The sequence below is a fragment of the Emys orbicularis genome, chromosome 3, assembly GCF_028017835.1.
Source record: "Emys orbicularis isolate rEmyOrb1 chromosome 3, rEmyOrb1.hap1, whole genome shotgun sequence".
In the NCBI taxonomy this organism is placed as follows: Eukaryota; Metazoa; Chordata; order Testudines; family Emydidae; genus Emys; species Emys orbicularis.
In genome coordinates this window covers 129,112,198-129,184,286 of record NC_088685.1, presented here as the reverse complement: position 1 = coordinate 129,184,286, position 72,089 = coordinate 129,112,198, and the positions used below count along the sequence as shown (strand labels likewise).

The window sequence follows — 72,089 nt, the reverse complement described above, 5'->3', positions numbered from 1 at the left end:
CATTCTCAGAAGTGATGGGAAAAAAAGAATTAGTGTGCAGAAAGGTTATTTAAAAGTGTCAGGAGGCTTGTGGTTGAAAATTTTTTTATTTAAGATACTGTGAGCTACTGGTGTGAAAAGTGTCACGCTGCTGAAAACAGCTCAAGGTTTTATTCTCAAATGAGAAAACAGCTCTGTATGAGTTCTGTTCTATTTTCTGTAAGTAACATGGTTTAGGTTCTTTGTTTTGTCTTTTTAAACAAGTTATAATGTTTATTCATCTACCAACCTTCAATCTTGTATCTAATCAATAGGAAATGCTAGAATGTATTATACATAAATCCATGGCTGTATAGATAGCTCAGTCTTACCACAACCAAACTTTGTGTCTGAAGTGGGCCTGCAAAGTAGAGGGAGGATGAGAAGAGACAATGAAGGACAGCAGACAGGAGGTAACAGTCCGGGCCGGCTCCAGGCACCAGTGAAGGAAACAGGTGCCTGGGGCAGCCAATAGAATATTGGGGCGGCACGTCTGAGTCTTCGGTGGCAATTCGGCGGTGGGTCCTTCACTCCCTCTCTTCCTCTTCGGCGGCACTTTGGCAGCAGCTCAGTCAGGTTTTCCTTTTTTTTTTTTTTTTCTTCGCTGCTTGGGACGGCAAAAAAGCTGGAGCCGGCCCTGGTAACAGTGGCTGGAATCAGGTGCAGTGGGAGACAAAAAGAGGAAGAAGAGGCAACAAAGGAGAGGAAGGAGCAGAAAAGGACATGGAAGAAGCAGCAGACCGGATGCAAAGGGAAAGGGTAAGGAACAACCAACCAAGGGATTTTTTAAGCCGCCAAATAGTAGCTACCAAATGGACATTTGAGCCCCCTTACAAAGGACCTCAAGGGCTAGTGGCAAGAGGCATTCCTAAGAATACCACTGTCTACTCTGACCCTACCATCAAATGAATGGTCAGGAGGATGACAACCCCAAATCCCTTTCTAAATTCTCTGTACAATCCTGAATCCAAATAAGGCTCCATTCTACTCTCTATAACCTCAAATCTTTGTTGGCCTCTCACCACTTCTCTGCTGGGAGGGATTACAGCACTAGTTAGTGACGGTTTATGCACCAAATATACAGGCAAGGATCTTCCACCCCTCTTGTCTCCCACTCCTTTTTTCCATTCTGCATCTCAGCCCTGATCTACGTTCATAGCTGCACCATTTAACATAAGACATGCTATTTATATAGAGGTGCTTTTTGTTACAGGTTTAAGCTAAACTGTTATCAGCAAGATTTAAACTGATGTCAGTATCCACATACAAAGTTGCACCCATTCAGCTAAATCAGTTTAACATCATGCCTTTAATTAACCTGGGACAATTGTGTATAGCTCAGGCATCAGGTGTTTTGTAGGCAATGGGTGACATGCTCACTTTTAGGACTTTTCAAAGGCTGAGGATGCTTCAACTCTAAACTCCCTGGATTTTCATAAAGTCTGGGAGAATTTTCGATTGCTTTATTTTATTTATTTTTTTAAAGACTTAATTTTCAAGAACTGCTCAGGTTTGTGATGCAGCATTAAATACTGCAAGGCAGTGCCTCATCCCAACTCTGTAGGTACATGGCGTACGCTCATCTCAACTTGACAACTGAGCAACTCTCACTATGTCATATCATTGGCGGGGGGCGAGAGGGTGGTGGGCGGCAGGGCAGTGAAGGAGAAGTTCAAATAAGTTTGAAACAATCAGGGCTGGTCTGCTCTACATAGTTAGGTCTACACAAGGCAGCTGAAGTTGACCTAGTTGTGCACGTGTCTACACTTAAATTTGTCTCCCACCCCGGTAAGCTCCCAGTTACACCAACATTGTAACACCACCTCCCTGAGTGGCATAGAGCTAGGCATGGTCTATGTACTTAGGTTGATGCAGTGCATGTGTAGACTGTCCTCCAGCAGCTGTCCCACAATGCACCACACTGATTGCTCTGGTCACCAGTGTGAACTCCATTACCCAGGGGTCAGGGAGACCAGAAGCCCATCCATCCTTTAAAGCTCCACAAATTTTTGAAATTCTTTTTCCTGATTCCCTGACTTGCCAAACACACTTAGCAGCTCTCCATTGTTGTGTGCAACTGCTCAGATGACCATGCTGGCTACACGCTCCACACCCTGCTCCTGCCTGGAGTACACAGGAGATATCGGATCTCCTTGGCCTGTGGGAAGAAGAGGCGGTTCAAGCACAGCTCCGATCCAGCCATAGAAATGTCACCATCTATGAGCAGATTGTTCAGCGGATGCAGGAGAAGGGGTATGACAGGGACCAGCAGCAGTGCCATTTGAAAACCAAGGAACTGCAGCAGGTGTACCAAAAAGCCAGGGAGGCCAACAATCAACCCGGTGTCGAGCCGCAGACCTGCCTCTTTCACAAAGAGCTGCATGCCATACTTGACGGAGACCCCACCACGACCCTGGACAAACCAGAGGTAGCATTGCTATCTGCTTTTCATTCTCGTCTAGAGTTTGGTGGGGGGAGGGGTGGATGCAGAGCAGTTTGTTTAGGTACAAGGGGATTCGCCTTGAATCCTCCTGAGAGATCTCGAGGAAACTTCCATGGAGGTATCTGCAATCCTCTCCCAAAGGTTTCTAGGGAGGGCTGCCTTTTTTCTGCTGCGGCAGTAAGATACTTACCCATGCCACTCAGCAATAACTCCTGCAGACACCACTGCAGTGCACAGGCTAGCAGCATTCAGTCCTGGGTGGCTTCTGGACACCACCAGCAGCTGTGCTCTCTCTGCCTTTGTTAGCCTGAGGAGTGAGATATCAGCTACAATCACCACCGCCTGTGGAAAATGGTGCCAGTATTCCATGCCACTGCCCTACAATACTAGAATCATGCAACCCCAACCCCCAGCGGGCCATACTCGCCATGGCTGGTTCTGTGACTGGCACCGCGCACAAGCAATCCCAAGCAGAAGTGACAATGTAGTGCTTAAAACTTTAGGGGAGCAAGGGGAATGAGTTTGGCATCTTAAGTTTTGCTTTCTGTAGTGAATACGCTGACAATGAAACTTCTGTGTGTTTTATCTTCAGCTGCTGCTACTGCAGCCTTCAGGGTCTCCCCTTCTCCACCCACAGAATGCCTGAGCCAGATAGTGAGGCCAAAGAAGAGGATTTGGGATGACATGTTGAGTGAGATGCTGCAAGTCAGTGCGGCATTGGATCATGAGCACAGGGCCTGGAGGAAGAACATCGTGGATTGCCTGGAGAAGGAAAGAGTGCAGAGGAGAAAGGCCCAGGAGTCCCAGCGGGAAAAGGAGAGGGCGACACACCAAGACATAATTGGGCTTGTCAGGCAGCAAACACAGATGCTGCGGACTCTGGTGGACCTGCAGGTTCAACAATCCTGGGCTCCCCTCCCTCTGCAGCCCATTGAGCATTCAATATTGGGACCTCCCTACCCCACCCTCAACATTCCATGTGGCATCAGGAGTCACTGCACTACCCCTTCCACTCCACCCAGAGGGGACATTTAAGAAAGTCACAGCTTCACATATAGTGACCTGTGAAAGCTATCACTGGTGTATGTGTAGCTTAAAAGGACATGAATGTTCTTTCCTCTTCATAAGTTCTGTTATCTTAATTTATTACATTTTTAATGTATTTGTTATAAAATTGCACCTTTTTTGCACTGATTTTGGTATAGAATAAAATTCTATTATTTGGAACATAATTCATCTTGATTAGTTCACAACATATGCTGCTGAATGCTCGGCAGTCCTGAAAGCAACCGATTACCTGTTACTGCAGTGTCATACAACTCATAGGATCATTACAGACAATATTAGTAGGTGCATTGATAATGTTATATTTCTACATGTAAAGCAATCACCACAAATCCTACCAGGCCACAAAAAAGCAGGTCCAGGTGGAGCACAATACAACATCAAATGCTACTCTGGCTCACTGTTAAAATAGACTTTCCAAGCCCCACTGAGTGGCATAGCCCTGTGTTGAGCTCTTCTAATAGCCCTTGTGTCTGGCTGTTCAAATTCAGCAGACAGCTGCTCCACCTCTGCCCTCCATCCTGGCAGAAACTTTTCCCACTTTGTTTCACAGATATTATGTAGGACACAAAAGGCAGCTATCAGAAAGCCAGTGGGAAATTTTTTTCACAGAGGTCCAATCTTGTGAGTAAACAACTCCAGCGTCCCTTCCAATGACCAAAAGCGCTTTCGATTGTCATTCTGCACCTTCTGAGCTGGTAGTTTAATCTTTCCTTGGTGCTGTCAAGGGGGACAGTGTATGGCTTCATGAGCCAGGGGTAGGCTAGGCCTCGCCAGGATCAGTATTGACATTTCAACATTCCCAATGGTAATTCGTTGGTCAAGAAAGAAAGTACCTGCCTGCATCTGTCTGAAAAGTTCTATGTCCTTAAAGATGTGTGCATCATGCACCTTGCCTGACCAGCCCACATTGATGTTGGTGAAGAGTCCAATAGTGACCATAACATAATAAAATTTAACGTCCCAGTGGGGGAGACAGGGAGAAAAACCACAGCAGGCCACCATGGTAGCATTTCATTTCAGAAAGGGGTACTACACAAAAATGAAGTTAGTTAAACAGTAATTAAAAGGTACCGTGACAGAAGTGAAATCCCTGCAAGCTGCATGGAAACTTTTTAAAGACAGCATAATAGAGGCTCAATTTAAATGTTTACCCCAAATTAAAAAACCTAGGAAGAGGACCAAAAAAGTGCCACTGTGGCTAAACAATAAAAGAAGAAGTGAGAGACAAAAAGGCATCCTTGAAAAAGTGGAAGTTAAATCCTATTGAGGAAAATACAAAGGCGCATAAACTCTGGCAAGTGAAGTGTAAAAATATACTTTGGAAGGCAAATGAAAAATGTGAAGAACAGCTAGCCAAAGACTCAAAAAGTAACAGCAAAAATGTGTTAAGTACATCAGAAGCAGGAAGCCTGCTAAACAACCAGTGAGGCCACTGGATGATCGAGATGTTAAAGGAGCACTCAAGGAATATAAGGCCATTGCAGAGAAACTAAAAGAATTCTTTGCATTGGTCTTCATGGCTGAGGATGTGAGGCAGATTCCCAAACCTGAGCCATTCTTTTTAGGTGACAAATCTGAGGAACTGTCCCAGATTGAGGTGTCATTAGAGGAGGTTTTGAAACAAATTGATAAACAGCAGTAAGTCATCAGGACCAGATGGTATTCACCCAAGAGTTTTGAAGCAACTCAAATGTGAAATTGCAGAAGTACTAACTGTGGTTTGTAACTTATCATTTAAATCAGCTTCTGTACAGAATGACTGGAAGATAGCTAATGTGACGCCAATTTTTAGAAAAAGGCTTCAGAGGTGATCCCAGCAATTACATCCCAGTAAGCCTAACTTTAGTACCAGGCAAATTGGTTGAAACTATAGTAAAGAACAGAATTATCAGACACATAGATGAACACAGTTTGTTGGGGAAGAATCAACATGGTTTTTGTAAAGGGAAATCATGCCTCACCAATCTACTAGAATTCTTTCAGGGAGGTCAACAAGCAAGGGTATTCCAGTGGATATAGTGTACATAGATTTTCAGAAAGCCTTTGATAAGGTGCCTCACCAAAGACTCTTAATCAAAGACTCATGGGATAGGATAAGTCATGGGATAAGATAAGTCATGTCATGGGATAAGAGGGAAGGTCCTCTCATGGATTGGTAAGTGGTTAAAGATAGGAAACAAAGGATAGGAATAAATGGTCCGTCTTCAGAATGGGGAGAGGTAAATAGTGGTGTCCTTCAGGGGGCTTTACTGGGACCAGTACTGTTCAACATATTCATAAATGGTCTGGAAAAGGTGTAAACGGTGAGGTGGCAAAATTTGCAGATGATACAAAACTACTCAAGATAGTTAAGTCCAAAGCATACTGCAAAGTGTTACAAGGGATCTCACAAAACAGGGTGATTTGGCAACAAAATGGCAGATGAAATTCAATGTTGATAAATGCAAAGTAACGCACATTGGAAAACATAATCCCAACTATACATATAAAATGATGGGGTCTAAAGTAGCTGTTACCACTCAAGAAAGAGATCTTGGAGTCATTGTGGATAGTTTTCTGAAAACATCCACTCAATGTGCAGCAGCAGTCAAAAAAAGCGAACAGCATGTTGGGAATCATTAAGAAAGGGATAGATAATAAGACAGGAAATATCATATTGCCTCTATCTAGATCCATGGTACGCCCACATCTTGAATACTGCACGCAGATGTGGTCGCCTCATCTCAAAAAAGATATACTTTAGTGGGACGAGGTAGGTGAGGTAATATCTTTTATTGGACTAACGTCTGGTATTAATAAAATAAAACACCAGTAAAAGGTATTACCTCACCCACCTTGTCTCTCTAATATCTTGAGGCCGACACAACTACAACAACACTGCATACAACTGCTTTAGCGAGTCAGTTACAGTAACTCTTAACACAGTCACAGATAGCTGAGGAGACAGAAGTGAGGGAGAGGGTAGGGGGAAAATTCTTGGGAGGCTGGAAAGAAGGTATGGAAGGTCAAGGGCAGCTCTGAAATCCAGAGACGTCAAAGGTCAATATCCAAACTGAAACGGGGAAAGACTTGGGAAGCTGAATAAAAGGTTGTGGCAGCCCTAGATAGAAGTGATGTGAAAAGAGTGCTATGCAGAGGAAAGCTTATAGAGGATGTGGGTCAATTTATACACAGCTCACCCATCTTTTCTTAGTTTCTTTATCAATGGGCTTATGTGAGGGTCAATTTATATGTCAGTGTGTGTGTATGTGGTAGTCACTCACAGTGCATGATGCTGCACTTAAAAATGTTTTAGCTGTTATGTGGCTGTGTGATGTGGCTCATTACATACAGCAGTCCTCAAACACTGACACATATCGGATTTATTAGAAGGGTGAACAAGGTAATAGGTAACATATTTTCTATAGTTAAAGCACTTTGCTCACATTCAGTGACTAACCCTGCCTTATACACCTTGACTTTTCGGTGACTGTGTTGTCTGTGTAGCCTATAGGAGGGTCAGGAAACCAAACGTTCAGGTAACTTGTTAGCTACTAAAACAAAACTGTTTTACAAATGTGACTAGTGGTGAGAGTGGTGAACCAGGAGACCGAACCCAGAATGCCTATTCCTAGCTCTGTGAGGCAGGTCACCTAACCTCTCCGTGACTCAGCTTCTCCAATTGTTAGATGTGGCTGTTTGAGGACTAATCAGCTAATCTTTTTAAATGTTTTGAGATCTTTGGATAAGTACAGGGTATTATTATTAATTATTAGTGTGCTTTAATTTAATAATAGAAAGAATAGATCAAAGGTATTGGTAGTGAAACTGTTGAAATTACAGATGACCTGCACTTTAGAACAACATTTGAAGCCTACTGAGCAGGTTTGTGACACCAGCCTTATCATTTTTCATGTCTTTCCTTAGGTCCATTCCACTGCATTTAATGGACTTTCAAAATACAACAGAATTGCCCTTAAAATCCCTGTACATCTGTCCAATCGAGTGTCTCTAGGATCAGATTCAATGCAAAGATAAAAAAGTGTCCATGTACCACTCTGTCTTTGGAATGACATGTAGAGAATCTGGGCAGCTGCAGTACTGCGGCTATGCCTCTGTAGTGTTTTAAGTGTTCACATAGCCTGAGTTATAGAGAAGTTGTTCTCTGCCAGAGAGCTCTCGCATTGATGTAATTAATCCACCCCAATGAGCGGTGGTAGCTGTCAGTGGAAGTAGCTCTCCCACCGACATAGCGCTGTCCACACTGGCGCTTAGGTTGGTGTAACTTATCTTGCTCAGGGGGTGGCTAATTCATACCAACGTAAGTGGCAGTGTGACAATAGAATGTCTGCTGGCTGTTTAGTGTATGGGAGGGTGTGACAAACTAGGAAATAGCTGTATTTATTATTATTATTTTTAAAAAATATGGTGCATGCCTCTGTGTATTTGTTTATGGTGCATTGCTGGCTATGGAGTTAGATCAAAATGGATTGTTCAAAGAACCAAGCCAGAAAGGCAACATCAAATGCCTTTCCTAGATAAGGAGCTCCCAACAAGTGCTCCAATGTGATGGCTAAGTTAACAGCCACGAAGAGATGTCTCCTCGGGCCCCAACCCAGCTGACAGAACTGTTTTGCCAAGGCTGAGAAGAAAGAGACCAAAGGAAACACTGAAACATTAGAGGATCCTGGGCTTAGAAAAGGGTGGGATTGAGTGAGTGACCAGAGACTGCCCAGGAAGTGACAGCAAGAGCTGACAGGCTGGCATGGGGACATGCAGAGCATGCTGCGAGCAGGACAGTCTGTTTCGCCCAGCGAGAGATGCGGGTTAGCTGGTTTGAGCAGAACCTATAAAACTGGCAAAGAAAGAGTAAGGTATAGGTAAGACCCAGGCACACAGGCCTGTTATTGTTTTGTCTTTTGCTCCCCATGCTTTGCATCTTTGGTGAATGAATAATGCTTTGTTCCAGAGAAGCTGCTTTTGAGTTGCTTTAACCACCTTGCTGGTCACAGTCTCCAGAGTGAAAGGATTTACAAAGGCCAAACAGTTGCATTAATATGGTTGCAAAATAGGGGGGCTGGGCACACTCAGAGAAGCAATTCCAGGTGGTTGCGCCACCGGGCTCCACTCAGAGGTTCCGGAAGCCAGGCCTGGCACCTGCTGGGTGCACTGAGGAGGGACTAAAGGAGTCCAAAGTGCAGTTTGCCCTATACCAGGGACAGAGGGACTGTAGGACTGGGGATTCTCTAGTTTGCATAGAACCAGCTCAGCTCCCATAGTCATCTCCAGCTCTGGGCTAGCTACAAGTAACCATGTTATTACACAACTATATGAGTCAGGCTGCATCCTTTTTTTTTATTCAAAGACCACATGTAACAAACCACAATGGGAGAGGAGCAGAGTGAAAGAAAAGCGTTCTGCAAGATTTCCTGTTCCATGATGCATGTGCACTTGGCCTATATTTGTGACCCCATTTTGCTTTCAGGGTTGTTACTTACCGTCCAAAGCTATGTTCCTTTGGCTCAAATACTCATCGTATCTTGCTCCTTGAGGAGAAGTGGGGAATGATCTGTGCTGGATAAAGAGCCAACATTCTGTTGGGTGACAAGAAAGGATCGGGTGTGATACCTCCTCTCCTTATTCCCCCAAATGTAGCTTGCCTTATAAATATCACGCAGCCCTGAATCTGAATCAAGCACCATTCTAATCTTAATAATCACAGCACAACCAAGCACAGTGAGGGGAGGGAGAGGAGACAAAGGGGCCATTCCCTCTCCAGTGCACTTAAGAAAGAGGCAACTGTAATTTAGCAGTTTGTGCAGCCAAAGTCCAAAGGTAGCGGGAGCTGGTTAGTGCTGCCTCTGATGTCAAACAGTCTGAGGGGGCATCTCCATGGTTCTACCCCTACTAACCAAATGTCACCTTAGAAGGCAGGGCTGGGGTTGGGTTGGAGAACAAGCTACACCTGTACAGTAATTGCTGCAGGAAACCATGTGACCCTTGAACCCTAGGCAACTGTGCCTTAGGCTATGTCTACGCTGGTAACGGGAGGTGTGAAGCTAGCATACTAAAAATAGTGTAGCTGCAGCGGCCCAGGCTAGCTACCAGGGTCCAAGCTTGCTTGGGACTATGGGTATGTACTCACGTGATGAGCCTGGGCTGCGGCAGCTTCACCTCTGCCTTCAGCACACTAGCTCGTGAGAGCCTAAACGTAGCAGCGTAGAGATACTCATAGACACACTAGCTATCTGCACTGCTGGGGCCTGGAACATGCTGTGTCCCTTTGTGCCCCATTAGCCCTCACAGCCACAACTGGGTTACAGCATTTATAGCAACCAACCGACAAGAGGTGGAAAAGGCCTAAACAGATATTGTGTGGCGCTGCCAGTGCAGGATTGTTCTTTATGTTTAGTGCTTTGTCCAGGCAACGGTTACATTTCCCAAATGTGGCTTTCAGCACTTCCCTTGCAAGCTATTCCACAGCCAAATATAAACCCCCACTTCCTGGGCATTTTTCAGCCTACATTTGTGCTTCTAAAAATTAAGTCTCATTATTTCTAGTTATTCCTACTGCCTTAAGTAATTATCCATCCCTGCTGCTAACAGTGGGTTCAGGCTGTTGTTTCCCCCTTAGTCTCACTTCACTCATAAATCAATCCCTTCCTCCATCCTCCTGCTCATATTTGTAGTTTTTCTCTAAATTCCCTGTGATTTGTCACTAACTGATTTTCCATTAATAATATCACACATAGAAGTGAACACAGTATTTATGTGCCCTTGTACAAGAGCAGCATAAATGGGTTTTCTGCCCTGATATGCCTCTGTGTATACTAGACTTTGTTATGTTGTTGTATTAAAGTTCTGTGTAACTTGCTGGCTCATATCACCCATAGCTTTGTCAGTTTCACTAGTTTCCAAATGTCTCCCTCATGAATGTGTAGTTTGGATTTTTCCCAGTTGTACAGTATTAATTTGCATTTTTCCAAGGTATATTTGCATGTTAGTTTCTGACCGTGTTTCTAATTTCTCTATGTTCCATTGTATTTATTTCTGTGATCTCAGAGGTGTTTGTAACTCCTCCGAATTTCATACCACCTGTAAATTTTATCTGTCATTTAATTTCTTTTAGATCATTAAAAATTAAATAAGACTGGAGCTGGCATATCTGCAGTGCCTTAGACTCCCTCAACTTGATACTCTGGCCTTTAACACAACCTTTGGTTACTGATTTTCAGTTCAGGTGCTTATTTTAATGGAGTGTAGGATTCTGAGACACTATCTGATGTCTTACTAAAACACTAAATATATTTGATAAACTAATTATAGAATCAGACGTTTCTGGCAAGATCTGTTCTTTATAAACTCATGTGATTTATTCCTTGTAGAAATAATTGTCATTATCCTCTAGAAGTTTCATGCTTTTTTCCTCTTTTCATATTTGTCCTATTTTACAAAGGGACAAAATTTCAATTTATGAAATAGTAGGTGCAAGAATCACTTTCTGTTTTGAAGATCAGTACTTTGATTCCGACATTGTACCAATTTACCCGAGACTTTTCTAACTCACTGCCATTCGGATCATACCACTTCCCTTCTTATCTTTAACTGCACACTCTCTGGTGCGGCTTGTTTGCATAGATATACATTTTCCCAAATATTTCCTCACTTGTTCTTTACCACAGTGTTTTTGAAAGTCCTTGTCTTTGGCTCATTAAGCAAAATATAGGCAGTTTTGTCTCAGGACTGTAGCCAGAAAGTAATTTTATATCATTTAAGTTGTGACCTCTCCCTAAAGAACTGATCCTGCAGTCCTTAGGCAAACAAACTCACACGGATTTCAGGGAATTTTGCCTGAAACAGAGAGACTCCAAACCTATTCTCAGCTATTTCTAGGATTAATTTCAAATATTACTTTAACATTACTGATATTTAGCTATAAACAGACCTCAGACAACACTCACCCATGACAAAATCCATCTGCAGACCAACATGCTATCCCATCTCCCACTCTACACCTCCCCAGATACCCCCCCCCCAAAACAAGCCGCCTTCGTTGAGTGCTTGTCCATATGTCTAGTGAACTTGAGGTTAGACGTGCACCTGGAATCGGAGAATTCTTCCTAGCAGAGGCTGGCTGGGCTGCGCATGGTCCCCTGCTCTCTTCATGATCCACATTGAGGGTATAAAAGGAGCTGCCAGATCACCACCATTTCAGTTCCTTCCTACCCAGTGTGGGCTGAGAAGGAGCCTGAGATGTTCACTGTGCCTCCACAGCCTTACCTGTAAATAGTGAGAAATAGTTTATAGTGTAACTTGGCATATTTTGCGGTGCAGTGCTCTCCTTGGGACCCCACTCAACCCCTCCCCCCAATGCTATTCTCTGGGGGTATGGAGCATATACCCAAAAGAGCCCCAGCTTCAAGAGCTGAGTGGACTGCAAGAAGCCCTTCCTGGTAACCAACGCCGGTTTGCACTGCCTTGGGGAAGCCCATATTCCTTCCAGGTACAGTAAGTTGTTTCACTGGAGAACGAGGCAGCCGACAGAGTTCCACCTCAACATGTTTCTCATGGATAAGCCCTTGAGGGTGGATCCAGACTCTGGCCAGGGAGACTCCCCTGTACATCCACCTGAAAAAGATAAGAGTGTCCCCTTGGAACACAGCTTTGGCTGGTTCAATGGCCTCCCTGTTTCCCCCATTGTTCTCGGGTGAGCAGAGCCAGGTTAGAGCAGAGGAAGGGAGACACAGGAACTCCACAAGGACAAGAAGGAAAGTTCCCCATCTATGTTTTCCAAGAAGAAGCAGAATTCCCTATCCCATCCCAAGTCAGGCGAGACATCGCACTCTGGCGCTGCGAAGGATCGGCCCAGGGCATCAACTATGGCCAAAGCCCTGGTGCCCACCAGTACAGAGAGAATCATTTCAGCACCTCAAGCAGTGCCTTCATAGGCAGGATAGTCCTGAATTCAATAGTGGTGCAGGGCTCTGGGCAACCACCATCTTGGAGAAAACACTGCTTCTGAATCACCTAAAGTGCACTATGCATAGAAACAAGCACTCATGGGAGGAATTGTTACTCACCTTGTAGTGCTTTGAGATGTGTTGTCCCTATGTCAGTGCACTGTGTCCCCTACCTCCCCCCATACCGCACTGCATCATATCACATCTGAAATAGTGGTGGTCTGGCAGCCCTCTGTATATCTTGGTGCAGAGCATGAGGAGAGCAGGGGCAGATGCATAGGCCAAATGGACACGGCAAGGAAGAATTCTCTGGTTCTGGATATGTGGAGCGCATGTGCAATCTGAAGTGCATTAGACCGAAGTATAACACATTCCTCAAAGCACTCCAGGTACTATAAAGTGAGTAATCTTTCCTTGCAGAATACCCTGAAGCTCAATTGTATTAATGCACTTGCCCACTAAAAGATACAATATTGAAATGTCAAATTGCGGTGGCAGTGTTTTTCTACTTACAAGAGTGAAGGCGCTGAGGCAATTCTTACATGTGCTGCTCTTACAGGGGAGCTGTGCAATGACCTGATTTTACTACCAATATCCGTTGTGGTTATCTGATTGTTTTTCAGCTGTTCAGTAGTTTCATTGCTTTGCTTGAATTTTTCTACTAATACAATTAAAAAAACCCTTTGATGGTAAATGGTTATTTTTAAATATACAGACATATGATTAGATGCCGAACAGCCAGCACCCACCAATGGTCTAATGTCAAGATTGTCAAAGATCAGAGGCTAGTTAGGTTTCTAAATGTGTACTTAAGACACCTGCCTGATTTTTATCAGTGCTGAGCATCTAACAGTTCCCTCTAAAGTCAAATTAGGCTGCTATTTTGAAAATGGCCCTAATCTGCAGGTAAAATTACAGCTACTGCATGCACATATCATGTACGTAAACGATTAATTGAACCACAACTGGCCATTTCTGCATGCAATCAAGGTAACTAAATGAAGCATGCATGCACACATAACTAGGTACACAGATCAGTTCTAGTCTTTTTGGTAACTATCCTGCATAGTGTGTTTTCTTTCCATGTTTCTCTTCACAGGTTGTATAATGTATGTTCCTTTAATAAAAAGTTAAAAAATAGGGACCAACTTTCAATAGTTTTTAATAAAACAGCTCCTCCCCCATCACAGCATCCTCTTATTCACCTACTTATGTCTACTGTGACCTATATGGCATTTCAAAACGACTCTACCATGAGACAGTGTAGTCTTTCAGAAGTAAAAAGAGAACTCCTCTCCCTCTTTCCATACTTAAAAGCTTTGTGTCATTTTTCTGGCCACCTTTCCAATGTGAGGATCCATATCCAACTCAATGCCCAGACACTGGGCAAAACAGCTTGAAATGAAATTATTTATAAAGATTGTGAGAACAAAGGCTGCATTCATGCCACTTTTTTGTTCACTTAGTTGTACAATTTATTTGCCTGTACCTCTCTTTTCATCTCTTTGAAATGTATTTAAAATAAAATATTTGAAAAAAGCTCTAAGTGCAGGAAGCTTAAAGTTGTGGCTGGTTTTAATATATTGTAAATATCAAAGAAAGTGATATAAAATATTGCACATATTCATAAGACTTACAGATTTAAAATTCCTCACTTTCATTTAAAATCTCAGCTGTTCCATGGCTTTTAGTATCTCAGTGCTTAAGACAATAGCGATAATAAAATATCAGAAAGCGGTTTTAAAAATATATGGAGAATTCAATGCTTTCCTTGGAATTCATTTGTTGAATTGAGAAACAGGCACTTTAAATGTTCACCAAATAGTGCCATACTCTCAGAGGATCTGATGTTGGGTTATGCATTGAGCCTCAATGGGCAGGTCCCTTTTTTTGGAGAGGTAGTCATGGTGGTGATTCCCAACATTTTACATGTTGGATTTTTGCCTTATAGTGAATTTTGCCCCTGGATGTATGTGACTGAGCTCGAGCTGAAGTCAAGTGAAGCTGCATCTTAAGAAACAAACAGTTTTGCTTTCAGCTTCAAACTGACTACAAAGGAAACCAAAAAGGCACATGAAGACACTTACATAATCTATGGCTGGGACGTCTGACTCAGGTAGCTACTGAAATTAATGGGGAATGCTTACAGATGATGCAGAAAGCTGACATTTAAGTCAGCTTCCACCTTTTGCTGAACAGAAATGCTTTTAATAAAATAACCAGAGATACTTCCTAAAATACTCATTCCATTCCCCAAGGTGAAAAGTATTTAGTCAGTGCCAGTTACGTATTTTAAACTATCTTCTGCCTATTTACCCCCAAAACAGTTTTAAACTGGATTTAAAGATTCTCTTTAGTACTCAGTATCACTATTTAAGTGCATTTATGTTTACTGAGGTTTCACAGGATAAATCTTCAAAAGCACAAAGCTGAGAGTGGGTTTAGTATAGCTAGAAAAAAGTCACTTTGGGGAAAGTGCTCAGTCAGTTTCTACATGTATGGCTGTGCTATGGTTTCCCACTTTTCATTTAAACAATTTAGAGACACAAAACATGAGTTGATTTTGGGAAGCAGGGACAGTCGTGTTGAAACAGAATTACAACTGTTTGGCAAATCTCTCTACATGTCGGTTTTTGTTCATTAATTCTCAACTTTGACAAGTCATACTATGATTAATAGCATTCTGTCTGGAAATGCAGAATTCAGTGGGCTTTTTTTGTTTTGTTCTTAAGAATCATATATTCAACTATATTCCCCAGCACACAATTTGGGCTGATGTTTGTAAATTATGTTTTAATAAAAGCAAACAAACCCTGGTGACCTCCTTCCATTCCCAAACTTTTTAAGTTTTGCAGATGAAGAAATCTCAAAACATACAATCCAGCCCGCGCTGTAGATTTATTTTGCAGCTCAAACTATTACTGTATATGCAATTCAGTAAGGGCATGTCTACACTACGAAATTAGGTCGATTTGATAGAAGTCGATCTTTAGCAATCAATTTTATACAGTTGATCATGCGTGTCCCCACTAAGCGCATTAGGTCGGCGGAGTGCGTCCTCAATACCGTGGCTAGCATTGACTCGGAATGGTGCACTGTGGGTAGCTATCCCACAGTCCCCGCTGCCCATTGGAATTCTGGGTTAAGCTCCCAATGCCTGATGGGGCAAAAACATTGTCGCAGGTGCTTTTGGGTACACGTCGTCCATCTACCCTCCCTCCCTCCTTAAAAGCAATGGCAAACAATCGTTTTGCGCTTTTCCTGGGTTATCCATGCAGACGCCATAGCACGGCAAGCATGGAACCCACTCAGCTCTGCGCTGCTTTTGTGAGCATTGTAAACACCTCACGCATTATCCTCCAGTATGTGCAGAGCCTAGATAGGCGCTGCCAGCACGAGGAAGATTGTGAGGAGGACATGGACACAGACATTCCTGAAAGCACGGGATGTGGCAATTGGGACATCATGGTGGCATTGGGGAATGTTGATATAGTGGAACGCCGATTCTGGGCCCGGCAAACAAGCACAGACTGGTGGGACTGCATAGTGTTGCGGGTATGGGATGATTCCCAGTGGCTGTGAAACTTTCGCATGCGTAAGGCTACTTTCATGGAACTTTGGGAGTTGCTTTCCCCCACCCTGAAGCACAGGAATACCAAGATGAGACCTGCCCTGACAGTTAAGAAGCAAGTAGCGATAGCCCTGTGGAAGCTTGCAACCCCTGACTGCTGCCTGTCAGTCCGGAATCAATTCGGACTGGGCAAATCTACCGGGGGGGGGGGAGAGGGGGGGAACTGCTGTGATCCAAGTAGCCAAGGCAATCAATAACATTCTGCTAACAAGGGTAGTGACTCTGGGAAATGTGCAGGTGATATTGGATAGCTTTGCTGCAATGGGGTTCCCTAACTGTGGGGCGATAGACGGAACGAATATACCTATCTTGGCACCGGACCACCTTGCCAACCAGTACATAAACCGCAAGGGGTACTTCTCAATGGTGCTGCAAGCACTGCTGATCACAAGGACCGTTTCACCAACGTCAACGTGGGATGGTTGGGAAAGGTGCATGACACTCACATCTTTCAGAACTCCGGGCTGTTCAAAAAGCTGCAAGAAGGGACTTTCTTCCCAGACAAGAAAATTATCATTGGGGATGTTGAAATGCCGATAGTTATCCTTGGGGACCCAATCTACCCCTTACTCCCATGGCTCATGAAGCCGTACACAGGCAGCCTGGACAGCAGTAAGGAGCAGTTCAACTATAGCCTGAGCAAATGCAGAATGGTGGTAGAATGTGCCTTTGAACGTTTAGATTAGACCTCAGCGAAAGCAATAGTCCCATGGTTATTGCTGCTTGCTGTGTGCTCCATAATATTTGTGAGAGTAAGGGGGAGATATTTATGGTGGGGTGGGAGGTTGAGGAAAATCGCCTGGTGTGGAGAAAGTAAATAAGGAAGTGTTATTTACTCCTTCTCATAACACAAGAACTAGGGGTTACCAAATAAAATTACAGTAAAAACTGTTACAAAACATGTTGATTAAAATTCCGGTTAACTAAGAGTTATACTTACCCATGGATTGACAATTTTCAAAGAATGAGAATACAATAAAATGAATAAATATTCCTATTCTCACCCTTTTCAAGACATGTACAAATAGATATTTTCTGTTTTAATGTCAACACAATTCTCTTATGCTTCTCTCCTTTGCTTTTTGCTGGTATTTTGGATGCCATAATAGTAGGGTTGCGTTGATATTTTACGATAAAAACCAGACAATGTACCGAGTAATAAACCAACCGATCACAATGGCAGATTCAAACAAAAAGAACAGCATTTGGCTCTTCTCGGCTAACTCGATGGTAGTCCGACTGCTCTCAGAAATACTCAGGTCCTGAATAGCTTCAGCATCGGTCCCAGTTACTAGATTGAAGATTTGTATTGGGAGATATTAGAAATGACTGTTTCTAGAGCTTTCCGGTTGGTAAAGTGCCAGATAATACAGCTTTTACTGTAATAGGCAGCAGGTTTAAAACAAAACAAAAGGAAGCATTTTTTTCCACACAATGCAGAGTCAACCTGTAGAACTCTTTGGCCTTCACAACAGCCTCTGGCAAGACTATAACAGGGTTCAAAAAAGAACTAGGTAAGTTCATAGAGGATAGGTCCATCAATAGCTATTAGCCAGGAGGGACAGAGATTGTGTCCCTAGCCTCTGTTTGCCAGAAGCTGGGAATGGGCGACAGGGGATGGATCACTTGACGATTACCTGTTCTGTTCATTACCTCTAGGGCACCAGGCATTCGCCACTGTTGGAAGATAGGATGCTGGGCTAGATGGACCTTTGGTCTGATGCAGTATGGCCGTTCTTATGTTCTAAGTGCCTCCAGTGGAAGTTTTAGTGGAAGAATACACCCTCAGACGTGCTGCTGCTTTATTTTTCCCATGTCCTCCTTTACAGGTAGTAATTCTAGGCACAAGATCTCCCATATCTTAAAGAATCTCAACCTCAATAGTGAATGCTACAAGGTCTTTGCTACTTCAAGACTGTGGCACGTAGATTCTGGGATGATCTGAGCCTGGTGAAATCTCTCTTCTGTGCTCAAGACCGCTACATTATGGAACAAGGTAAGATGCTGAAGATGCTCATGTTCTGTTGCTTTATGCTGGCTATTTGGGGGATGCACATAAATAAAAGTCATTTTTCCCCTCTGCCCTCAAATAATCTACCTACTGTGCAAGTATAACCTTCCAATACAGCCCCACATCTGCTAGCTCAGTGTGTAAGAGCCTAAGTCAGACTCAAATCAAAGTAAAGCAGCTCCATAAGCTGTACCAGTGGATATGGTCTCGCATGCTACTGTTATTGAAATGGCTAGTAGTTTACCAGAAATAAAATTACAAAGCCTACAAAAAGGTGATTATCTTTATATTCACTGACATGCATCTTTTCCAATGTATTTTTTTTTTAAACAATGCTCAAAAAAATACACATTTTGAAGGCTTGTTTCAGTATTACAAATGTCCATGACCTATATACTACAGCAGCGCTATGCATGACAGTATGGTTAAGAAACTGTCAATGTTTCCATTACTGACTCTGTTTTTCAAGAGTTGATAATGGAAATACAAAAATGTGCTCCTGGCTATAACTTAGTGTGTTCAATATCTTAGGCCCGGTATTATTTTTAAATATTTGGGTTTAAATCTGTTCATTAGTCATTAGATTCTGATACACAGAGAAGTTTAATTGTTTCATACTTTTTTGGTGCTCTTTTTTAAAACAAATACGGATTTTAAACAATGAAAGTGAGTCAATACAAATTAAGATCCCGCCCAGTAACATGAACTCCACAAACCATTAAACAGCTCTTCTCAGAAATTTTGCTATTCTGTATTATGATCTGTGGATCATAAGGGAATCTCACATTTTTATTGGGATTTTAACAGCTGTTAACATTAATGAAATTATCACACATAAAAAGTAGTTTAGAGTAATGTTAATGGTCTGACAAATACATTAAAACAAGAAAGTTCAGAGTTGACAGATACTTCAGCCAAGATTTTCAAAAGTGCCTACTGATTTTAGGTGCCTCAGTTTGGGCTGTTCAACTGGAGACACCTTAAAGGGGCCTGATTTTCAGAAAATGCTAAAAACCAGGCCCCTTACCGACCTCTAAAGTTGGGCTCCCAAAAATCACTAGTCACTGCTGAAAAATCTTGACCCCTTAAAGTAGGCATGGAGTGACTAGGAACTGAGGCAGATTTATTAGATATTATGTAAATTTCATATAGACTGCTGAAGTTTTTAGTAAGTTGAAGCAGTAACTCTTAAGTTTTCTTGCTTATCTTAGCTAAAAATCAGACTGTTACCATAACAGTGTAAATTCATTATAAAGCCATACATCTGTGTAGAAGTTCTTCAGTTATGTTCTCCTATAGACCGATGGTTTTGTGTATCCATCGCCAGCAATGGACATCCAGCTGGAAAAATTCAACTCCTTGTGTGAAAGGTTTCGCTGAACCAGACAAAGAACAACAATTCCAATATTAGACTCAAGCTGGAATGAACTATTTCATTCAGTTCTTGCTATGATTTTATAAGAGCTCTCTACACCTCCAGTCGTTCTGAAACACAAGGCACAAATAGGGAACAGACATTCCAGCAAAGAATGATTGTCTGAAAATAGCAGTCCACAAGAGTCCTCAATCCAGCACTTGAAACATCTCTACTGTCCAATTCTATGCCACATCCTCTAGATAATCTGCAACATCAACATCACTTAACTGAGAAATGGTAAGATCTTGTGTGAGGTCTTCAAGCTAGAAAACAAAATCAACCGGACAAGATATATATATATTTATTTACATTTCAAAAATCTATTAAACTATACAGTCCTGCAAAAAGCATCTTGCTAGCTTATGGCCCTGCCCTGAGGGATAGCTCAGTGGTTTGAGCATTGGCCTGCTAAACCCAGGATTGTGAGTTCAATCCTTGAAGGGCCATTTAGGGATCTGGGGCAAAAATCTGTCTGGGGATTGGTCCTGCTTTGAGCAGGGGGTTGGACTAGATGACCTCCTGAGGTCCCTTCCAACCCTGATATTCTATGATTCTGTATCAATTCCAACATATGAGATACTGTGTGCATTCAACTGCCCATTAAGTTAATGAGAAGTACCTTATAGAACTGGGCTCCTAATGCCACTACTTTATTTTTCCAACCAAATAAAGAACAATTGGTTCAAATGAGAAAAAAAAAATATTTTAAATCAAGTAGATTTGGAGTCCACTTGCCCTGTTTACAATTTTAAAAATGCACTGAAAATTTTTGGAAGGTGATGTAGGCAATAGGCTGTTAGCATGCTGTCACCAAAGAACAATTCAGCTGGCAGCAGTACCTATTAATTCTAATATCTCAGAGTTCAACAGAATCCCAGCAAAAATACTTCGAAGTGTTCTAATTTAGAAAGGGCATATACTCTAACAATGCAGACAGAGGTATGGAAATTTGATAGCCAGCACTGAATAATGAAAATATGAGCACAACTGAGGCAGTTAATAAAAACTCTAGCATATGCAAAAAGATTACAAGAAAATTTCTCAACTGTTAGTTACTACACAGTTAGACCAAATGACCTTTTAAAAAAAAAAAAAAAAAAAAAAAAAGAGTCAGTATAGAATCTAACCCTAACAATAAGTGAATGGTTATAAATAGAAGGCAGTTTTAATGAATGGCATGACTATTTCCACCTGTACCCAAAGTGTTTATTACGAGATGACAGTTGTCCAGAAAGGACAGCCAAACATCTAACCACAATATCTAATAAAAGATTAAAAGCACGTCCACACAATAAAAGTCATACTTTATCACTGGCATTCAAGTCTTCTATTTCCACAGAAATTTCTTCTATTTCTTCACCAATACTAATGTCACTTTTTTCTGAGCGATGACTGGTACTGATGACAGAAAAAAGAATAAAGGTGAAAATAATTAGATTTTCTTTTTCTGCTGTACAAGAATTCCCACCACACTCACACACCTCTATAGGGAAGAGTCTTTAGGTTAGATAGCCCAATTTTTACAGAAAGGAAATTTAAATGATAAAAATATTTGAGAACACAACTGTACCTAAATTAAGCTGTGCCATGTAAATTGTAGGATCAGGACCTTAAATATTATTGCTCAATTGTCTTCCCTTCATGCTGCTGAGTTTTCTAGATGCAAGATTCAATTTGGACTCGTATACAGACAGTTAGCTAAAAATAATAATTAAAATGTATAAAAAAGTAAATGATAAAACTGCATTGTTGAGAAGAGCATATTTTTCTTGGATAAAAACCCCCTAAAGCTTGTCAGCATCCTAGAGGACACTCCTGCCTACAGAAAGTATAAAGAAGATTTATATTCACAGATGTATAGCAGACAGATGGCAGCATTGTCAAACTGATCATGATAAGATTGAACCTACTTCGAGTTCAATATAACTAGAAAACTGAATGATGTTTACTATACATTAAATATCACACTGTAGCAATATAAGTATTTTTCCCTCTTACCTGTTGAAATCATCAACATACTCCTCTTCATCTCCAGTTCCTAAATAATGAAAAAAAGTATTTTACTGAACAAAACAGATTCCCTCTGTAGGAAATAGAAATATAATTTTGATCTCTTTGTGTGTCAGAACAGAGTATGTAAATCCAGCTATAGGGAGCAGGAAGAGTAGATCCTCTCAAAATTTGTATAGATTAGAAAGAGAAATCAAGTCTGATGTTAGCTAATCGCAACCTAATCTCTTTTCCTAATTTAGACAAACCCTAAATCAAGCGCAGCATTTCAGTTAATTGGACATGGCTTTCAGCTCTGTAGCCAAACAATTAGTAGTTCTATTTTGTTGTATAACTTGATACTTCAGAAATTAGTATATCATCATCATCATGATGCAAAGGAAAAATAGGAAGAATAGTAAGAGACCAATATGGTTCCATCAGAGCTCTTTAATTACTTGAAAATCAAAAAGGAATCCTGGAAAAAGTGGACAAATTGCTACAGAGGAGTATAAAAGAATAGCACAAGCATGAAGGGACAAAAATCAGAAAGGCTAAGGCACAAAATGAGTTGCAATTTGCAGGGGACATCAAAAGCAATAAGAAGTTCTTTAATAATACATTAGGAACAAGAAAAAAAAAGACGAAGAAGTATAAGTCCTCTGTCTAGTAGGGAAGGAGAACTAATAACTGCTGACATCAAGAAGGCTGGAGGTATTCAATGCACATTCTGCTTCAGTCTTCACCAAAAAGGTTAATGGTGACAAGATACTCAACACAATTAATATTAGTAACTAGGGCTGTTGATAAATCGCAGTTAACTCATGCGATTAACTAAAAAAAATTAATCGCGAATAAACGTAGTTTTAATTGCACTGTTAAACAACAGAATCCCAATTGAAATGTATTAAATTTTTTTGGATGTTTTTCTACATTTTCAAATATATTGATTTAAATTACAACACAGAACACAAAGTGTACAGTGCTCACTTTATATTATTTTTGATTACGAATGAAATAGTATTTTTCAAATCACCTCATACAAGTACTGTAGTGCAATCTCTTTATCGTGAAAGTGCAACTTACAAATGTAATTTTTTTTTTGTAACGTAACTCCACTCAAAAACAAAACAGTTTAAAACTTTAGAGCCTACAAGTCCACTCAGTCCTACTTCCTGTTCAGCCAACTGCTAAGACGAACAAGTTCGTTTACATTTACGGGAGATAATGCTGCCCGCTTATTTACAATGTCACCTGAAAGTGAGAACAGATGGTCGCATGGCACTTTTGTAGCCGGCATTCGTATCTACGTGCCAGAAATGCTAAACATTCATATGCCCCTTCATGTTTCAGCCACCATTCCAGAGGACATGCTTCGATGCTGATGACGCTCGTTAAAAAAGTAATGTGTTAATTAAATTTATGACTGAGAATTGTATATCTCCTCTTTTGTTTTACCCGCATTCTGCCATATATTTTATGTTATAGCAGTCTTGGATGATGACCCAGCACATGTTGTTCATTTTAAGAACACTTTCACTGCAGATTTGACAAAACGCAAATAAGGTATGAATGTGAGATTTCTAAGGATAGATTCAGCACTCGATCCACAGTTTAAGAATCTGAAGTGCCTTCCAAAATCGTTCCAAAAGGGACGAGGCGTGGAGCATGCTTTCAGAAGTCTTAAGAGAGCAACACGCCGATGTGGAAACTACAGAACCCGAACCACCAAAAAAGAAAAATCAATCTTCTGTTGGTGGCATCTGACTCAAGTGGTGAAAATGGACAAGTATTGGTCCCCACTGTTTTGAATCGCTATCAAGCAGAACCCGTCATCAGCATGGACACGTCCTCTGGAACAGTGGTTGAAGAATGAAGGGACATATGAATCTTTAGTGCATCGGGCACATAAATATCTTCCGACACCAGCTATGACAGTGCCATGTGAATGCCTGTTCTCACTTTCAGGTGACATTGTAAACAAGAAGCAGGCAGCATCATCTCCTGCAAATGTAAACAAACGTGTTTGAACGATTGGCTGAACAAGAAGTAGAACTGAATGGACTTGTAGGCTCTAAAGTTTTACATTGTTTTATTTTTGAATGCAGGTTTGTTTGGGTTTTTTTTACATAATTTTACATTTGTAAGTTCAACTTTCATGATAAAGAAACTGCTCTACAGTACTTGCAATGGGGGAATTGAAAAATACTTTTTTTTGGTTTTTTTTACAGTACATGTATTTTGTAATCAAAAATAAATATAAAGTGAGCACTATACATTTTGTATTCTGTGTCATAATTAAAATCAATATATTTGAAAATGTGGAAAACACCCAAAAATATTTAAATAAATGGTATTCTATTATTGTTTAACAGCATGATTAGTCACACGATTAATCAGAATCAATTTTTTTAACTCGCTTGACAGCCCTATTAATAATAAGGGGAAGGAATGTATGACAAAATAGGGATAAAAAGATTAAAGAAGATTTAGATGAGTTAAATGTATTCAAGTTGGCAGGGACTGATGAAATTCATCTTTAGGATACTTAAAGAACTAAATAAAGGAACCTCAGAACCACTAGCTAATTATCTTTGCGCACTCATGGAAGATGGGTGAGGTCCCAGAGGAGTGGAAAAGGGCAAACATAGAACCTATTTTTAAAAAGGGGAACAAAGATGACCCAGGGAATTATAGACCTGTCAGCCTAACTTCGATAGCTGGAAAGATACTGAAACAAATTAAACTATCAATTTATAAGCATGTAGGAAATATTTTAGGGAAGTTGTATGGCTTGTGTTATACAGGAGAGCAAATTAGGTAATCACAATGGTCCCTTCTGGCCTTGGAATCTAGGGTTATAAGGAATAGCCAGCATGCATTTGTCAAGAACAAATCATGCCAAACCAATGTAATTTCCTTCTTTGACAAGGTTACTGGCCTACTTGATAGGGGGGAAGCAGTAGATATATAGCTTGATTTTGACAAGTCCCACCTGACATTCTCATAAGCAAAGTAGGGAAATGTGATCTAGATTAAATTACTATAAGGTGCATGCACAACTGGCTGAAAGACCATACTCAAAAAGTAGTTATCAATGGTTCGCTGTCAAAGTGGGAGGGTGCATCTAGTGGGGCTGCAGGGATCAGCTCTGGAGTTGGTACTATTCAACATTTTCATTAATGACTTGGATAACAGAGTGAAATGCATGCACATAACATTTCCAGAAGACACCACGCTGGGAGGGGTAGCAAGCACTTTGCGGGGAGGATTACAATTCAAAATGACCTTGACAAACAGAACTGGTCTGAATTAAACAAGAAGAAATTCAATAAAGACAAGTGTAAAGTACTACACTTAGGAAGGAAAATCAAATGCACAGCTACAAAATGGGAAATAACTATTTAGGTGGTAGTAGTGCTGAAAAGGATAGGGGGTGGGGGGGGTAGAGTGGATCACAAATTGAGTATGAGTCAACATTGGGATGCAGTTGAAAAATGGCTAATATTTTTGGGTGTATTAACAGGAATGTTATATGTAAGATACAGGAAGTAACTGTCCTGCTCTACTGAGCACTGGTGAGGTCTCAGCTGGAGTACTGTATCCAATTATGGGTGCTACATTTTAAGAAAGATGTGGAAAAATTAGAGAGTCTAGAGGCAAGCAAATAAAATGATAAAATGTTTAGAAAACTTGACTTATGAGGAAAGGCTACAAAAACTCGGCATATTTAGTCTTGAGAAAAAAAAAGACTGAGGGGACAGCTGATAACAGTCTTCAAATAACTTAAGGGCTGTTATAAAGCAAACAGCGATCAATTGTTCTCCATGTCCACTGAAGGTAAGATAAGAAGTAATAGGCTTATTCTACAGCAAGGGAGGTTTAGGTTAGATATTAGGAAAAACTTTCTAACCATAACAGTAGCATAACAGTATGCTCAAGAACAGGCTTCTAGGGAGGCTGTGGAATCTGTGTCATTGAAGGTTTTGAAGAACAGGTTGGACAAACATCTGTCAGGGATAGTCTAGGTTTACCTCAGTGCAGGGGGCTGGACATTTCTATGATTCTATGTTGATACTATAATTGGGAGAATTTCAAAGACACAAAAGGCAATTAGAGGTGCCTAAATCCCACTGAAAGCCAATGAGAGTTGCATGCCTAACTTCCACTTGTGCCTTTAAAAAAAAATCTGCCTTAAAAACCTATGCTACCATTCTAAATAAAGATCTTAAGTGAACACTAATTCTGAGGTGCATTTCCATGCTGAATAAATTTACTCGTCTTATATATTTTGCCATAGAATTGAGAACAATGGTAACTGGACACTGATGTCATCAAGCATACATCCAGGAATATATTACAATTCCTGAAAAAGTAACTAACTATGTAACACTAATAGCAATATGGGGAAATGCTTCATAAAAGCTAGTATCATATGATCTTAAGCTGCTTTACAAGACATTTTATTTTTTTCTTACAGTAGGTTTCCCTCTGGTGTTCTAGTCAACAATACCTTACTGACAAGCAGACCAACTACAAAATTGTCACCAAAATGTACGCATGGGGTGGCTTGAATTTCTGTTGTATGTGTAAAATAATTCTGGTAGAAACATACAAATAAAATTCCTGCCAGTTAGTAATTTTGTATAAAGAATATCTTGCTTCTCTTACTCAAGCAAGACTCCTGCTGACTCCAATGGAACTTTTACCAAAGTAAGACAGCAGGTTTTGGCCCAGTATCAGTATATTTCAGTGTCTCAGTTTCCTTGAGGAGCTGAAATGGAACTCAAATATAAGCATATCAAAACTAGGATGTTTAAGTTCCCTCATGCTCAACAACTACTTGCCTAATTCAAGCGATCCAAATTTTGCATTCACCAAGCGTAGATCTTTCAAAACAGAGTTTCTATTTGCATCTGTAACCAAAAAAATATTTAAAATCAGAAATATGTTTGGTTATTGTTTGAAAAAAAGAGCATACTTAAATACATCCACCAACCAATTAAGTCTAGTATATTTTTCTATAGGCGAATATTATATTCCAATTTTAAGAACCAACCCTGCAAACACTTACAGACATATAATCATATAAATGTAGGACTGGAAGAAATCTCGAGATCAACTAAGTCCATCTCCCTTCTCTTCTGCCCTACTTAAGATACAAAAGGATTTCAATATTATACTTACTGTCAGGCTCTTGTAGTGAAGGTGCTCCAGCAAGGGAGCTTAGCCCACTCCTTAGGGGGGGTGCATCAGAAAGAGATGCAAGGCTTCCTCCTTGTTTGTTGGACTCTGTTTTCCTAAAAAGGGAAACAATTTGTAACTAGATATGTGACTCTTTTGTCTACCATCCATTAAATATGTATGCACCTAGAAACAATACTGTATGCAGCAAAAGATCAGGTGAAGGAACAATTTACTCTACAATCTAAAAAAGGCCAAAAACTTTCTACTGGAAATTGGTGGTAAAAGTGTCAAGCAAGACATGCAATAAGAAAGTTATTTTCTCACCTATTCATGGACTTCTGCCTGCCTTCTGTCACAAACAGATCTCCTGCATCTTCTTCAGTATCACTATTTTTATCAGGGGGCCTTTAGTTATCCCCACAAATACCATGTAGCCAAGAGGAAAAGATTGAGGCATAAATAAATATATCAACCAGTTTCTGCTTTTGAATTATGATCAGTTTTGTTCAACAAAACTAGGAACAGTCATATTGTAGAAAGCATGCCCCTTGAGATTGCAACAAAATGGATTTCTTTCATCGCCACATGATAAACTGGTTTAGCTGCCATTACATTTAGGAATGGAATATAGATTAACACATTATTTACAAATAAAAGATGCAACAAGCACATTGAAAGTCTAAGTTTAATCTTCACCATTCCCAGAAAATATTTTCAGTGACCAAGTTGTGACTGGTTTCATGTAATGTATTTTACACTCATCTAATGAGATGATGTCTGAGCAGAATCTGATTTTGAATTAACTTTCTATGGTTTTGGTGAGTTTAATGTATATTTAAACAAGTTATATAAATTTATGACGACTCCATGTTACATGTACATACACATGAAATATGATACACTGTGGCGGAAGATTACAAACTATTATTTTACTACACGTATAATAAGTCCTAAAATCTGTAGAGCCTTGCTAATTAGCATTTTGCTAATTCATTTACCACAATTTGCACGCACAAAGATGCCTTACTATGGAATTGCTATTAATATCTGCATGCTACATAAATCAAATTAAGATACACAAGTCTAAAAATGTATGTAATATTGATATGGAAAGAGATCATTAGCATAATCCATGTAATTTGACAAACCTTGTTTCTTTTCTGCCATGGAGATTTGTTCCATACAAGGCAATTTAGTTTTGCTGCATAACAAAGGCTTCTTTTCTTGAACTCTTATCTTTCAAGCATTTTCAGGTAGCAATTATAAATAAGTATTACCATTCAAGTCATTGGCCTTTGATGCTTTTAACAACTGATGACCACTTGAGTACTCATGTAATACTGTAGTAGTAAAATTCCTGAACATGGTTTTTATTGCATTTCCTTATGTGACGGGTTGGATCACAGAAACCCCCTTGGGAGCTGCCACCTAATGTGCAAAGACTACCTCTGCTCCTGTTTTCCCTGCCAGCTCAGGACTTCAGCACCCTGTCTTGCTGAGTCAGACACTCCTGTCTGGCTCCAACACAGACCCAGGGTCTGAATCACTTGTCCCAAAGCTGCAAGTTTACCTGAAAACAGCTCACAGTAGAGTGCTTGTCTTTAGCACTCAGATGCCCAACTCCCAATGGGGTCTAAACCCAGATAAATTCGTTTTGCCCTGCATAAAGCTTATGCAGGGCAAACTCATAAATTGTTCGCCCTTTATAACACTGATAGAGAGATATGCACAGTTGTTTGCTCCCCCAGGTATTAATACATACTCTGAGTAAATTATTAAATAAAAAGTGATTTTATTAAATACAGACAGTAGGATTTAAGTGGTTCAAAGTAGTAACAGACAGAACAAAGTAAGTCACAAGCAAAATAAAATAAAATGCACAAATCTATGCCTAATCAAACTGAATACAGATAATCTCACCCTCAGAGATGCTTCAGTAAGCTTTTTCTCAGACTGGACACCTTCCAGGCCTGGGCACAATTCTTTCCCCTGGTACAGCTCTTGTTGCAGCTCAGGTGATAGCTAGGGGATTCTTCATGATGGCTCCTCTCCCCTCTTTGTTCTGTTCCACCCCTTTATATATCTTTTGCCTAAGGCGGGAACCCTTTGTCCCTCTGGGTTTCCACCCCCCCTCACTGGAAAAGCACCAGGTTAAAGATGGATTCCAGTTCAGGTGACATGATCACATGTCACTGCAAGACTTCATTACTCACTTGCCAGCACACACATATACAGGAAGACTCACAGGTAAACACAGTCATCTGCAGACAATGGTCCTTGTTAATGGGAGTCATCAAGTTTCCAAACCATCATTAATGGCCCACACTTTACATAATTACAATAGGCCCTCAGAGTTACATTTTATATTTCTAGTTTTAGATACAAGAGTGGTACATTTCTACAAATAGGATGATCACACTCAGTAGATTATGAGCTTTGTAATGATACCTTACAAGAGACCTTTTGCACAAAGCATACCCCAGTTGCATTATAGTCACTTATTGTCAAATTTTTCTAAAACTATCCCAGTTACATTATATTGACTTATTATCAAGTTTTTATAAAACCATATAGACTGCACAACGTCACACCTTACATTTATAAATACAGGTTAATTGTATTGTTTGCTAATTATTGCACAAACCTATTAGGTTCTTCTAACATTATTTTGTCTTTTGTTTTGAATTATTAGATTACAAACACGGGTCTATGAACTGTAGAATTTGCACTCATGATTGTTATATTTAGTTTTCAAGGACAGTAATTAACACAGATGCACTGGGCGTGTTATTCTAACTTATGAATAAGGCTGTGATTTGGTCACAGAATCCATGACTTCCAAAGACTTCTGTGACTTTAGGAGCAGCAGGTGGCAGGGAGGATCCCCGGCAGATCCTCAGAGCTCTTGCCCGTGCCGGGTGGCGGGGGGGATCCCCAGAGCTTGGAGAGGGGACGCCAGAAGAGGGGGACTCTGGAGCTCCCAGCCTCTCCCACCCCCCGCAGCTGCCCAGGCTACCCATTTTGTCATGGGTATTTTTAGTAACAGTCAAGGACAGGTCACGGACTTCCGTGAATTTTTCATTATTGCCCATGACCTTTCCATGACTTTTACTAAAAATATCGTTGACAAAAATTTAGCCTTACTTATGAACCATGATGTCAGTTAAAAGCCAAGGTAATCCGGCAAGATAAAAATGTAGGAAATTGCAACAATCCTGGGAATCTACCTGCTTTGAAAGACACTATCATCATCTTAGATTCAATGATTGGAGGAACAAATTCCTTTTAAAGTTTCATTTTAATATTTTAAAGCTGCCAGTTTAAAGATCATGCACAATTATTAGATCTCTCTGACACTGGTATTCCCACCTATTGTTTTATCCCAGTTTATGACCTCACAATCAGTTGGCTGTAGAAATTAACATGATGTTACAATCAATTAGTACTTAAGCTGCTAAATAAGCAGGAGCAAATCAAAGGTGCTATTTTAATCCTAATATGGCTACTGATAAAAATGAAAAAATAATCAAAAAACAATAGAGTTCTTTCTAATGCATTTGTTCAATCTTTTTCATGAGAAGTCAGCTGCTCTTTAAATATATTATAGGAGCATATCTTGTAATTTTTATTTCCCACTAGATAACAGTCATAAATAATCCCTTTCTGAAAGGAGAAAGGAGTTTGCCAGTTTATTAGAAATAGAGGGGAGAATGATCTTGTGTGATTACTTTGTGCCACACCAGGATCCTCCTAGCATAAGAGTGAGCATCTGATACTGCAGGGCCAACATAAGAGGGCTTAAACCAGTGGTTCTCAACTAGGGGTATGTGTACCCCTGGGGGTATGCAGAGGTCTTTCAAGGAGTACATCAAATCACCTAGACATTTGCCTAGTTTTATAACAGGCTACATAAAAAGGACTAGTGAAGTCAGGACAAACTAAAATTTCTTAAAATGACATGTTTATACTACTCCATATACACTGAAATGTAAGTACAATATTTATATTCCAATTGATTAAATTTTATTATATGGGTAAAAATGAGAAAATAAGCAATTTTTCCGTAATCACAGTGATGTGACACTTTTATATTTTTATATCTGATTTGTAAGCAAGCAGTTTTTAAGTGAGGTGAAACTTGGGGGGTACGCAAGACAAATCAAACTCCTGAAAGGGGTACAGTAATCTAGAAAGGTTGAGAGCCACTGGATTAGACCACCTTGCTGTCTGTTGCCAATGTAAAAGGGAAAGAGTGGGCATGGATGGGGCAACCTCCTGCTACATCAATCTTCAGGTGCATTTTTGGCCCACCCAAAGTTAGTACAACTTTAAAGTTGCTCTAACACAGCACAGTGGAAATGGCTCTGCTCAGAGCTGCAGCAAGGTCAAGGGAATGAGAATGTGGGCTTTGACACCTTTGCACCTTTCAGTCAGACTTGCACTTCAAAATATCATTTCACTCATCATCAGACACTACAAAACCACAAAGTGCCCTAAAATGTTTGGGCCTGCAAAGCTGACATGTTCCGGAAGAACAGTTACTCTACTGAAAACAAGTCCGCTTGGACACACTGGGTAATAAATGTGAACGCTGATTTATATAAGGGAACTTTTTCCATGAGCAAAAGTGTCTTTCCTAATACTTGTATTGTATGAAGCTGGTGCGTCTGTGTCTGTGTGAGAGAGAGAGAGAGCTAACAATATTTTCTTAACTACTCCAATACTGTGGGTTAGATTCTGCCAGTCCTTCCGAAGTTATGCAGAGAAATAAAGATTCTCCCCTCCCACTTGTGCAGCTACTTTAAGGTTGGTCACAGCTGCATCTCCAGGGCTCAAGGAGCATAGGGTTTGTACCTCAGATACTCACTCCTGGCATCAAATGGGTTGGAAAGAGCAGGTTTTAGCAGAGCCAAGGCTCCACCTGCCCTTCTCCAACCCCACCAGCCAGATCAGTTGGCTTGATATCAGAAGGAACTATGCAACATCCCCAAAAGGGTGAAAAATTACTCACCAGTGCAAGCAGGATGTTTTACAGTGCACCCACACACCACCTTTTACTACAGGCTATGTGCAAATAACACATCTAACCCAAACCTACTAAGCATAAAATAAATGTGTTCACTAGGGAGCACGGTTTACTTACCAGCCATAGTTTCTCTCCGGTTTGGGTATGGGGTCATCAAAAAAAGAATCTCCCTCTATGTCATCCTCATCTACAGCTGGATCACTTTTTTCTTTGGTATTTAAGTCTCTGTTGTGTGGTTGAGAAACTAGCTTTGTCTCATTGGGAAGAAAGTGAATGCTGCTTTTGCTCTTTGTTTCTCCTGATGAAATACTTGTATCACTTTGACTGGTTTCAGCAACCTTAAAAACAAATAAATAAATCAAATTTACAGGAGGGAAAATGCCTTTCCTTGAGTGAAGTCATGGAAATAGTTTCTCATGACTGAATTGCAGTCCAACTGTTAATAAAGGACCATCAGGGAACACACACTATGCAAGTCATCCACGTAATCAATTTTTCAAATTAGATTATTTACATGACATTCCCCTCTCAGGGCACCAGGGAACCTGGCATACCCAGCAGAGGCTGCTACGGAGCTTTTACTGGCCTGGGGTCTTTGTTACTGTCCGACAGTACTGCCAATCCTGTGACCCCTGTCAGAGGGGGAGGAAGGCCCGGGACAAGGGGAAAACAGCTTTAGGACCCTTGCCCAGCATAGAGGAGCCTTTCCAGAGGGTGGCCAAGGTTAAAAGGGGGGCTCTGAACCAAGAGAGCCCGAATCACAGACCTCCAGACTGGAACGCTGGGAGAAGACCCCAGCCCAGTTGGAACCCCAGGGGTATTGGGGTGGGAAAAGGGCACAGGCCGCATAAACCTTCCCACATGCGAACTACGAGTGCCATCGAGCACACCCGACCTAAGGGGGGGGGCGTGAAACTGGAAGGGCCTGGTGTAATTCTCACCAAGGAATGGGAGGGATACTGGGGCATCCACGGGAATGGGGGTAGGTTCGAACTTCCCCGGGTCACTGGCTAAAGTGACCCCGCTCAGTTTGGTCTCGAAGGGGGGAGAGATGTGACGAACTGGGACTGTTCTTAATGTGGTCTTTGAATGCTGAGTGGGGAGTGTTGGCTGGGAAGGCAGGGGAGGTTGGCTAGGACGGTCTGCATTGGGGGATGGGAGACTGGCCTTGAGGGAAGATACCTGAGCATGTAACATGAGAACCCAGGAAGGGGTTAGAGGCCAGGTGACACCTCTGCCCGGGAAACTGAACAAAGGCTGTGGGAGGGGTTGCTGAAGGGAGAGTTTCAGGAGCTGGCTGGTGGAATGGCTGGGAGGCAGACAGGGCTCTGACCTCCCAAGGGGGTTGTGGGGCCCTGGGACCGCCAAGATGGACCTAACTGGGGGGGATCCTGTTGTCTGTGCCTGCAAGACCTGTCTTGGACTGTGTTCCTGTCGTCTAAATAAACCTTCTGCTTTACTGGCTGGCTGAGAGTCATGGTGAATCGCAGGAAGCCGGTGGTGCAGGGCCCTGAGGCCCCCCCCCCCCACTCCATGACAACTGGTGGAAGCGGTGGGATTTTTCTATTTTTGTACCCATACAACTGTATCAACTAAGAAAAAAAAACCTATTTCAAAGCCATCTAAAAAGAGCGCTTTAAAAAAAAAAAAAAAAAAAATTCTATCCCATCCCCTCTGTAGGACTTTATAATATAGGTTATATCTAGAAGCAAAGTCAAATGAACCAAAAATACTGTAATGCAGAAAAATGTACTATAAATTAGTAAAATTTACTTTTTGTGTAGGCAATTTAGTTGCTAACTAGGCATGTTTCAGTCTTCCACTTCTGCCTGAGCAACCTTAATTCTGATTTTTCCTAATATTTGAGTACTTTATTTTTTTAACCTTGCGAACATAGTTAACAGACGGTGTCGGAATATAGAGATAGAGAGATTAAGTATGGGGGCTCTACAACTGGATTATTTATGGGACAAAGCTAATGACTTGTGTTCTAAACTTGGTTCCAAGACTAACTTGCACCACCGTAATCAAGGTACTTAACCTTTATCTCTCTATTTGCCAATCAACGGTATAAAAAAAGAGGTTATCAATATTTACCTACCACAGGGGTGTTGCAAAATAAATGTTTATGAAGATACTATATAAATGTAAGAGAGACAAGGTGCATAAGGTAATAGCTTTTATTATACCAATTTCTATTGGTGAAAGAGAAGCTTTTGAGCTCCACAGACCTGAAGAAGAGCTCTGTGGAGCTTGAAAGCTTGTCCCTTTCACCATCAGAAATTGGTCCAACAAAAGATATTACCTCACCCACCTTGTCTCTCTCATATTCTGGGACCTGCACAGCTACAACACCACTGCAAACAAAATATCAGTGCAAAGTATTCGTGTGCAGAACTATGTAAAGTCACTATGCTAACATGGCACTCCATGTTTCCTAATGATTTCCATGACCATATGTGCTCATTTTTCCAAGTAAAATGCTGTTTATTCGAATAATTATGGCACAAAGTCAATATAAACTGAGAATTAAGCTATGGTTCCCTCCTTCTTATGCAACACCACAAGTAGTAAAGCCAAACTGTGCTGTTAATGACAACTGTACAAACCCACTGGCATCAAAGGGGTTTTGAAAGATTTAGACGATTGGAACTTAAACAATTAGCTTGATGATGCACAAGAAAGGATGGAATACTGTTTACTCAGTCTTAGTTGCATTGGCTCTTACAAGTTGAACAGGAATAAAATACAATCAAAACTTACTAGTTAATATTCAGCAGATATGACTCTGAATGCATACAAGCAACAAATCCATTGAGTAAGAAAGTGCTATTTTTACAGTCACTTTTCAGAGTAGAATCACACTTTAAAGGTAGTCAGTGAAGGTGGGAACAGAACTCAGAAGTAGAGCTTGGTGGAGAAAGATAATTCCATTTTGTGGAAGTCCCGCCTGCCTTTGGAACAAAACCTCAAAATGTATACTTTCTCTGCGAAAGAGACTGGAGCCCCATCTCCAAGGCAAGTCTACATGATGGGCTGCCCCAGAGGCACGGACCTCAGGAACCAAGGAGCTGGGTGAGCAAGTTAGCAGAAAGCCAGGCATGTTTCTTGCCTAGGTTTTGAAGGAATTTAATCAAAGTGGAACCATCTCCATGAAACTTTTCAATTTCAATGAATCAGCAAATTCTGATGAAAAAGTGTTACACTGGAATTTTTCCAACCAGCTCTATTCAGAAGTATTTTGTTCTCAAATGACATTCCGCAGAATACCAGTGATATTTTTCCAGGAGGTGTGCAGAATGAAATAATTTGAAACAGTTACTGGATGACTGGCTATTTAGAGGGTGAGGTTATTCATGAGAAACTCTGTTAGTTAGAAAAACACTGAACTACATTCATATGGCTTGTGGAGGGGCACTCGATCCATTATATTTAAAAAAACAAACCACTCAGCATTTTGACTATCTTTACAACAGACCGCAGACCCTATGTAAGCATTACATGGTCTGACAGACCTAAGAGGCAGCCTCACAGGGAATTCTGACAATTCTAACACAGAAGAGAACGATTTCTGCAAGATCTTCTGAATAAGGCTCATCATTTTGGAAGTTAAACATAGCAAACAGCATTATAGTAATTTCCCCACATCTGAATTATACTTAGTTTTCCAACTTCCTTTTCTCAGAAATAGTTTGGCCAATTCACCTCAAATTGGCCAGAAGAGTTACTGTTTGTCCATAGACAAGTCTGCATCAGGACTGAGGAGGAAACATCTCTGAAGGAACTTAGAGCAGTAGTTCTCAACCTTTCCAGACTACTGTACCCCTGAAGCCAGAGCCGTGCCATCCGGCACTGTATCCTAAGCTCTGCCACCCGGGACTGAAGTTTGTAACCTAGCTTTGTGTGGCCCCCTGTGGTGTGGGGTCTCGGGCAACTGCCCTGCTTGCCACCCTCTAATGCTGGCCCCGCACTTGCACCCCCCTCAAACCCATCCTGTGACACCCCCTTCCCCCCCGAGGGTCACAACTCCCAGGTTGAGAAACACTGATCTAGATGAGTTGACATACCTCTGTGTGCCCCACAAAGGGTACATGTACCTCTGGATGTGAACCACTGACTTAGAGGAATGTTGATAATCCATTTTATAATTCAAATATTGTTGTAACCTTAACTATGGAGAGAGCTATTGCCATTCCATAATACCTTTAATGACAAATTTTAATACAGAATTGAAAAAACTCATTCATTTTACAAGTACTTGAGAGGGAAGTCAACTAATAGACATGGGGTTTTAGCATTTATATCATTCTCTCCCACACACTCTTTTTCAAATTAAACATCCTAAAAAGTTAGACATTTTAAATGTGAAGAGGTCAAGAGTGGTATGTGCCGGGGAAGTTGGATCATTTGTGATTTACAAGTTATCTTCCAAAAGTGTTTATTAGTTAATCTCGAACCACATTACAAGGCAAAAGAGTCAGTTTTAAAAATTATTCTTTCAAGAAATATACTACAGTGGGAGAGCAAAACACCTCATGTTATATAGCAATACTACTAAAACTGAAGTTATATCAATATTTCCACTTAAGTTTCTTTTTTAAAGGGATTGTAAATATTAGTGGAAATCTGATGCAGACAAGGTTGCAAACCAAGAGCAATTTTTTCTAAATTAAAACTCAAATGGCTAATATTTTTATAAAAAGCTGATGCTTAAAGTTTAGTTGTTTAAGATCCTATTCGCAAGCCTAGTAACTAATAAAGTACATTAAAATAAAATAAAATTTGGCAATTAAACTATTCATATACTCTAATCACTTGTGATGCAAAACACACAGAAAAGAGCATAGATAGTAAACTCTGAAAGGTGGCTGTGAAATTTTTTTCAGAAAGGTCAAATACACAATAGTAACTATTTGTTATAGTCCTGATTTATACCATCCTTATACAGTAAGATCCCACTTCCCTTATCAAGACTGAGTGGTACTTTAACCTACAATCACTCCCAGTTTTAATGGGAGAATGCAAAGTAAAGTACTAAACATAAATAAGGGTAGCAGAATCCGGTTATCATTTAAAGACAAGAAACAAATGCAATATGCAACAAGAGGAAAGGGAGATGATGAGTAAGCATGACAGAAGTAAAAGCACGTACATAATGGTTCCAAATAATTTTTTTAAGGATTTATTTTACAATTAAATATAATTTATCCCCACTAGCTTTCTATCTACCCATTATCATCTGGTGATGTCTTGTAGACAAGAAGGTAAAAATGGATCTTAAGGAGGGTTGTGAAGGAGAAGGTTAATGGCTTCACAGATTAGTTTTGGGAGGGTATGCCAAATTAATGCAACATTATGAAAAAAGCCCCTAGAAATTCAAACTTGAAGACATTCTACACTTAAACTCATGCGGTTGTCGTTCCCTCCACCCTTCAACAGCATTAGTTAACAATGAAGTGCCCAACAGAAAGCTTAATTTTTCATCATTTGTTAATATGATTTATGTAGTAAGCTTTTTATGTGTACAATATTCTAAGTATGGTGCCTTAGAGTGCCATTTCTATACCTTTACATTATATTAATAGCTAAATTACAATAAACTTTAGTGTTTGCATTGTCAGTTTATTTTATTTTTTAGTATAATCTGTTTTTTCCTAAAGGAAGACTAAAAGCACCTGCCAGCATCTTCTCCTCTCATGCATTTTACCTGCTCACCAGCCTTGTCCAAGCACTTTTTCAGTTTACGATGTCCTTTAAACCTTGGTATCTAAGCATAAAATAATAATAGCACAAAGAAATAAAAAATAAAAAAAAAACATGAGTAGTTTAAACCACTCTAATCTGCATTTATATATAGCAAGTTTTTTTAAGCAGTAAATCATTGCAACTAAATTTTCCCATCTTCAGAGATGTTCTCTCTGTGGCCATATGGAAATTTTCATGAGCACATTAACAACCTATCCTCATCTGGAAGAGGTAACTGTCTGGCAATTAAAATAATGGACACTGACTAACATCTGTTTCTATATGAACAAATTTCATGAGGAACTCCCCAGAGAAGCCTGTAATAGAAGCGTTTTTAAACTAAGGATTGAGGGAAAGCCAACAGATATGGAGGAGCACATGGTTTGGACAGATACATCCCTTAGGGAAGGATTTATTAAAGAGGATACTCTAAAAGCAGCACTCAAGGAAGATAAGGCTGTTGTGGAGAAGCTAAATGAGTTTTTGCATCCATCTTCACTGCAGAGGATGTGGGGGAAGATTCCCACACCACAGCCATTCTTTTTAGGTGACAAATATGAGGATCCGTCCCAGATTGAAGTGTCAATAGAGGAGATTTTGGAACAAATTAATAAGATTCAATTTATTAAGTCACCAGGATCAAATGGTATTCACCCAAGAGTTCTGAAGGAACTCAAATATGAAATTGCAGAACTACTAATTCTGGTATGTAACCTATCACTTACATCAGCTTCCATACCAGATGTCTGGCAAATAGCTAATATAATACCGAATTGTAAAAAAAAAAAAAAAAAAAAAAAAAAAAAAAGGCTCCTGAGACGATCCTGGCAATTACAGGCCAGTCAGTCTAACTTCAGACAAACTGGTTGAAACTATAGTAACAAACAGATTTATCAGACACATAGCCTATGTCTCTACTTGCAGATCTAGAACACCGGGTGTAAAACCAGCCCTCAGAGACAGCAGCAGCGAAAGCGCTGCTGTGTGTTCACACTGTGCTCCTTGTGACTGTGGAGCATGTCCACATTAACAGCTCTTGCAATGCCACAGAGAGCAGTGCATTGTGGTAGCTATCCCAGTGTGCAAGTGGCTGCAGCGTGCTTTGGAAAGGGTTTGCAATGCCTAATGGGGCAGGCACAGTGTCACATGATGCAGGTTTCCCAATCCCATTGTTCCATGGGCATCCTACTAGATTGCCAGCTGTTTTTCAAATGAGGGGGTGGAGAGTGTGACAGGGAGTGTGTTGTGTGTGTATGGAGGGAGAGACTGTGTTTTGGGGGGTAGAGTGTGTTAGCATGCTATCTTGTAAGTTCAGACAGCGGCAGGGGGAAACCCAACATCAGCCCCCACCCCCGCCTCTCTCTCTCACACACACACACACACACACACACACACTCTGCAGCAGGAGCTTTCCACAGTAATGGTTTGCTTTGTGTCCCGGAGCAGATAAGCATGCGGGCTGTCAGAAACAGAGCTCTGAAAGGGGATATACGCATGCCTGCAGCCGAGTTCAAAACAATGACCAGAGTTGCCACTTGACTTCAGGGGATTATGGGATGTTTCCAGAGGCCAATCACAGTGCAGTAATGCAACACGTCGTCCACACTGACATCCCGGCGCTCCAGCCCAGGCACAGCAAGCTCTATGCTTCTCGTGGAGGTGGATTACCAGGAACGCTCAGCTGTAGAGTCCAGGCGCTCTAAGTGCCTTGCTAGTGTGGACACCTCAGGAGTTATGGTGCCTGGGGCTGACTTAATGTGCTCTAACTTGCAAGTGTAGACAAGGCCATAGATTAACACAATATGCTGCGGAAGAGTCAACGTGGCTTTTGTAAAGGGAAATCATGCCTTGCTCATCTATTAGAATTCTTTGAGGGGGTCAAAAAGCATGTGGATAAGGGTGATCTAGTGGATAAGGCATATCCGAACTTTCAAAAAGCCTTTCACAAGGTCCCACACCAAAAGCTCTTAAACAAAATAGGCAATAATGGGATAAAAGAAAAGGTCCTCCCATGGATCAGTAACTGCTTAAAAGACAGGAAACAAAGGGTAGGAATTAATGGTCAGTATTCACAATGGAGAGAGATAAATAGCAGTGTCCCCCAGGGATCTGTACTGGGACCAGTACTGTTCAACATATTCATAAATGATCTGGAAAAGGGGTAAACAGTGAGGTGGCAAAGTTTGCAGAAGAAACTAAATTACTCAAGATAGTTATATCCAAAGCTGACTGAAAAGTTACAAAGGGATCTAATAAAACTGGTGATTGGGCAACAAAATGGCACATGAAATTCAATGGGGATTAATGCAAAGTTATGTACATTGGAAGACACAATCCCAACTATACATACAGAATTTTAGGGACTAAATTAGCTGTTACCACTCAAGAAAGATATTGACGTCACTGTGGATAGTTTTCTGAAAACATCTGCTCAAAAGAGCAATGGCAGTCAAAAAAAGCTAACAATGTTAGGAACTATTGTCATTAGGATATTATCTATTCCTTTCCCACTATAAAAATCCATGGTATGGCCACACCTTGAATACTGCATGCCCCATCTCAAAAATATAAATAAATATTAGAATTGGAAAAAGTACAGAGAAGGGCAACAAAAACAATTGGGAGTATGGAACAGCTTTAATATGAGGAGAGATTAAAGAGACTGGGACTGTTCATTTTAGAAAAGAAACGACTGGGGGGGGGGGAATGATAGAGGTCTGTAAAAACATGAATGGTATGAAGAAAGTGAATTGTTATTTACCCCTTCACATAACACATTACCAAGGGTCACCCAATGAAATTAATCGATAGCATATTTAAAACAAACAAAAGAAAGTACTACTTTACACAACACACAGTCAACCTGTGGAACTCATTGCCAGGGGATGTTGTGAAGGCCAAAAGTATAACTGGGTTCAAAAACAAATTAGATAAGTTGATGGAGGATAGGTATCAATGGCTATTAGTCAAGATAGTCAGGGATGCAACCCCATGCTCTGGGTGTTCCTAAACCTCTGACTGACAGAAGCTGAGACTGGATGACAAGGGATGGTTCACTTGATAAATTGCCCTGTTCTGTTCACTCCCTCTGAAGCATCTGGCATCAGCCACTGTCAGAAGATAGGCTAGATGGACCAATGGTCCGACCAGTATGGTTATTCTGATGTTTCTTATGTAAAGATTGTTATCAAAGCAATCACTTTATGTGTACAAAACAAAATTTTCCACAGAAGATAGAAAAGACATACAGCATTTCTCTATCTATTACATTTCTGATAATGCAGAATGATTCCCTACTGTCAGTTTACTACAGCTTTGTTCCGTTTCCTTTTAAGTGTTCCAAGAGAGGGCATTTCTACCATTTCCCTTTGGAAATTATTTCACATTGTAATAGACCTAACTGTAGAAAGTTTCTCAGAATGCTTACTTTTTCTTATCCTCATTGCAGTATACTTTCCTAAAAATTCTTATCCTTGATGCTTACAATTTTCAAATATTTGTGTACTATCCTGTCCCTCTCTTAGCTGTCATTTCCCCCTCATATGTACATTAATAAGCAAATTAAGTTCAATAAATACATCTATATTGCCCTCTCACCTAACTTGATTAGATACCTTTGAAGTTCCTCAGAGTCGTCTCTGGACTTTACTAACCTAAATAAGAAATGGTTACTAACCTCTTCTGAAACTGTTTTTCTTCAAGATGTGTTGCACACAGGGTGGATAAAAATCAATGATTTTTTTTAAATAAAAAAATAATCTGATTTTTTTAATTTAAATTGGATTTTCTTGATAAAATGCTTTTTCAGGAAAAAACCTATCTAAAGATAGTTTTAATTAAGATACATTATAGCTCAAAGATATCTCATCATGGAATAGGGATTATAAATTCTATAGTATAAGACAATATATTCATGTAATGTTTAAGAAAAGTTTTGTAAATTAGTTCCAATAGTTCATGGATTAGGGACTGTAATCAGGCATGGACTCACCCCTGCGGTGCCTCCGGCGGGTTGTCTCAGGAATTAGCTCACCCAGCATCCGGAGCGCCCTCTGCAGGCCAGGTGTCCCGCCTGTCGTTGGCCCCGTGTCCCTCCCGGACCCCGGTGCCCTTGGCTTGGATGCTGCCCCCCTGGCAGTACCCCACTCTCTCTCTGGGTCTCCCCACCCAGGGGAACCCCCACCCCTTATCCCAACGTCGCCTCAGTCGTGGCTACTACCAGTCACCATCTAGCCCCCGCGCCCTGGGGCAGACTGCAGTCTATCAGCCAATCATCACCGGCAACAAGGGGTTTGGACTGGCTGCTTTTACCCACCCTCAGGCTGCCCCTGTGCAACCCCAGTACCTATTTGGGCCTAGGACCAGGCCCTGCAGCCTGGGGAGTTGCTGGCCTAGGGCTTCCCAGCCCCCAAGGCCTTTCCCCAGCCCTGCCTTACTCTAGGTCCCCGGGTGAGCTCCCTGCAGCCAGGCCTGTCTCTCTCTCCTGTCAGAGGGAGACTCCTCAGCTTCTGGCTACCCTGGTCTTCTTATAAGGCTGAGTTCCTCAGTTTGGGGCGTGGCCCCAGCTGCAGCCACTTCCCCGATCAGCCGGGGTTTTGCTCCTTTTTACAGCCCCAGCCCCCTGCAGGGCTTTTCCAACCCCTTCAGGGCTGGAGCGGGCGTTCACCCCGCTACAGTGACCCAGTCTTATGGGGTTCCAGAGGCTTCTGTATAGATTATTTAGGTTAATCTTTCTATTTACCCATTGGGGCTCAGTGTAGAAGATACCATCAGAGATGCTTAGTTTTGCAGTTCTCAAACTGTGGATTTGTCTCTCCAGAGATAACAGCAAAAATGTTTTTAAATAAATAAAATAAATAAATAATATATATAGGTGAAAAATAACAGTCCTCAACCCTATTGTCACTCTGCAAATTTGTGTACACAGAGTCAATCCCTTACCTCTCTCTAAAAGTGCAAAGTTTCAAAAAGTTCAATGAATAGAACTCCAGAGAGGGAATAATGGAAACCAGTGTGACCATGAAAATTCTCATATGGGTCTGAGAACTCCCTTTGCTTTCAGGATCAGGAAATAGTGTGAATAAAAAAAAACAACCCTTCCTTCTGTATAACTGAGGAATTTCCTCTATGGCCCCCACTAAGGAAGAGATTGCACCTCCCGAAGGAGGACCTCCTCATGGGAGTGGTCCCTGAAAAGGGACGGGGAAGGGGAGATAGAAAGAAGATGAAGGGTGTATCCCAAGTCCACTTTGCTTAAGACCTACTGGTCTCTAGTGGGACTAAGACTTAAGAAGTGGGATAGCTGGTTGGCAAACGGTGGGATAGGAGAGGCTGGCACTCTGGAAACTGGTAGGCTGTCCTTGACAAACATCAAAATGTTTGCTTACAACTCCTACTTTGTCTGGATGAACCAGGAGCCGTTGGGTGATGAAGAGGAGGAAGCCAAAGGCGGCTTCACTGGGGCCTCCACTGACTGCTTTAAAGCAAGATCTACTGGAGCAACTTCCTCCCTCTTGGCACTGAAAACAGTCCCTGATGTGAGATTCCCCAAAACGCTTCAGGCAATTGGACTGCAAGTCACTCGCTGGCATCAATTTCTTGAAGGAAAGCAGGGCTTGAAACCCAGTAACCAAGGCATAACCCAACAATGGAACCAAAATATTTACAAACACTTCAAAAGAAAACTCATTTCCGTAAACAGTTTAAACTACTGAAATTACTAAAACGAGTAACAACCATATAAACATCGGAAAAAACCTGCAATAGCAAAACCACACTTTCCAACAACCGTCAAAGGCCGTAAGAAGGAACTGAGGTGGGTAGGCAGCAGCTCTATCCTTTATATCTTTGCAAGGTGGCACATGCAGCAAAGGGCGCACGTGCCATCCAAACAGGTACCACTGACGGAAAAATCTCTGACAACTGCGCACACACACACACACACCCCTCTCTGAAGTGGAATTGACGTGCAATCACTCAAAGAACTGTGTCTTATCTAAATTTAGATATCTCCCTGCTCACCCCTTTTCCAGATTATAAATGTATTAAACACTGGATATGACATGTAACCTTGAGGCATCCTCCTGTCAACCTTTTGCTATGAGTAAATTTTTCCTTTTATTTTTCCTCTTAGCCAGGTTATGATCCAATACTTCGCCTCTCATCCCATGATTTCATTTCTCATCTTGTCATAGGCCCTTTGAAAGTCTAAATAAATTATGTCAACTTTATCCACTACTTTGACATGTTGCAGAATTCTAGTAGATCAGTGAGATACTATTTTCCTATGCAGACACCATGCTAGTTAGATCCTAACATAATATGATCTTCCAGGTGTTTTATTATTCTATTTTTTAATTATAATTTTACCCTATTTAGCAGGTACAGATATATGGTTTACTGCTCTGTAATTCCACAAATCATCCATTGAGTCTTTTAACATAGGCACGTTTGCTATCCTCCAATCCTCCGGTACAGTAGCTGTTTTTAATGAGAGATCGCACAGTTTTGCTAGTGGTTCAACACTTTATACTTAAGCTCCTTCAGAACCCTTGGAAGTATACCAAGTGGGCCTGGTATCATAAAAAGCACAGTGGGTAATTAGACACAAAAGATGATTTCTAAATCAAGAACCAGCAGAAGCATCCACTGCACACAAACTGCACAAAAGCTCTGTAAGAATGACTGATTTTCCGGATAATTTTGTCATTTATATGCCTATTTTCAGGGAACAACTCAACACTATATGTTCAGTATGTCAAAGTATTGTACACATTTACTAAAATGGAGTTTGTAGACATTCAGGAAACAGGAAAGCCAATTATACTGTCAAGGCAATGCCAGCACCAAAAGTAACTGATTATTTGCTTGTTTGCTCTCTAAGAAGCAGTTACCCTGGACTGGCATATAGCTTGATTTCAGGGTGTCCTGGCCATCAGTATGAGATTAAGGATCTTGTATGAACAACTGTACTCCCCTGAATTCCCTTTTAGAATGACCAAAATGGATATATTTGATCAATAAATGTTTGGTAATGTCTTAAGTAGATTCTAAAACTTCTGAGCAAGAATAACCGGAGACAAGGTTCTGGCATCAGTAGGGTCTCATATCTGGTAAAAACTCCAACCTTATATAAATTGCATGTAGATAATTTATAAAATGGGGCTCGCCTATGCCACGAGATTGTTGTTAGGATTAGTATTTGCTCAGTCCTTTGAATGTGAAGCTCTATACAAGTGCTCAATATCAACCATCTCCCCTGGCTCTTTTTATTTTCCCCCCCCACTTTCTAACTATAACCTGTTTAAGTAAATGTAATCCGGAAGCGACTGAGGCACATACACTGATGTGTCAGAATGAAATCCTCCCTGTCTTAAGGGATTTTAACACTTTTTCTTGTCCGTTTTAATAAGTTTTTTTAAAATATATGTTTAAAGGGTATTATACTTTACTGTATGAAAACACTTCGTACATTTTATTTGTAATGATCACTGTACTACTTCTCAAGTCTATTAAAAATGCCAATCTTTAATACGTATGTTAGCTTTCAGAGTTAAAACTGTTATTTGCAATTATGAATATTTCTTCTACTTTCCTTTTCTGGGGGTTTGAACACCAAACGTTGAACAAAGGTTACCTAACTGACACGCACAAGTGCACAAAATACTTAAAGAACAGGATTAAGAAACTGTATTTGATAGCTGGTTAAAAAGCAATGATAAGCTGAGATGGCATCAATCAGACTTATTTTTGTTTACTAGGCTACAATGCATTACAAGACAAACTGGCACTTCCAATAAGCAAAGACTTTCCTAATGCTCTTCTATAATTTTCACTCTCTTAAACAAAATAAATGAATGAAAAATTCCAAAGCAGCCACTCATTACTAGTTTTCTTGATTATTTTCTTGCTATGCACTCTGACATTTCAAACTTTTTAAAAAATGTTGTAACATGCCTTCAGTTGTAATGTGCTTTATTCAGATATACTTGTTTTTTTTAAATTTGAGTGGCAGCTGAAGCCATTTATATAAGATGTGAATAATTACTTTAGTGGAATGAGTTCTGAAAACAAGTTTTCCCTATTAAACTGAATAAGTATGTTGGTGCTTTAAAAGAAGTGTACTTGCTCAAAGGTACTTTGCTGGGATGACTTCTGGCCTAATACAGATACAGGTGTTAATGAAAGTTAAAATTCATCAGTACACTTTTGCTCTGTTCAACATAGTGACAGCCAGTGATGTATAGTTTCAGTGATGTATAGTTTGTGCCAATTTTAATGTTTTGATAATTGAAATAAATTACCAATTTTAAAGTAAGATCTATGCAGTAAAAATATAGCTAGTATATAACCAAGCATCAGTTAAGTGATTCAAGTTGCAGAAACATATGGTGATGATCTTAAGTAATGTTTGGGGAAACTATTTAAATGAAACAGCTGTTAAATCAAGATGATGGGAATTCACCAGGGTGTTCCAATTAAGCAGCTTCTACCATGTGAGTTTTTCTGTCCCCTCCTCCATAAGCTGTACTATTCTATCCTATTTTATATATAATTTCAGCAATTGGACTCCCCTTCCTTTATCACAAGAATTTTCTTTTTAAAATTTAGTTTTTATTTTTACATACAAAAAATGAATCAAGTTTTTGTTGTTCTCTATTCTAAAGTATTTTTGGGAAGCAAGAGGATGGTTAGAGACTAAGCTGTATGTGATGTGTCATTCAGAACTGCTGATACATATATCAGAGGGAAAAAGGAAACAGTATGACTTTGAAACTACTGCTGGAATACACCACTTCATGTACTCCATATCCACATTCCAATTCCCCAAAACTGGAGTAAAATGGGAAGCAAGAAAACTAGTTTCAGTTTTTACGCATCTAAAATAAAAATTAAAAAAGGAAACCTTGTTATTGAGGAGAAAGTGAAGTGGACTAACCCTGGATGAGCACAAGTGTCCAGAGTAGTCTTTTTTTGTTTTGAATAGAAATTGCACAGGGTCACTTCGTTAACACAGTTGAACACATCAGTGTTTATCTCATGATGTGATATCATCACTTGTTGTGACAATTAGCCCCTCACCTTGTGCTGAACAATCCCACAAGCTGGCTATAATTTGCCACGACACCAAATTTTTTGTACTGCTTATCTAACAGCATGCTGCAACACGTCCTATGACAACCGTCAACATTTTACATTAAAACAATATGCAGAAAGTCATTTAGACATTGCAACTAACTAAATACTTTCAGACTGAGCACCTTCAATTTAAGCATACAGTTTCATGTCTGAAAAATGGATGATTAGCACCAAGCAAAGACCATTTATTTAAGAGCTTGGTTATTCATCTCCCATTTAAGGCACTATTGATAAATTAAAGCCAATGACCAATATTTCAACTTCCACTGTCACTACACAAGGATTTACACAGCTCTTCTATATTTCAAAAATGTTTGGAAAAGAAAGACCAGAGCCTCAACCAGCTGAGTATGATGGCCAAAAGATTCCTGCTAAATGAGTCAGTCAGCATTTCTGTAATAATAGTCTTTTACATTAAAAAACCCTCTTTTTAATGCACTTAAACAAAAAATGTTACATTATTTAGCATTTCCTTTTATGTAGCTAACTTACCTTACTTGATATTGGATGTGTAATTGATCTTCCATCAGGTGATTTTGGTGAAGAACGCATGTCAGACAGAACTGGAGCTACCTAAACCAAAGTTGCACAAAGAAATAACATACTTAAGATTCTATAAGACTGTGTCAGAATGCCAAATGACGACAACGAAGGGTGCAAAACTCTTTGCCCTTCACTACATACAAATTGTGACATTGTGCAGCCACTTTAGCAAGTTCTTCTTCACGCAGCGCACAGTCAACTTGTGGAACTCCTTACCTGAGGAGGTTGTGAAGGCTAGGACTATAACAGCGTTTAAAAGAGAACTGGATAAATTCATGGTGGTTAAGTCCATTAATGGCTATTAGCCAGGATGGGTAAGGAATGGTGTCCCTAGCCTCTGTTTGTCAGAGGGTGGAGATGGATGGCAGGAGAGAGATCACTTGATCATTGCCTGTTGGTACACTCCCTCTGGGGCACCTGGCATTGGCCACTGTCGGTAGACAGATACTGGGCTAGGTGGACCTTTGGTCTGACCCAGTACGGCCTTTCTTATGTTCTTATGTTCTTATGTTCAATTCTAAGCCAGAACTATTTTCAAATTAAGTTTTCTTCTGGCTAATTTATTAGTGCGTATTTAAACACATTCTTGGTGTAAGTGAAAGAGCTGAATGCACTACTTCTGAAAGTCTGGTAAACATTCTTTTGTTTAAATGACTATCCTGACCAGGAATGATAATAAATGCTATCACCTGGATTTCATTCTCTCTGCTTACAGCGCAGACCCCATTAAATTTGGAGATCCCTTCTAACTTCACTATATTCATCTCAGTGAATATTTTGTCATACAAATGCTTCAGTTTTCTTTTAAAAATACTTCTGATGAAAAATACAACCGGTTTAAACAGAAAAGCAATATTTCAGATTAACAGATAGTACGGATTTTCATTACAACTAGGAATGTGCCAATAGTTAACTAAACACTAACCAGAGAGACAAGGTGGGTGAGGTAATATCTTTTATACTGCACATAGTACACTGCATAAACACTAACCAGTCACAAGTGTTTGACTGAAGCTAAATTAGAAACCAAGTAGTAAATTTATCTACATCTCACACTGAATGTTTGTTTGTTGATTGCATCAGGATCAAAAAATCAGAATTCATCATTGCATCCTCTTAACACATGTTAAATATTTTTCTTATTATATTAAATTGCTGTTATCATAACACTTTATGATGAAGCACAGTAGATAGAGAACATTTTTGATTAAGCAGTTGTACAGAATCTCATTCCATTCCTAATCATAATGGAAAGCTGTTCTCATTTTCTATAAAGACATTCTAGTAATTAGATCTATTTTGAAAAAAAAATTGTAAAAAAACCTAAGGCTATGTCTACACTGTGTATAGCACAGCGGTGCCGCTATACTGGTGTGGCTATAAGTTACGCAGTGTAGCCACTCCTTGTTGGCAAGAGAACTCTCCTTCCAACAAAATAAAACCACCCCCCAAAAGCTTTGTTGGCAGGAGAGCATCTCCCACCGACAAAGCACTGTCCACATTGGTGCTTTTCATTGGTAAAACTTCTGTCTGTCAAGGGGGTGTTTTTTCACACCTTTGACCAAAATATCTTTAGTTTATGCTAGTGACAGGGTTAAGTTTACATATTCGGATTTTCCTATTTTAACAAAAACCAGCTTGTATACGTTTCTTGACTTTAATTCATCTCTTGCAGCCTTTATTTTTAAACAAGGAGTCTCTCCAGACAACAAAAACATAGAAACCCACAGCTTGTGGGATTGCTGAATTCGTTTCTAATTGAGCGATGATACTAGGAAGGCAGTTGTGATGCTGAAGTGTTTCACATGAACCAACTGTAAGAAAGGAAGCAGCAACTGATGCCACAGGGAGCCTAGAGAAAGGAGCAGAGATTCCTATACAACTTCCCTATAACTTACACTTGGCTACCATCAGATCTAGCCCCGAAGGAGGAGGGAGAAGTTAGAACTGGCAATGCTGTAGCTGTTTTGGAAAGGAAGCAGTATTTCTTAAATATATATTCAAATATAAATGCTTAATGAGTTATCTCAAAAGCAGAACATAATTTAGACCAAATGTAACTCAACTAAGATAGACCTAAAGTTGAAGTTTGGTAAGATAGAGGATTTTGTTCTCTTGGTTGGAGGCCATGCAAAAGTTGCACTTCATAAGAATTTACCATATAGAAGGCAGGGTTTTAAAAATATTTAGTGTTTTATTTTGTTCTTTTGGGCTACTGTTTACAGTAAAATGGACATCTGTGCTTACATATAATCCAATACACCAGTGAGCATAGTATTTAAGTGCCATGTATAGTAGGTGTATATACCATAAAAAGCATTGAGAATTTTAAGTTTGCACAGTTAAAAACCTCAAAGATCAGGAAATGAAAGAGCTATAACTGCATACGCTACTGACACAGCCTGCTTCAGATGCGTCTCCACTCCAGACATCTGTAAAGCAACAACATGATCTTCACCACATATTTACAAAGCACTGTTCCTTTGATACAGCTTCCAGAATGGAATCCTGTTTCAGACTCTCTGTTCTCCATTTCTTTGGAAAAGATTTCTCAAGCAAACTCTTGTAGCCCTTTTATTTCCACTCCCCTAAAAACATTAGTTTCTTTTGGAATGGTTCCTTATTCTCAGTTCACTGATTTTTTTTGTACAAAGTTTCTCACTAATTGCTGACACCTCTTATAAACTAAAATATCGTTTATGTATTGGATGATTAAAAAGCTTCTTCATAGGTCTGATCCTGCTCCTATTGAAGACAATGGCAAAACTCACACCGGGTTCAATGGAGCAGGATCAAGCCATATATTCATAGATTAGTAAAAGAAAAATCCACACTGCTGGCATTGGCCTTGCTGTTACTCATTGCAGCTTTATCCATTTTTCTTCTTCTTTTGGGACATCTCTCAAGCTACTTACTCCCCAAGAGTGAGAACTCTGCACAGATGGTATCTTGCTAAATAAAGATAAAAATACTTACATGTAATTTGTCTTCTCTGAAGATACAGCCTCGTAGGGCTCTCACTCACTTCCACTCAGAAGTGAAGATATTTATGGATGTGTCTCAATTTTTATAATTTGTTTTCTTTTTTAATTTGAGGTATATTCTTGCTTGTGTGTTCATTTTGTACTGGTTTATCATGGAAACTGCAACCAAAGGAACTGTCTGGAACATTTAGATGGTGATATTTATAGGTGTCAAGAAATGGCAAATGATTACCAATAGGGGGCCTGCCCATTCTATCTACTACTGCCCTCAAGGGTCAAAATACCCTAAGAGCTAAGACCCAGGAATGAAAATCCTGAAGATGGAAACTCTCTCTTAAGATACTATTTCCATACAAAGTATTCCAACAGTTCATCCCTAAGACAAGACAAGCAGTTTATAAACTACATAAAAATGTAAATTGTAAAAAAGGTGTAATGCATTTTAACAGTACTTACTTCTCCACTACTGGAACCTTTTTTCTGCTGACATCTTCTGACCACTTCCAACAATAAGGGGCCACCTACAGTACCTTCTGCTTCTGTAATTCCTAAATCTCGGGCTAAATTCTCTCGCCCTTCAAGCCCATTTAGCTGGAAAAAAGTTAACATATAACCTTAAACTCAAATGAAAGTGGTAAACTTTTAGAAGTTAGCACAGCAACAATTTGACCAACCAATCAAGATTTCCCAATTTTAATCATGTACATATCAGGACTAGCTGACACTAAACAGCAACTTTATTTTATACCACATTATAGAACTTACAAACCAAAACAAATAATATTCCACGTCACTTAACACATAATTAAGATTAAAATAATTTTATATTCAAGTTATTTTAGTCTATTACCTTTTAAAACTGGGTCATACCATACTTCAACCAATGATTCTGCAACAAGCTCAGCACAAATGGACCACGGCCTCCACGCAGGGTTTCAGTGACTTCAATGGAACTGTGCAAGCACATGGCTTCACCTATGTGGAGCAGTATGCAGAATCAAAGCCTTAATTTCCAGCCTCTATGGGTCCAAAAAAATCCGATTTTAACTAACGACCCAGATGAAAATTTGTCCTAATCTTTTTTCCAAATTCCTTTGTTCTCAACATCAGCAACAAGATTATAGAATAGCTTGTACATCAGTTCAATAAAAAATGAACAAAGGTAGCTCTAAATTCAACTTTTACACATGTAACTGAGACACAAAAATGTGATAGTATGGTTTGTCCAAGTTTCACTAACATGAATACAGAATGACTACAAATAGCATCCTTCCTCTTTTAAATTCTTAATGGGAGCTGTAGCCCTCTCTTCAAAAATACAGGGAAATCAAACACTAAATTTTACTTGTGATGTAGACATCATCTCATTCAAAACAGACTAAAATCGCCAACATATTTCACATAGGCAACTTGATGAGCCATCACAACTATATAATCATTTAGTCCATAAAGGCCTGGCTTTACTCAAATCAAAAACCTTGATCTGAAAACATGTATACAACCCTCTAATCCTCTGAATTACTCAATCCCATTAAATGAGGGGTCTACTAATACAGAAATAACTGCACACAATGTATTACTTTACTCTACGATCGTATAAGAGAGTGTGCTGTGAGGAAACAAAATCAATAGCAAATACAGTAAATAAATTATGGAAAGTTACTAAAAGAGAAATAGATTTCAAAAGAGATTATAATCTGAAAAATGACTGTAAATGTGACATTGTGGAATTCTATATTTATTTTATTTCAATACAGCTTCTTATCAAATATGCTCATTTTACAAACAAAGATTCCCACCTTTCCCACACCCCAAAAATGCCAGTCCCCCAATCTCAACTTGGATTTTGAGAGTCAAGCTGGGTCTTTTTCTTTTCATTAATCAATATCAAACTATGCTCTTCCTTAAGTATGCAGAGGTATAACTGATTGCATTTTAGTAAAAAAAACAAAAAAACCTGTTGATAACACACAACAAAGAGAACTCAGCCTGCATTCTCAGCTATGTTGGTTCTGTAGGGCTAACAGAAGCAGTATAGTAACAGCATTTTTGGCTACTGAACTCAGCAGATGTGACTCTAGAGACATCGAGGGAGAAATCTGTTAGTAGGAAGTGCCATTTCTCTAGTATACAAGCTCCTCTTAATCGGAGCTGATTCTGAAGACACATGGAGCTGAGGACATTTGGCACAGCATGGGAGTCTAGGTGGTTTTAGGATTAAGTCAGTTGCAGAAGATTTTTCTGAATTTTCTTCTGTGAAACAGGGCAAAAGTCCTTCCACTAAGATTTAATATGAATCACCAGTTTTTATCTGTAAAAAGCAACAGAGGGTCCTGTGGCACCTTTAAGACTAACAGAAGTATTGGAGCATAAGCTTTCGTGGGTGAATGCCCACTTCATCAGATGCAAGACATTCACATGAAAAAAAATTCATTCTTGCTCAAATTCAAGCTTAAATAACTAGTTTAGCAACGATTCTAGAAAACGAAACTGAAAAGTGATCAATAAGAATAAAAACTTTGTGAAGGAATAAACGTTTGTTTTAAAAGAGATGAAAAATATTTTCAATTAGAAATAATCCATGTCATATATAAGTATTTTATAATTGAAAAAGTGTTTAGAAGACATAATTAAATATAGTACTACTTTAACAAAAAAACAAAACAAAACAAAAACAAAACAAACTCTAGCCTAACCAAAAGAAGGCTGAGAGGGGATATGATTGCTCTCTTTAAATATATCAAAGGGATAAATACCAGGGAGGGAGAGGAATTATTTCAGCTCAGTACTAATGTGGACACGAGAACGAATGGATATAAACTGGCCGTCGGGAAGTTTAGGCTTGAAATTAGACGACGGTTTCTAACCGTCAGAGGGATGAAGTTCTGGAACAGCCTTCCAAGGGAGACGGTGGGGGCGAAAGATCTCTCTGGCTTTAAGATTAAGCTTGATAAGTTTATGGAGGGGATGGTTTGATGGGATAACATGATTTTAGTCAATAGGTCAATAACGTGCCATCGCAGGTAATTAGTATCAATGGTCAATGCGGGTCTGGCTGGAGAATCTTGCCCGCATGCTCGGGGTTCTGCTGATCACCATATTTGGGGTCGGGAAGGAATTTTCCTCCAGGATAGATTGGCAAAGGCCCTGGAGATTTTTCGCCTTCCTCCGCAGCATGGGGCAGGGGTCGCTGGCTGGAGGATTCTCTGCGACTTGAAGTCTTCAAATCATGATTTGGGGACTTCAACAGCTGAGAAAAGGGAGAGAATTATTCCAGGAGTGGGTGGGTCAGCTTTTGTGGCCTGCATCATGCGGGAGGTCAGACTAGATGATCATATTGGTCCCTTCTGACCTTAAAGTCTATGAGTCTATGAGTCAAACAAACAAACAAACAAACAAAAAGAGCCATTTTTAGTCTCCTCCTCTTGTAACAGAATTGTAGGCCAACACCCCAAGCAGGTAACCTTGTTGCTTATTGTGTTGTTTGGCTCACTTGCATACAATCACTTGTTTTTCCTCCAGTTTCTCTTACAGCACAACCACTTTCTGGCATTATACAGTGAGTTATTTTACTCTCAATTCAGTATTGCTGCATTGATAGAGACGTAAAATTTGGCACACAGGCCAAAGGAATGTCACTATTCGATTAATAGAATCCCTGACTGTTATGAGCACAGATAGCTCCACAGACAAAACTAATTTATTTTAAAATGACCGAGGTAGAAAAGAATTGATGAAGCACATATACTTTTAGCAGAGTCAACTTTGGGGGGGGGGGGGGGGGACAAAAAAAACACCAACCTATAAGCATCCTTTTTCTGTACTTGTGACAGTCTATGGCTTGGGTTAGTGTAGGGATGCATGTACAGCTGATATTTAGCATATAAATTTGAGTAACAGGTATAGATCAAAACCAAATCCAATAAAGCTTCTGCATTTGTTCATTTCAGAGTCTAACAGTCAAGTTAGCATATGATTAAAAACAATATCTTCCTTACTGTGCTTGATTCAGGCTGAAAAACAGCCAATGTAAAGTCAAGATTGAAAAACTGAAGAAATTCTGCAACAAGACCAGCAACCAAGCGACCTAAAAAGAAAATGGAAAAAAAAAATTTGGTACATCAAACAGAATTAAATGCTCTTATATTAAGGACCTGATTTTTAAGAGATCCTCAATCTGGTCTCCTCTGTCCCACCCATAATTCTGCAGGTCTGGTTTAGGTATTTAACTACCTAATTCTCAGTCCAAATAAGGAAGACATTTAAATTAAACCAAAACTGCTGGAGCAAAACTCAAAGCTCCTTCTAAAATTCATGCCCCATTTAATCTTTTAAAAAAATAAAATAAAAAAAATAAAATAAAAATCTAGCTCAAAGACATCTTAATCTTGGTGTCTGTCCCACACACACTTTTAATGCTGTAGCTCTACAATCTATTTTCGTATTACAGCTTCAGGTTGCTGTTTCTGCTGCGCTAAAAAGGCTCGATTGAATTATTGTAAATCAACAAATGACAAAACAATGGGAAAAAATTTCCTCGACAATTAATTCAAATACCTACAGAAATCAGTCCTCTCAACTGAGACTATGGCAATAACAGAATACACTTCTACCTCGATAGAACGCTGTCCTCGGGAGCCAAAAAATCTTACCGCGTTATAGATGAAACCGCATTATATTGAACTTGCTTTGATCCACCGGAGTGCACAGCCCCGCCCCCCCGAAGCACTGCTTTACTGCGTTATATCCAAATTCGTGTTATATCGGGTGGCGTTATATCGAGGTAGGGGTGTATTAGTTTTAAAAACTCTGGACTCAATCTTGACTTCAGCATGTGCAATGGTAGTTTTGATATTTATCTAATAGGAGCAGGATAGGCTTCTATCTTTACTGCAAATCCGTTTATGACCAACATCAGGATCATATTGCAAAAACAAGAGCAAATGGATTTACCTTCATTTTCTTCAAAATATTTGTCAATATCTGAGGAGTGTATAAGTTAATGAACAGGGAAGCTTACCATCTTTTGTACTTAGAAACTTTTTCAAGCTTTCATTTACCAGGGGTGTTTTGTTCTGTTGAAAGATGAAAAATCAAGGACAATTAATAAGGATTTCCCTGTACTGCAAAGAAATTTAACACCTCATCAAGAGTTTTGGGCATACAGGCCTCACTAGTATAATAAACAGCTTAAATAATCTATTTTACCAAATAAAATGTACTTTTAGACTAAGTGTACTAGTAGTAATTAGTAAAGCAGCACATTTAGATGGCCATAATTAAGGCTGTCTTGATATTTCTGTTATAATCCCCCAGGGGATTATAGTTTGGCTACAGAAACATTATTATAGGTAGGAATAGTCTCAGCAGGTTACAGATTGTTATGTTTTTCCATACAGTTAAATAAATTACAAGTTTAGCAGTTTGAGCAAAACAAGTACTGAAAAATAGAAGTTTGCCAATTTTATTTTGTCGGGCTGTCGCTTAATCAGTTAACTCACCCCATTAACTCAAAAAAAAGTTAATCGTGATTAATCAGTTTTAATCGCACTGTTAAACAATAGAATACCAATTGAAATTTATTAAATATTTTTGAATTTTTTCCTACATTTTCAAATATATTGATTTCAATTACAGCACAGAATACAAAGTGTACACTGATCACTTTATATTATTTTTATTACAAATATTTGCACTGTAAAAGTGACAAAAGAAACAGTATTTTTCAATTCACCTCATACAAGTGCTGTAGTGCAATCTCTATCATGAAAGTTGAACTTACAAACGTAGAATTATGTACAAAAAAATAAAACAATGTAAAACTTTAGAGCCTACAAGTGCACTCAGCCCAATTTCTTATTCAGCCAGTCACTCAGACAAACAAGTTTGTTTACATTTACAGGAGAGAATGCTGCCCTCTTCCTATTTACAATGTCAACAGAAAGTGAGACCAGGCATTCGCATGGGACTTTTGTAACCAGCATTGCAAGGTATCTCCGTGCCAGATATCATGAAGGGGCATACGAACGTCTATTGTTGTTTAACAGTATGATTAATCACGCGATTAGTTTTTTAAATTGCTTGACAGCCCTACTATTTTGCACTCGCTCTGTTTTTTAAAATAGAATTTGCAGATTCTTCAGGCAAAATATGGACTAAACTATTAGTTAACATGGGATTACTAAACAATAATTTTATTTTCTATTTTTTGCAATACCTTCCTGCAAGTGTCTAAGTGCTAATTTCCCCCTACTAGATCTGTTCTATTTAACTTACATTTTAAAATCAAGAAGAAATTGACATGCAGTTTTTGGTTTGAAAAATCACTATACAATTTAGATAATGACAAATTCTAAACCAAGATCACCAGCATACCAAAATATCACTGTTCATGAATCAGTCTAATAATGATGTCTGTACATCTCCAGGGCCAGCCTTTGTCTGTGTTAACTATTGCTGCAGAGTCACCAGAAGCACAAAAAGCACAGAAATTTGCAAATGAGAAATAAGTTTTCTTAAAACTTTATATTTAGAATTCAGAGGCTCTAATTTTAAATGTAAGCTTATACATGAGTAAATCCTTCAGAATGTTTTTTAAAAAATGCAGAAGTACTCTTGGCAACTGCATGCATTAATTAATTTTTCATAATGTGCTTTTTGAAAGTATTTCCATCTTTTACATTTCAGAAGTCTATTATGATCAGATATGATATTGATCGGGTAAATAAGAAGCATTTTAAAAGAATTTATGAACACACTTGATGGACTGGAGTATCTTTTTTAGATGTTTGTAGTGTTGTTGCAGCCGTGTTGGTCCCAGGATGACACAGAGATAAGGTGGGTGAGCTAATATCTTTTATTGAACTAACTTCCGCTGGTGGAAGAGACAAGAGCTCTTCTTCAGGGACCTGTGAAGCTCAAAAGCTTGTCTCTTCCAGCAACAAAATCTGGTCCAATAAAACATTACCTCATTCACCTTGTCTCTTTCCTATCCTCTTTAGAGTCATTCTGGACAACTGGATAACATGCTATTTGAAAACTAGCCAAGATCAATATTTACCCAAGAGAGCTAACCAATTGTAAATGAGATGTTATGAATCTAACCAGATCTTATAAAAAGTAAAAAATAGAAAAGAGACAGTTTATATTTTTCTGTGAATGGAGTTTTTAAGAAAAACTCCAAACACTGTGTGTCACTGTTGTGACCCAAACATCTAAAAAACTAGAAAATTTTGAGTAAAATCTTGGTATTTCTGTTGTCATATTTAAAGCCTGATCCTGTTACCACTGAAATCAGTAAGAATTTAAGATTATCAACATACTTTTGGCAACGTGACAAAAAACGAACTTTTTATTTGCATTTTTGTACTTTTTATTGCATTAAGCATTTACTGAAAGCTGAAGTAGAAATTACATTATTTTATCTCCTTACCTCTACTTTTTCTTGCTCTTCAAGTGCCAAAAATACAGCTGCTCGTAGTTCTGCCTACCAAATTAAAAAAGAAACCATATTTTTGCAGTCACTATTTTCTCCCCACAATTCGAATATAATATTCAATGATACTGTGCTCTGATTGGAAAATGAGAGTATGACAGCATGTGAAGTGTATGCCATAATGAATACTCTGAGAATTAAACTTCAGCAACGGAAAAATTACAAATTCTTTGGCTCCAAAGTTGAAAATGCATTAACTGAGATGCTGCCTGTCACTGCTACATGTCTCCAGAAAGACTTCATGAAATTTTACGATGTGTCGATCCTATATTTGGAGAAATGGTTTGATTTTTCAACAACTGGCTACTTGTTCAATACCCAGTGTTTGAACATCAAAGTTAATAGGATATTCGAATACAAGGATCTGTCTGCGGCCGTGACAGCTGTAAACCTTCAGAAAACAGTGGATCTTGATCAGCTCTATGATGAATACTGTATCATCAAAGACATCAACTCCAAGTTGGAACCTGGAAACTATTCAGTTGGGGAACTCTGGTCTCAAGTGCTGAGAAACAAGGACAGTAACACTGAATTCCTGAACATGGCAAAGCTGGTGTCATACGTGCTCAGTATACCCGTAAGCAACGCATACTCAGAGTGTGTATTTTCAATCATGAAGGTGCATGGACTGATGTCCAGAATCAAAGCAGCATAGACTTGGTGCGAGTGAAACCCTTGTCAAAATGAATTTAAGGATGAGTTGCAAGGACTTCTACAGCTTTGTGATTGCCCAGAAGCAAGTCATGACTATGGGCAAAGTCATCCAAGAAGTACTAGACTTCTGGCATATCTGAGAGGTATGCAAATTGGGAAGCTGATTTATTGACTGAATAAAAAACCTGGCCCTTTACCCCTGTGGTTTGTTTAGTGTACAAATAAATCTGTATGTTTAAATATGTATTACGACTAAGTCTATAATTTAGACTCACTGATTCCAGACCTCTGTGACGTAGTTTGCTTCACCTGTCAGTGGCTGAAGGCAGGACTGGAGGCCTCACCTCTGTGACTGCGGCTGGAGTCAGAGCTAGAACTGGGACCCTTCGCTTCCCTGCCCTGTAACTGGATCTGACTTTGCAACCAGGATCCTGTGCCCCGGTCCTGCAGCTTCAGCCGGGGGCTGGAGCCGGAGCCCTGTGCCCCTGGCCCCGTGGTTTCTACTGGGGGCTGGAGCTGGGTGTCCTGCCCTGTGGCTTGTGGTGCAGGCTGCAGCAGGTGCCGTACAACTCCTCTTGCAGCTTCCTAGGACTGTGTGCCCCCCTCTCATGGCTCTGGTTGGGGCTGTGCACCTGTGTCTATTGTCGTCTCCCCCACCCCGCTTGCCCAATGTGTCCTGATATTTCACTCTTGCGATCTGGTCACCCTAGCCTCTGGTGACATCTCCTCCTGAGCCACATACGAAGTGATCCCCCAGTCCTATTAGAAATCTACATTACATCAATGCAAATAAGTATCCCTGCTAAGATCCTATCATAGTGATTTAGTTCATGTGCCACAAGCAGATCTGGCTCTCATGTCATTAACAAAGTAGGGGATCCCTTCTTTTTATTTGTAGAGTGGGTAACACTTGAAATCAGCTCACGCACAAGTTTTAAATTTAAAATATGAACAATTATTTCTTAAAAATACTCATTTACTTCGAAGAAGCTAAAAAATGCTAAAAGTATAGTTAACATTATTTATAATGGTACCTAGACAGTCATTCCAGTTTAATGAATAAGCTGTCCTCCTGAAGTGAAGTGCTTCTGTAACAATACGTGTAAGAGGGATGGGAAGGCTGGAGATTACACCCTGTGAGACCAAATAGTACAAAATGTGCTGAGTATGACAGGCAATTAGTAATTAATAGACATTTTAAAATGTGCTTTATAATAAATGGATGGTATGACAGATATGATCTTTTCTGCAATATCCTTGGGAGAGCTTATTAAGTTTAAGTATATTTGGAGTCCACGGTTTTAAATGGTCTGGGCCAGGACTGTACATAACCACTCTCCTAGAGGGGAGACAGAATGTGAACCTTGTGAAGGGTTATGAACTTCAAAGGGTTATGAACTACATTGAACAATGTGCCAGACAAGAATGGACTTCTGGGACAAACGTTGTCAAGTGGTTTGCCTGGTGAAATCTCCAGGGGGAAGTGAATGCAAATTCCCCACCTCCAGTTATGCAAAAACTCAGCCTTCTGAAACTACTCCGTGAGGAGACAACCACTGTCTGCTGATTATCTGTTCCTGGAGTCTCAAGATCAAAAGTTCAAGCTGTATAAAGAAAAGACCAACTTATTCATGGGTGTGCTAGCTTAAGCTATTACTAAACTGTAACCACAAAAAAACCCCTTGGTTGAGTTTGAAGGACTGACTCCTACCAGAGTCCTTTTTGTGTTTGGTGGGGAGTGATCTTTGATAAGCTTGGTAGCATGGGTGTAGATTCTTTTATTGTTTTTAATATATTTTCTCTGTAATGCTTCTGCCTTAAGAATAAGTGTGCTTCTTAGAAAGAGCTGTGTGGTAACTTGTGACTACTGGCAATCACAGCTATTTATAGCCTTCAAAGAGAAATACAGGCGCAGATGCTGGCCTGTTTGGGCAGTCTGGCTTGCTAGTGATACCACAGGAAACTATGGCAGGAAACCATGCAGCCCTGGAAAAACCCTGGTCAAGAGGGAGAGACGCACAGGTCTCTACCCAAGAGAGGTCATGACTGATTAGCCTGGGTCCTCGAGTGGGTGCTCTTCATGGACCATGGAGGGGAATATAGGTGCAGTTGCCCTGAACTGTGACAGAAGGAACTGTGGAAACTAATAAGTTCTTTAAAATAAAGAATCAACTTTATACCATCTTAACAATTAATATCATTTTATTCTTTTTTTAACCCTCTGTTGTGGCAATCCTGATAACTGCCCAACAGAAATAGTTTTTAGGCTGAACTAATAAAACTGACTTATCAAGGCTGCTGTTAGCTTTATGCTGTCAAAAGAGTCTTGCTCTTCTATTGCTATGACCAAGAGGTGTTGCGAGTGCTGCAAACCCCATGTCACTAGTGACATTTCACCCAACTAAAGGAGCATAAAATGATTTTGAACAAGTCACATCCAGTCAGAAAATAGTGGTTGTAAAGCAGGATATGGGGGTGGGAGAAGGGAAAGAGTAGAGGCCTTCCTTTTTCATATGAAGACTGTCTCCCTGAAAGAAGAAAAGAAACGAAAAGAAAAAGCACAAGCTCTTCGGAACAGGGCCCAAGTCTTCTTTTGCGTTTGTACAGCACACACCACATAGTCCATTTTAGTGGAAACAAGTAATAAGAGTACGAATGTGAAGAACAGGCTTTTGTAGAAACATGTCACAAGAATACATGAAGTAACAGGAAGGAAAACACACCTGGGTAGTTTTTGAATATTAACTAATTTCATGCTCATGGATTATGAACACTAATATTATATATTTCAATTTCAGAAGTGTGTATCAGCAAAATGTGTATCAGCAAAAGAAGAAATGTGTATCAATTGCAAGTGGCCAATATATCAATTATTCATGTTTAAGTATCGGCCAGTGTACAAATTAAGGTTTTACTCATTCTCTTGTGCTCAAAGACTAGTAAATAAAATATAACACTTCTAAAATAACTGCCCAGCATTACTCTAAACTGTTTTAAAAGGTAACAGACATTTTGCATTGTCAAGTTAAATAACTTACACAAATGCCAATATGCACAAGATATTAATATAAAGAAAAGCCAAAACCGAGCAAACTACATTTATTATTATTACAAACGCATACAAACTATTGCAGGACAAATTCCTTCACAAATCTCTGTAGAAGGCCTAAAACTAACCAAATAGGTCTTGTATATTTTCCCCAGTTTTATCGTTGGTCACCTTTACAATACGTCTTCTATTGAATATATTCTATTTTAACTAGAGTCCTTCCACATTTGTCTCTTATGACAAGTTCACATTCTCTCTACTTCATCTGCATCAGACTCACATACATACCCTTCTTATAGTTTGCTCTCATGTAGGTCTTACTGATCTCCACAGGATATTGAACACACATCCTTCTATGCCTTACTTTCTAGCTTTTACCCTCACCCATCCTTGGAAAGTAGACTGTTTAATTTTGAGGTATAAATATGAAATATCAGAGCATAGCTTGTTTTCCCCAACGTAGATATTAGTAAAAAAAAAAAAAAAAAAAAAGTACTAACAGGTACACAATACTCAAGCAAGCAATATGTTGAGCATCATTACATTTAATGTGCTGTAAGAAAAATTCCTTATGCATGATATAAACCAACTTGAAGTGCAAATGCCTATCAAAATTGGTCAATAGAAGTAGCGTAACTCCCATAAATTACCACAACTACCTATCAAAAGTCTGTGCTTACCCCCATCCAGATGGCTGCTACTACATGGCCATTTAGAATACTGTGTTTAAGATATGAAAACTGTCAATTTCAGGGAAGGGCTTTGGAGCGGAGCCCGGAGCAGCAGGTTTTTGCCTGGAGCTGGAGCAGAGCCGGAGCACAGCTCCAAAGCCCTGGCCGAAGCATGGCATCAGGGGGAGCCACTGGCAAAAAAAAAAGCTATCAGCAGAAGCTACAGGAACCATTTACATTTGGCACAGGGGCCATGTGAGGAGTAGGATGTAATGTAACTTCTAAGAGTCTCTCGCTACTTTTATCTTAACCAAGGCCAGCTTCATTTAACCTTATCAGTTACTGTGAGTTTCTGCATTATAAATAGACTTGGCAGAGTCCAATTTTTTCAAATGATTTTGACCCATAAATCCAACGTGTATTTTTAAACTTTATTTTTTAGTGTTTTTATCTATTTAATTTTCACAGTTGCAGGAAGTTATGGGTGATTAGAGAACGACAGTAAACATCAAGATATAAAAAAGATTACCATTAAAACACAAATTGTCAACGTCACATGTCAAAACATATAAAGTAAACATCCTAAAATTAAACTCTAAGAAGTTCTCAAGCAGCATTTTTCTTACTCTGCCTAATTGTTAATTTCAAATATTGATAAAATATTTCTTTGTTTGTTTATGTTGCCGAAATCAATGTTTACCAACATTTATTGATAAAAATCAAAACTTTCCAAGCCTAATTACAATTTGCAGGACATTAGAACGGAAGAATTTATGCAAGGATACACACACACACACACACACACACACACACACACACAGAGAGAGAGAAAGGAAGGTTTTACATAAGAAATTAAATTGAACTAGCAACTACTAGTAGTAACTATACTATAATCAACTATATTTACATATGGTCTTATATATGAAAAGTGCTCACTATATATGAATGAAATTTAAGAAAGGAAGCAAAAAATAGCATAATTATTTCAAACTACATGGGACAGTAATGTTTCAATTGCACAGTTTTACTTGAAGTGTGACACACATACCTGACCAAACCAAGTTGATCTTTAAAGTTAGTGACTTCCCTCTGTCATTATATACTTTTCAACTTCAGGTTTTTCTAATCCCCTTACATTTGCCCAAATAAATCCCTTGGTGCTAATTTTACACACCAACTAGGAGAGTGACTGGATGATCCAATAGGTTACTATGCTAGTCCCAATTGAGGTGTATTGGTCTAAGCTTCTTGTCTGGACAGGAATCCCTAGAACCACAGCTTCGTATCCTGGCGAACACAGGCTCAGTCTATGAGCCATTCAAAGGGCTCAGTTACAATGAGGCCAATCCCAAACCCAGTTACACATGGCTCTCCCTTGTAGCATGCACAAGCCTTAACCATATTGGAGTCAGGCCCAAACAGTGAGGCTGTCCTCAGGATTTGCAAGGCTCCAGCTCAATTCAGACACACAGGTGCAGCCAAGAATAAAAGATACCCAGAAACAAACAAGGAATTCATCCTTTTGGCATTCTGTGAAGCCTCACAGGTCTATTTTGAATGGGAATGTCAATTTGCAACCTGGGGATGTCAAAAGAATTAAAAGAAATTATGTGACCCAAGAAGAAACCAACAAGGTGGTTAACCTCATATAAAGGAAATCCAAGGGTTAGCAACCAAAGAAAGGCTCACAGTTTATAACATGCAGTCACTAACCCTTATGCATATGAATGAGCCTTAGTGGGTGCAAGCATGACACCGAATAAAAGGGGTTGGTCGGCCTGTGTGCGGAAGGAAGAAATGCATGGGAAGACACCAGGATGACAACCATGGGTGATGATAAGGATGAGGCAAATAATGACTGACACGCCAGGGACTCCCACTGGGAGATGTGAGAGATGCTGGTCACACAGCTGAACCCGTTGCACTATCTTTTTATCTGCTACTGTATTTTAGTATTTGTGGGATTGTTTATCTGCTTAGTGTTTCTTGCGTGCACCTAGCTCTCTTAATACTAAGGCTAGGTCTACACTACGGGGGGGGGGGGGGGGTGTCGACCTAAGATACGCAACTTCAGTTACGTGAATAGCGTAGCTGAAGTGGCGTATTTTAGGTCGACTTACCTGGCTGTGAGGACGGCAGCGAGTCGACCGCTGCCGCGCCGTCGACTCCGCTTCCGCCTCTTGCCGTGGTGGATTTCCGGAGTCGACGGAAGAGCCATCGGGGATCGATTTTATCACGTCTTCGACGGAAGAGCCATCGGGGATCGATTTTATCACGTCTTCACTAGATGCGATAAGTCGATCCCCAATAGATCGATTGCTACCCACCGATTCGGCGGGTAGTGAAGACGTGCCCTAATACTATTCCTGCAGCTGTAACCCTCAGGAGATCGATTCTTTTTTAACCAATACAATCGAAAAGATCAATTGGTAATCAATACACGCATCCATCAATAAGGCAACACGGGTCAGGCCCACGTACATTTAGAAGGGGCGCTATTTGAACCGGGACGTTGGACGGCCTCTGCTTGCAGCATCGAAGGGCTCGGAGCGGGCAGACCCGCTCCAGCTGCTGCTTTCCTTGGGCTTTGCCAGGCGCGCCCTGGGCCCGGAGGTGCCACGCGAGCGTGGGGAGCAAACTCGCCCCCAACGCAGCGAGCGCAGCGCCGGGTCAGCGCGATCCCGGACCGGCCGATCCCCCGCGCCCCCAGGAACGTTTGTTTCACGAGCTCTTCGCTCCGGGTGGGTCAGGGGCGAGGCCTGCGGCGCTCCCCGGGCGCGCAAGATCCCCTAGCGCCATCCCGCAGGGCAGAGGCTCGCCACGGCTCCTGCCTAACCCACGGGCCCCGTAGGCCAGGCAGGTGCGGCGATCGCGTCCCGGACTCCCGGGGGCGGCGTTGGGCCTAGCAGCTCCCAGCGGGGGTAGGGGCGGCCCAGGAGGAAGCGAACCGAGTCCCCGGCCCCGCCTCCCCCTCATGACGCGGGGCGGGCGGAGTGGCGGTTAGTACCGTTAGTGCAGTTGGCTCCGCCCGCTCCCCCCGCCCAACACACGCATGTGTCTCGCGCCCCAGGGGACAAACCCCTCCCCCGCCAATACCTTGATTTTATTGAGTACCCCGCTGCTCTCCAGCGTCTGCACCAGCAGGTCCCGCAGCTCCGTGTCCTCCTCCGCCGCCGCCATCTTGTTTCTCCCTGACAACCGCCCAAACTATGTTAGCGGCGGGACGGGTCACGCAGATTCGCCGCGGGGAAGAGAAGAGGCGCTAACGTCAGGGCAGGCGGGAGGGGAGTGGGCAAGCGGCCGTGCCGACTTACTAGCCACCCAAGAGGCGACGGGCTGGGACTGGAGCTGCTCAGTGCCTGTCTCGGGTCCGGCGCGTGGAATGTGCGGGTGCTAACAGGCAGCGCCGCGATTGGCTGGCGGGCGCGGGAGGTTTAAAGGGAAGGGCGGGGCCTAGGTTGGGGAGCGGCGGCCGGCCCGGGAAGGCGGGAGTCGCTGGGTCTCTAGAGCTGCTCAGGGGCGGGGCGGGCCCGGCGGCTGCCTGGTGTCATGGGCTCAACATCGTCCCTGCTGTGCTGGGGTATTGGGGTAACCGTGGGTGGAGAGCGCGGGGCCGGGGTGCAGCTGGAAAACCAGCGAATAACGGAAGAGGTAAGACAAAGGGCCAGGACCAGGTCGTTCCTGGCCAGGCTATTCACGCTTAACGCTCCCCCAGCGAATTATTTCCCCTGGCTGGCACCTATCCAATGCCCCGCCCCGGCCCCAGTGAAACTGCGGCCTCCCTTGGCTCACGTGAGTAATCCCCTCCCTCTTCAGCAAAGCGCTCAAGGACGCACAGTCCCCATGGACCTCAAGGAAATCAGTGGGGCTTAAGCGTCCCTGGAAATTCAGGGAAATTGTGCACGTGCCCGAAATTAACCAGGTGTTTAAGTGCTTTTCCAAATAGGGTTGAATTTTGTGCTTAAAGTTAAGCATATGCTTAAAGCACCTTGCTGAAATGGAGCTTAGATGCTAAATGCATGCAAAGAGCGCTTCTTGATCACTTCACACTTTTTTGCTGATCAATGTACACCAGCTGCATAGTTTAAATCACCATCTGAGTTTGACTCATAACAGTAAAATGGTGTAGAACAGTGGTTCTCAAACTTTTTTTTCCGTGGACCACTTAAAAATTGCTGAGGGTCTCCATGGACCACTTAATGAACTTTCCAAATGTTGTTTGTACTGTTAACTAACTTGTAAAACCCTTAAAAAAACCCTTTAAAAAACCCTTAACTTTTAAAGCACACAACTCATATTTTAATATCAGTAGTCTTACCTTTCTAATGCAATGGATGTGCCCTCTTTCCCCTGCTGCGGCAGCCCCCAAGCTGGGGCAGGGAGGGGGTTTCTCTCCCCCGCCACAGAGCTGAAGCTGGAAAGGAGGGCCATCTCTCCCTGGTAGCCACAGCCCTGGAACTGGGGAAAGTCACCTTTTTCTCTGGCCACCACAGCCTTGCATATCCTAAATTCCCCTCACCCCACTTCCCCTTCCTACCTACCCCCTATTCCCCCCAAGGCTGCCAGCTCACCTTACATGTGTGTCTTCTCCAGGGTCCAGGCACCTAATTAGGTGGGTGGCCCTTCATTCTCTTGTGTGCAGCCACCCAGGTGTGCACCTTAATTAGAGAGAACTATCCACAGACCACCTGGACCACAGTTTGAGAACCTCTGGTATAGAATAATTAGGATAATGGGTGGTTCTGCTGTGTGAAAACTGAAAGCATAAATTCAGATAATTAAAATTGCTTTTATCTTAATTTGATACTTTCACATCTTAATTACAGCTGGTTGAAAACAGATAAGTATATTTCATGAAATATTTAAAAATGAATTTTTCATTTTCAAAAACTTCCTATGAATATTTTTGGGGTTTTCAATACTTTTCCCCCCTACATTTCAGTTTTGTGTAAGTGGAAACAATACTTTTTTTTTCCTGCTGGGGGGAAAAAGGAAGGAGTGAAAGAAAAGTGAGAGAGTGTGTGTTTTTTTTCCAGTTGGGGGGAGAATTTAAAAGTTTCAAAAACATTTAGTTTTGAAAAAAAAATCACTAAAATGTAATCAGGTATTTTTCATTAAAAAGTTTGTGAAAACATTTCTGATCCGCTCTATTGTTAATATAACTGAGTAGTTCTCCCAGTTGTTTACACTTCACTAAGTAACATTCATTTCAGTAGAATGTTTCATAGCAAAAGCAGCAGAACTTTAGGAAAGGCACATGCAGTTCAATGAACAGCACATTACCCACAGCAAAAATTGAGAATCACTTTAAAAATGCTCTTGGGACCAAATCCTGCTCTGCTTAATTACTCAATTTATGGGACTATTTGTGTGAGTAAGCCAAACAGGAGTTGGCCTGATCCAACACCTGTTGATAAGCAAACATGCAACTAAGGGAGGGGGATGCAAATTAAATTCTATATGCAGAGTTACCACAGATTTAAAACAAAAAAGAGACTGAGGATTCTCTAAATGTTTTAACATTTGTTAATACTATTGAAAAAATACTGTTCAACAAAAGAAAATGAGGGAGCAAGTGGTTTTGATTAAATTATGTTTGGAATATGGTTAAGATAAGTATTTTATAGATTTCTATTTATTTACCTCAAAGAGATTTTGTGACCATTAATTAATTAATGGTTGTGCAGTGCCTTGAACATGTAAAGCATTACTAATGCTATATATTAAGACATGCAAATACTTTACAGTATGTGATTCTTCTTTGCAGTATGTTTGTAAAGAAATTTTTGTATCTATTTGTAGTAAATTATAGAAATGAGGGGAAAGTTGTAGGAAGTTCAGGAGATGAAGCAATCCCAAATGAAATATGTAATTAGAAATTTTAGAAGATGAGTTAAGAAAATTCAAAGTGGTTAACCATAAGATGCAGATATTGTACACTAGTATACATGTATTGTTGATTGGTATCTTGTTTCCAGAAACATGCAATAGGTGGCACTAATGAGCTACATACTATTTTCCCTTGACACAATTCAAGGTTAAGATTATTTTTAAAAGAAATCTGAGAAGTCAGATTTTAGCAACGCCATGGCTTGTTTCACCATGTTAATATTTCTCTGTCCTTCCTGCTGCATGTATTGCTGAATGATTGAGCTCATACCTAGAGTGATGCAAAGAATGTAGTATTGCAGTCTAAAGTCCTGATCCTGAAAGCTGCTCTGCGTGGGCAAACCCATAATGTGAAACCCCATTAAAATCAATGCTTAAACTTTTTTTTTTCAAAATTATAAAAAATGTTTTTTAACCTAGTTTTTCAAAATATCGTAATAAGCAAAACACAGAATCCAAAAATGTAGAGCTGGAAGGGCCCTTGAGGTCTAGTCCATCCTCCTACAGTGAGGCAGAATTAAGTCTATCTAGATCATCCCTGACAGATGTTTGTCTAACCTGTTCTTAAAAACCTCTAAAGATGGGGGCTCCACCTCCTTCCTAGGTAACTTGTTGCGTGTATAATTATACTTATAGTTAGAAAGGTCATGTTTTCTAAACTTATTATTTTTGTTGCTCTCCTCTTGAGTCTCTCCAATTTGTTTACATCTGCCTTGAAGTGTGGTGCCCAAAAGTAGACACAGTACACCTGATGCCTCACCAGTCTCCCATGTCTTACATATGACATGTCTTTTTCACAACAGCATCACACTGTTGACTCGTATTCAATCTGTGATCCCCTATTACCCCCAGATCCCTTTTTTCAGTTCTACTGCCTAGTCCGTTATTCTCCATTTTGTATTTGTGCATTTGATTTTTCCTTCCTAAGTGTAGTACTTTGCACGTCTTTATTGAATTTCATCTAATTGATTTCAGAACAATTCTCCAATTCATCAAGATCATTTTGAATTCTAATCCTGTCCTCCAAAGTGCTTGCAACCTCTCTCAGCTTGAAGTCATCTGCAAATTTTATAAGCATACTATCCCCTCTGCCCTCCAAGTCCTTAATGAAAATATTCAATAATACCAAACCCAGGGACAGACCTTTGCGGAAGCCCACTAGATACATTCTTCTAGTTTGGCAGTTAATCATTAATAACTACTTTTTGAGAATGGTCTTTCAGCCAGTTATGCATTTACTTTTCTTTTTCTTTTTCCTTTATGCCTTTTTCCTGGTGAGGGTCGCGGCAGCTGCATGGAGAGGACCAGTCTTCCCTTTCTTCCGCAACAGTTTCCAGCGCCTCCTGAAGGGATGGCGGGAGGATGTTCTCCAGCATTCCCAGGCCAGCCAGGAGATATAACCCCTTCAGCATCTACTGGGTTGGCCTTGGGGCCTCCTCCCAGTGGGACATGCCCGGTAGAGTTCCAAAAGAAGCTTTCCAGGGGGCATCCTTATCAGGTGCCCGAACCACCTCAGCTGGCTCCTCTGGATCCGGAGGTGTAGCAACTCTAATCCGAGGCTCTCCCAAATAGCTGAGCCCCTCATCCTGTCTCCGAGAGTAAGCCCAGCCACCCTGTGGAGAAACCTCATTTCCACCTCATGTCCACCCCTGTTGCCTTACCACTACGAAGGCACTTTACTGCTGTAGTGACCTCTACAATAGAAATAGATCCGATCTCACCGGGGGAGTTCCAGCACCGCCTCCTGAAAGGAGGGCGTGTCCACTGGGTTGAGGAGTTCCTCAAAGTGCTTTCAACAATCTCCTCAGTTGAGGCCAGCGTTTCACCACCCTTGCTGGGAACAGCCTGAGCAATGTCCCGCTGACCTCTCCTAAGGTGACAAATGGTTTGCCAGAACACCTTTGAGACCATCTGGTAGTCGTTCTCCATGGTCTTTCCAAATTCCTCCCAAGCCCAGGCTTTCACTTAAAAAACCACCACAGCCGCAGCTCCCTTAGGCAGCAGGTACTTCTGTTGTATCGGAAGTCCAGTTCACAAGCATTTACCTTCTAGTAATTTTATTTAGGTCATATTTCCCTAGTTTGCTTATGAGACTCATATGGGACTGTATCAAAAGCCTTACTAAAGTCCAGCTGTATCACATCTACTGCTTCCTCCTATCCACTAGACCAGTTACCCTGTGTAAGATAAATATGAAATTAAAGAATTAGAGTTAGCTCAAGGAACTATATATGTGTTGTAAAGAAAGGACCTGACTTGCAAGTAGAAGGAATGCCTTGAAAATAATAATATAAAAGGTCAGAAGGAATGAAGTAGGAAGGATGTCTGGTTCAAAGAATAACTAATGAAATAAGGGCAAGTTTCTAAAAAGAAGGCCTCTGACCAATAAAGGTGACTGCAGATGGTTTTAAATAAAACAAAATAAATCTGTCTTTAAATGATCCGGCATGGTCGTTCCCACCACACATACCAGTGTTATCTCAAAATTTAGGGCCTGTGTGAACCCAGGTGCAAAAGAAAAACTGTTGGTCATCAAGAAGGAGAGGAGGAAAGACCTGGTGAGAAAGGAGATTGTAAAATCTTATCTGTGTTAAGACTGGAAATAAGGGTGAATGGTCTCAAATTGGTTTTTAGCTGGAGTCCGTAATGGGAAGTGACAGCATGTGTTTGTTAAAGGGTATAAAAAGTAACCTCTGAAAGCAGTGCTTCTTAACCTAGGGTGCATGCACCCCCAGGGGGTGCGAGATGCCCTTTCTGGGGGTGTGAGACATGCCAGATTTTTTTAGAAGGTAAATCATCGAAAACACAAATTAAGCACAGGCACGTAAGTACAACTACTTTGTTTAATCAAACCTATGTATTTATTAACATTGTACATTTTTAACGATTACTGCATTAAATTTTAACTGCAAAATTAAATATATAATTCTCTTTCATTCTATAGTTATGATATATTTAGGTTTAAAGAACTGACCTACTTCAATGATTTTTGATAAGGGGTGCGAGAACATATTTTTGAGAACCAAAGGGGGGCAGGCTGCAGTAAAGGTTAAGAACCACCGTCTTAAAGGATTCATTGTTAATACCTGCTGCCTGACCATGCTGGAGCCAACCAATAAGGGTCTAAGCACCCCTGGGTTTAGCCTGTTTGTAAGTTTCTTAATCAAATGCTTATAAATGTTTTGTAACTGTTTAGACGTAGTAAATTGCTTATTATTTAGGCTTTTGGGGCATGTTTAGAGCGATTGTATAAGTACTATTTGGCCTTTAAATTTAATAAAGGAATGTATGGTTAAATTAGTGTTTGGTTTCCCATATTATTAATATGAATAGTTTCAAATAATTCCAATACCCTGTCAAAGAAGGAAATTAGATTGGTTTAACATTGTTTGTTCTTGGCATTTGGCTATTACAACCTTATTCTCTAGATTTGAACAAATTGTTTCATAATTTGTTTCAGTATCTTTCTGGGGATCAAAATTATGCTGATTGGTTTATAATTTTGTACATCCTCCTTTCCCCTTTTTGAAGATAGACAAGGCCACATTGTTCTCATTAGCAGAAAACATTTGATATATTAGCATTAGTATATTAACTCTTGCTGCTATATTTGCTCTCCTTACTCACCCTGCTGAAGTCAGTACTTCCATTTATGTTAGAAAGGCAAGCAGGATTTGGCTCTTCGTGAATTATCACGACAAAGGAGCTGAAGTTGAAAAAATAATTTGACTTCACTGCACTCTGTGGTGATAAGAGTGAACTTCAAAGCAAAAGATTGTGTCTCTTTCTCATTCTTCATGATGTGTAAAGACTACCTCAAAAGTTTGGTGGGTTTTTTTTTAATACTTTCCTTTTTCTGACTGCTGTGGTGATCAGCAGACACCCTAAAACTGTAAACATGGGATTTGATCATTTCTATCTTAGCATAAAAACTATAGATGACACTGTCAGAAAAATAATTCTACCACACCACAGTCCTTCTGTCACTACTCCAGACAGCCTTCATTCCTGACACCATCTACCAACCCTAATATTTTTTCTTATAATAGAGAGGAAACAAGGATTCGTCAGTAACATTAAGAATATCAGATGATATTACACTGTTGTAATTTGTCCTCCTATATACACTTGGCACCGTCCCTTGGTTTACAGTCATTTGTTGCTGTGTTTATATGGCACACTCCTTGGAGCA

At 40.3% G+C, this 72,089-nt stretch overlaps 1 protein-coding gene across 2 annotated transcripts; it reads right to left on the bottom strand.

The window, feature by feature from the left end:
• Positions 1-19,709: 19,709 nt before the first annotated feature.
• On the bottom strand, positions 19,710-65,188 carry CEP43 (centrosomal protein 43). Of its 2 annotated transcripts, XM_065401586.1 has the most exons (13): positions 65,105-65,188; positions 57,572-57,625; positions 55,160-55,214; positions 54,138-54,226; positions 50,596-50,730; positions 47,105-47,185; positions 37,437-37,496; positions 31,847-32,067; positions 26,704-26,816; positions 26,364-26,432; positions 21,526-21,565; positions 20,832-20,925; positions 19,710-19,790 (listed from the first exon to the last, which is right to left on the bottom strand). In XM_065401586.1, exons 1-13 carry the CDS (start codon positions 65,186-65,188, stop codon positions 19,710-19,712), a joined length of 1,176 nt encoding a protein of 391 aa, XP_065257658.1. The 2 variants fall into 2 exon arrangements, with proteins under 2 accessions (XP_065257658.1, XP_065257659.1); XM_065401587.1 differs by lacking the exon at positions 37,437-37,496.
• Positions 65,189-72,089: the final 6,901 nt, after the last annotated feature.

Coding starts and splice junctions, on each gene's coding strand:
- CEP43 (XM_065401586.1), bottom strand. CDS start 65,188: ATGGCGGCGGCGGAGGAGGACACGGAGCTGCGGGACCTGCTGGTGCAG. Junction 37,497..47,104: donor CACATCCAATATCAAGTAAG/GTAAGTTAGCTA, acceptor TTTTATGCTTAG/ATACCAAGGTTTAAAGGACA. Junction 20,926..21,525: donor TATGTTGATGATTTCAACAG/GTAAGAGGGAAA, acceptor TTCTGTCATCAG/TACCAGTCATCGCTCAGAAA.